This window comes from Xylaria bambusicola (genome assembly GCF_022495145.1).
Source record: "Xylaria bambusicola strain CBS 139988 unplaced genomic scaffold F5B22scaffold_103, whole genome shotgun sequence".
Taxonomy (NCBI): Eukaryota; Fungi; Ascomycota; class Sordariomycetes; order Xylariales; family Xylariaceae; genus Xylaria; species Xylaria bambusicola.
The window spans coordinates 1-64,001 of NW_025953656.1; the positions used below are offsets into that span (position 1 = coordinate 1).

Below are 64,001 nucleotides of genomic sequence, written 5' to 3' on the forward strand. Positions count from 1 at the left end.
CAGACCTTCAATACAGACCTTCAGTACAGACCTACAGTACTAACTACAATATAGACCTTCAATACAGACCTTCAGTACTGACCTACAGTACTGACCTACAGTACTGACCTACAGTACTGACCTACAGTACTGACCTACAGTACTGACCTACAGTACTGACCTACAGTACTAACTACAATATAGACCTATATAGCTAGAAGCTATAACTTAAATAGTTATAAAGCCTAATAGAAACTATAGATTATTTATATAACCTTTAAAATAGGTATTTAAGTAATTATTTATATCTTTAAAACTTTACTTTATACCGTTATTATATTTGGTCCCCTTAGGTAAAGTTGGAAAATAGGTTTTACCCCGCACTTGACCTGATTTTTTTATTTTCGCACTTTGTGATAGTGGCCCACCGTATATGCAGCTACATTGATTGGGCTTGGGGCTTGGGGCGCAGTCCATGACACACCATCAGCAAATCAATCGACAACCTGCTCGCCTGCCTACATGTATTCATCCTGTGAAGAGAATAAGAGAGAGGAAAAGATCGAACTAACTTAAAATGGTCTCCAATCCTGTGCACTAACAACATACCATCTCGGGAACGCCAAAATCTCTATCTTGCCCCTGAGGTATGAGCCGCCACCTCGACTTAACCTACCTAGGTACTCTACTTAGGTATTACATTAGAACATGCACAGGCTTATATCCTGTTCTTGATATGGCAGCGGATATTGCATACTATGCCAATATGCTCCATGTACTTTCAAAGCTGCAGGTAAGGAAGTGCTGCGATACTATGAAGTTTCAAGCCATACGACTAAGATAGACGAAACAGTGAAAGAGGCGATCTTATGTTCTAGATGATGATAGTTGACCCGACTATACTCGACCTTTTTTTTGCTAATCTGACAAAAGTTCCCTTCATCGCTGAGTTCCCACTGCTTCTGAGGACCTATGAAAAGGTCTCTTTGATCACCAAAGGCAAAGGGATAATCCCCTAACCAGACGCTACTTGGTTGACGGCATCCGCAACGCTCTGTGCCGCGTTGAAGTTGGGACAATGACCGGAGTCAACCGTAAAGGTTTGTACCTTTCGGCCTGCTTTCTCTATAAACGCCACCATACTTTTTTGCTCGGCAGTGGGAATAGACAAATCAGACGCGGTATGGATGTACACGACCGGGATCTCTCGCCATGCAGCACGCTCGATTGGTTGAAACATGCCTTTCCCACTCCAGCGACAAAGTGTCTTGCTGTAGGCTGCGATATCTTCCTCAGTGATGCCAGGGCCGTCGAGGCTGAACAGTGCTTTGGGGTCACGCACAGTAGTGCTCCCGTCTTCAGCAGTGTCAAAGATAAGAGCCATGTTTTCGATGTTTCCAAACACTTTGAATTTGTCTAGACTACTCATGCCCTCGGGGAGAGCGTAGCCAACCAAATAAACGATGTAAGAAACCCCCCCTGTAAGACCGGCAGAGGAGCGTGCTTCGACTCCAAGGCCATAGAGTGCATTAGAACAAACCTGGCCGCCGTATGAGTGGCCAATAACTACGACGTTCCGTCCAGCCTGGACCAAGCTTCCAACGTAGCTTCGGATAAGCTCAGTGTCGCTTGCCAAGTCGGTATTGGGCGGTCGCGCCTCATTACAGGTTGGAAGGCGTGGGACGTGTACTTCATAACCTAATGCTTGAATCGCAGTCTTGAGTTTCTCGTAACTTTGAGGGGTGTGGAAAGCGCCTCCTACGAGGACGATCGTGGCTTTTGAATCGGTAGCCATAACTCAGTAACAATGATGTAGTAAAGGTTTGAAGTGTATATAGCAATAGTCTTGCTAGAACGCTTTTAAAATTTGAAGTTAGTTAATTGGTATTGTGAACTGCGCTGATTTGGAGTATTATGAAGGCTGTGCGATGGGCAAGCAAACGAATTAATGCACGTTGGGCTGCTGGTGAGTGTCTATATTAATAATGATGTGTGATAGAGGCGAGTAAGTTACCTATTAACTATCTGCCTTCGCGTGCCTCTGGCGCTCGACGCTACCTGCAATATGGTTCCATTAGATCATGCATTAAGGCAACAAGTTAGTAAACTGCTGCATGTCTTGGCCTGCACCTCCAAGAAGATGTAAACCAACACTCCAACGATCTGTATACGGGGGGGTGTGATCTACCCAGATTAAGCAGCAACAAATTCTGCGCCGCTCTGAGATATTGGGTCAGAGTACTTTATGGGATTTTTGATCCGCGGGCTACTTAATTAGGTAGTTGTCTAAAATATGGCAGAGGGTAGGCTTGGTGTGACCCAACACGCAGGACACCAATGCGTTTGCAGAATGTAATTTGCGTGTATTTGAGGTTGTTTATTTGGCCAGTAGTCTATCAGACCCGGAGTTCACTTTCCAAGGCTCGTACTGTACTTTCTCAACACTTGCTTCTAGCTGCCCATCAAGTAGATACACATCATGGCTGACTTACTTCCTCTCGCTGCACTTCTGCTAGGCATTCCCAACCACCATGGGCTGTTCATACATGATGACTGGCATATCCAAGCGCCTTATATTGCCGTCTATCATTTGTTTGCTTTTTTGATGTTGATCCCTCTTCATTGTAGCACCGTTTTCGGAAACTTAAGGGAAAGCCCGTTTAGTATCACAAGACTATCTGCGCTCTACCTACTAGGTGTATTCTCTAGTATATCTGTTTATAGACTGTTTAAATACTTTTTATAAAAGTAAAATAAAATAAAATTATATAGCATTTCTATATACCCCTCCCCTCAAAACTCAGGCGTACCAGCGTCATAAAGATCATTCCAAAATATAATTTCCTGAAGCCTCGCCTCACTCAAGTTGACATTGGCGAAATGCTCCCTTTGAGGCGTTCTGATCCTACGGTGGACTTCACCAGCTGTCTTCCAGCCGAAGAAGCCAGCCATCTCCCAATCAACAAGCCCGACAATCCTGTCATTGTCAACTATGCAATTGGACTCGGTGAAGTCGTTGTGCATGAAACTCATGTCCGGGTCGTTGTTGGCGCTTGAGAAGAGGATGTCACCTTCCAGAGGATGGATACGGCCATTGTTGAGGATGTTAGGATCTTGGACGATGTGGGAGCGAGCTCGGCGTCCATCGGTGGGCTTTACTGCGTGTAACTGTCGAAGTATATTTCGTGCCTGCTGCTTGAATGCTTCCTTTTGGGCTTGCGATAGGTACGGCCATGCGACGGTCAAACTAACGCCTGAGAGTCTTTCCTGGACTAGCACCTGACGGCCATCGATCTACAGAAGTGTAAGTGATGGAGACGTAATGAAGAAGCGAGAGAGTGCCAGCACCTTGCCAGAAAAGAAGATCTCTGGCACTCTAACGTCGTTTAGGATGCTCTTAGCAATAGCAACAGCCTGCATTTCATTGGCATCAGCGTATGAGTAGTCAATCTCTGTATGCTGGCCGTTCCCTGGATTGTGAAGATGGCTTGACTTGACGATGACGCTGCCAAGGGCGAACACGTCGCGGCCGCCCTCGTCGGCCGGGTAGATCCTGACGGACTCATTGCAGAGATCAACAACTGATGCCCAGTATTGCAGAGAGGCTGTAGATTGGGAGTTGATGTGCTGGAGATCGACGCGAAAGTCGTCCGGACTGGGGAAATACCGGCCGTAGAACGGTACATCTGCATACTGGTCGGTGGCAGGAATGTTATCTGGGTTTGACACGTATGGATTCATTATAGAATTGAGCAAAGACTGAACGAGATGAGTGGGTGGCAGTTTGATCCGCCGAAAGGGCTGGCGCCCGGGTGTGGCAAGGCAGCTAAGCAGCCCCCAAGCCACCTCGCTATTGGCCGGTTTTCGGCGCCAACACGGCAGTAAAATAGATATATTCACAAGGGATAATACTATCGTTAAAAAACTACTAATACATTAATTATATTAATAACGTTATATATTTATTTAAAAGAGAAGAGGAAAAGAAGATTTATATAAATTAAAGTCCTTACTTAGGATGAGAACTTTACTAGCAGGTGATGCTAAAGAAATAAGAGATACGTGGATAGGTATATAGGTATATAGCTGTATGTATAGATGGTAATAGCTATTGTGCGAAGTGATCTATGGGGTTGCAATCAATCACTAATATTCCAACAGAAATAGACATATGAGATAGAATTGAAGAGACCACGCAGGGGAATAATTGAAAATAAACAGTGCTCCAACTGCTCTCAAGATCATTGCCTCTCCCATACCCAACATAGCATATAGAAAAGGGATAGAAGCTGGCTCAATGGAAATATGTTCTGAAGTTGCTAGCTCCTTTAAAATTTTAGAAGAATTCGTCGAAGTCCTTTTCGGCTTTCAGCCTTAGCCTTTAGCGTAGCTTGAATTTTATCATGGGCAGCCCGTTCTGCTCGTTCCATCGCCTCTTCCTCGCCTTTCTTTCGTTCGGCAGCAGCTTTCATCTCAGCTTCGATAGCTTGACGTGCATACCTGTCAGCCTCTTTCCTCGCCTCTTCGATCTCCTTTTTGGCGTTTTCCACAGCAGTCTTTCTTTCTTCTGCTCTTATTTCTTCATCTCTCCTCATTCGTTCTATCTTCTGCATAAAAACTTGCTCTGCATCTTTCCTAAACTGCGCTTCAAGCACTTTCTGTCCCTCTAACTTCTTTATCTCGGCAAGCTGCCTTTTCATTGCTTCCTTCTCAGGGTCTTCCCTAGCCACAGTGGGCGGTTCGGATAGAGGGGTAGAGTAGGGATACGGTTGCCAGTAGAGGTTGTCAAAGGCCCTACCATCACTCCCATGGCCATGAGATCTCACGAAGGGCGATGCCCCGTGATCATCGTGGCTGTATAGCACTGGATGAATCCTTTCGCTGGGACGTGCGGAAGCATCGAAGTTACTATTGGTGTTGAAACGTGATCTTAAATGGTGAAGAGCGTCAGAGGACTCACTGACCCCTTGTGCATCAGTATTTAAAATGGTTGATTGCGAGTCTCCTGATAGTCTTCGAGGGCTTAGCCGAAAAAAAGAGTCACTCCGATCACAGTGTACATCCAGATCTGAGAATGATACACTTGGGGCTTTGTGGGCGGGACTGGAATCACTCTCCGATTTGTTCCGTTGTGATATTTGTTCATCGGCGTCGCTAATGCGGCTAACTCGATCATCGTCTGGAAGGTCTTGGGGCGAATGAAGATGGACACTTTGATGCTGGTTTGCCGAAGAGTTCTGAGATGTATTCGACTGCCCCTCTGCCTCGCGATGGTGTTCAGAACGGGTGATCTCTCTCTCTTGGTATCCCTTCTCAAGTACAACTGAAGCATAGCTAGCAACATTTTTCTGTGTGCGAATGTGCCACGCAATTTGCAGGAACTGGTCATCCGATAAACTTTCCTCCGTTTGAAAATTGGACTGTTGACTGTTCGGTTGGGAATGCTGATTTGTCTGCAACAAATTTGTACTGAAATCTATATCTCCCTCATGACCACCAAGCCGCTTCAATACCCCGGTGCCATCTCCCTCCACCTGGTCATGGTGATGAAGCAATTGAATAAGTAAGTCTGCATTCTCATCACCTGTACTGGGATTGGAAGATAGAGTTGCGGCATAAGCCCGCTCCAAAGTTTGATCGAATCGCTCGGCAGCAAGGAATGCTGATTTTGTTTTTTTAGACTCTTCAGCGATGTTTTTGATCTCATCTTTCGTGTATTCCCTTTTCAGTAGAAGCAGACAAGAGTTAGCTGTTATGCGTCACCCAACATATCACATCTGCGCAAGACGTACTCATCCAATAGATCTCCTTCGATGAAATCCAATGTATGTAGGAAAAGGGTGATGGTTAGTTTTAAGGAGTTTAAGGAAACTCTTTTCGCTGAGACTTTGGCTTTGACAAAGATCCATTTGGCTTTTTGTACCATGCTCATCTTATCCCCACCTGCTGGTAACACTGGTAGCAGGAATTGCTTGATGCTCTCAAGATCTGCTTTGCATAAGCTTGCAATCTCGCAGGCGATGTCGAGTGTCTGTTGCGTAATTCTAGTCGACTTGTCTAAACGTCGTTTCATTTCATGGAGAATTAGCGCCACGGCCTTAGTGTCGACGGAGATGACCTTGATATTTTTGCCCGCGGAGCCCAACTCGTCTGCAAGGTCAGAAATGGCTTTTGCCACTGCAAATCCTGCAGAGGCAATGGTGCCAATGCTCGCAATGAGTCCGATAATCTCTGCCATTTGGTGTTGTCGATAATATTTGAATGAAACTCGATACGGTGGGCGGGAGGGAGTGAGCAATACATAGCATAGATTGCATTCGGCATAGCCACACCAGGGCCTACCAATGTAGCAGTAAGGCAGTCAGGCAGGCGGTAGATTCTGCCCCCAAAATGACCTTCCAACTAAACACTGCAGCGAATAAAGGAGGGAGGTATGTAATTCGCTAGGCTTCTCACGTATCTAATCCAACACACCACTGCATTAGCCACGCATAAGGCGCACAATGAGGCAGAAATTAAAGCGTCTGCTAGTCACCCGCTGGGCTTGGGCTAATAATATCTGACTCAACCCTGCACATATGATTGTTACCCCGCATCCGTCAAGGGAGAAAAGGCGACATTTGTGTTCTAATATGGTTACTATAGCTAAGCCTATTTGTGATCTGAGCTATAGATACTTGAAAATTAGGGATTGAAGCGAAGATACCGACTGGAGTCGGTGACAGCAAAAGATGCGAGAGGGCTCATGAAGGACCCCTGCTTCTCACTGTCCTGGGCTTAGGATTGAAGAATTGCGACCTCGATGTCATTGGTGCTGAGGGCAATCCCACGGCACCTATCTGCCTTTATATATTTCTGTGTGTTTCTTACTAACTGTAGAATCTTGGAGACACCAAGAAAGACGTATTTTTGACAGGATCGCTTAGCAGGAATACCGCATACACTGCGTAAGGACCTGGGGACAACTAACATACAACAATAAACTAACAAAACCTACACTCCTTAGATATAGATTATATAAATGATATATAAGAGGTTTTAATTAATGAATGTAGAAAGCAAGGTAATATATATTTTCTATGGTACGTTTATCGGTGTCTATGTATGCATGTCTGTCTGTCTATCTATCTGTCTGTCTGTCTGTCTGTCTGTCTATCTCACCCGCGTCGGGGCAATCTATATCTTATATACATATTAGTTAAGCTTTATACTCTTTTATACTTATATAATTATACGCTACATAGGTAACCTGAAACAGTATTAAGCCTTTTTTATAATAGTAAATTAATTATAATTTTATTATATTAAAAATCTAATAGCTGTTAGCTTTATAATATACCCTTCCCTTCCCTTTTAATATAACTTTAAAAACCTTATATTTCGGAAATGCTTAAACATAGGTTTTAAGGCAAACTTGTTTTAAGAAGAATAATCCTTTACTTGTATTATAGTATGCAGATTGCGCTTTATCCTTTTTTATATTTTATAAGGAATATGGGATCTTATTAAGCAATAAAGACGTAATGTTGCTAGTAGGGCTCCCATTATATATATCAGCAACGCCCTTACAAATATATAAACGATGTAGAAACAAGACTTATAAATGCCTTACTCCCTAGATAGAATGAAAGTTTTTCCCTGCATACGGGGTGATTGCGACTGATTCTTAGCATCTCTATCGGTGGGCGGAGGGGAGAACCATAAGGCAAAAAAGCCAGAGAGTTGCGAAGCTCACCAGAATGATGATGATAAGCTCTATAGCACTGAAAGAGTCGAGCGTGCGACGTAAAAGACGAATCTTCTCCCTCACTGGTTGGCTGTCTGGGTCACTCCATCGTTGACGACTCGCTACAGAAGAGACACTAGACGAAGAATTCATGATGAGAGGTGTAGTAGAATGTGCGTTTTAGCGTAACTGATCGATACGGCAAATGGGTGTTTTTTGGTCTTGGTATTTTCCCAAAGATTGCAGACAACGAAGCAAAAGGAATAGACTGCATATTGAGAGAAGCCTATGATATATATACCTTAGTGAAACACATAAGCTGTTGGACTGTTCCCCAGACAAGAGTTGTGAAATCTCGTAACTACATATGTGTTACACAGCTCCCGTAGACGTCCTACATTCAGCTGTGATGTTTGAACACAACTCTCAACAATGAAATTGTATAACTGAACAAAGTCTCTGTGGAATTTGCTGCTGCTGCTTTTTGGAAACAAAGACTGTTCTATCACAAAATCCGAATCCCTTGTACGTGTTACAAACCAACCCAACTGGACGGTCTGACATGCAGACCGGTCTGAACGGATGGGTTGCGCCTGATGAGAGATGAAGGGGCACGGATAAATGCTTCTGCCGGATAAGGGACAAGGCTCGAGAAGGAAGTACATCGAGCTGTGGATGTACTCCTGTAGTTTCCTTGTCTATATACTCTTCGTATTTCTTATATCTAGTCACTCGTTTAGTTTAGCTCCCCAGCTGTCAAGTTATTCTTCTTACACTCAATCAATACTACTACGTTCATTGAGCGACTGCTATTTAGACTTCTATTTCTGCATAGTGGTAGGAGTATTCGAAAACCTCCTTTACGGACAACCGGCGATAACCCTATTGTTACCTATAAATCAAGAACCCCTGACGTGCTGCTCGTACCTCAGGTGACGTATGACGGGTCCGTTACAGTACGTTAATAGAAGTAGGGCTTAAAAGGACATTCTTGGAATGATTCAACGCTCGTTGGTGATTGTTTCTCTGCAATTAAGGTGACGATTAAAGCAATTTTATTTTTTTAAATTAGAGATGCTGGATCTTTTCTTCGTACGCACCTCTTAATCGCTGTGATGGAAATTCAGGGGCGCCTTACGGGGAGGGTCTGATGGGGCGGTAAGGGAGGTCACGGTTTAAGATAGCCCTGTTGCTATTGCCTCAACTATATTATATTATAATAATTAAAAATAACAATAAAACTTTTAATTATTAAATATAAGCGATGGTATATAATATTTAATTATTGATTGTATTATATATCTTCTCTATATGACTAGCCTGTTACGCAGAGATTGTACAAGGGCCCTTGTTTTCTTAATATGGGTTTACCCTAAGGTCCCCGTTTGTCCGATATCCTGGCTTAATATATAACTCCTTATATTCGACAGATACATAACACAATCAATGAACTGAATGTTATATACGATTGCTTATATCTGACAATAACCTCCAGTCTTGGAGGCTTCCATACCAACACTTCAACATTTGTATGCAATACTTGACTTTCATGCACCGCGCAAAATTCCATTAACCGCTTCCATCACCCTGTTTGTTCTTGTCACAGGATGTGTATTCACCATGAACTTAACAATTGAAGGCATAAAGCCTAGCCTAGCCTTCCCTATGGCCCAGTGCACTAATTGCTGTTCGTGATAGGTAGACAAGGCTTGAAGGTGTGCGTGAGTCTCTTTTCGGGTGAGAACACCGCGAAGACGGCGGAATATATACGATCTATTCGCATCCCACTCGCGCGTTGCTTGCCGGGTTGGCATACTCAACCTGCAGGCGCGAACCGCAGCCACTGTGCGTTGTTCTTCAGAAATTAAAGAGATATGGATAAAGAAGAGTCAATTCTGTACAACATGAGGGTAAAAAGTGATTCTGAGAGTCAATTGCGGTCGCGCTATCAAGTAGTCTTTAATTACGGTGGCTGGGGGTAGTTCGCAATGCCAGGGCCGTGCTTATTCCCAGCTTTTCAACCGCGAGCCACCAATCGAGATCCTCTCATCTCGCTCCACCTCACTCGCATCCTCCTAGATTATATCATTCGCTCAGCAAGCTTCAAGCACTAGCCAACAACCGTCATACCTAACAACACCATATTCACCAGGCTCTAATTAAGGGGTAGACCTCCTGGGCTTCTTAGAGGGTGGTTCAGGGTCCGGCTCGGGAGATGGAGTCGGAGAGAGAAGACATCCCGGACAGGTTTCGTATTCAGTTTGCACGATGGCGCCGGGTGTGTTTATCGCGTGAATGACATCCGGACAGGTAGTGATGAGCTTGTCCCGGATCTTGATGTCGCATTCTCTGCACCGGACTCGAAGCCAGTGGCACATCTTGGTGCTGGCAGGTATCCTCAAGATTTTCTGTGATTGCAAATCAGATATTTCATGATATTCTAAGGGTGATATATCCTGTGTGTGCTTGCCTGGATACTTGTTGGATGCTTGGGTTAGTAATGTTTACTTCTTGCGAATGACAATTTTCTGACGCAAGAGTGAAAGGGAGAGTGAAAGGGAACTAGGGAATCAAGTGTCTACGAAAGAACGACATGGGAATGTGTATTCTTATAATCAAAGTAAATTTGGGTTACCAAAAGAGATAAATGGCCTCTGATTGTAATATTGTAATTGTTTCAGTTGTCATTTGATCACAATTTGTGTAACTACATGGGTTACATGAAAATGTGCCCTTGCCTCGTTTCGCAGTTGTGAGGGGCCTATCCCTAATACAGAACTGAGAGAGAGAGAGCAAATTAAATTTCCCATCGGTGAACTTATCGTTGCACCAAACTTTTCAGGGCGCACCTATCCAATTGCCTTCTCTCACATGTGATACTGTCGGCTTATTCGATGGTCATAGCGCGCGGGTCAAGTTGATATTTGATGACTCCGAACTCACCTGACTACCTTTTACGTGATACAGAGACAATTGATATTATCTGTGAGGCTGTTACCATGACTCCATCATTGCCAGAAGTGTAACCATACGGGTATGGCAAGACATTTCTTGTAACACGAGGCTCTTTCTAGCTATTACGGAGAATGCTGAGTGGCTATACACAAAGTGTCTCTCTATACTCTATTTCAGTCATGTTGATGCTGATGGCTTCATGATATTCACACACCGCCGTTACTTTCTCACACATGTAACGGCCAGGACGTTGCATATGTACGTCCAGATACAAAGATACATTCAAGTTGTGTATATACAACGTGTCCAGTTGGCTAGTTGCCTGGATTGTCATATAACCTTGGTTTTCAGGTGCAGAGAGGGTGCACGTGTAACGGCGTACAACATTTGGCTTATCAACGAATATATTTCATACTGAAAGTTCATGAAGAGCTGGTATTGGGGCTCCAAAATTGGAGCCTCATTATGGGATTCAGTTCCGTCAGAACTGTCGTTTGGATTTGTTTTGGTTTGGGTAGACTATTGTTGAAGTATGATTAAACCCGTTCTGAACTGCGGTTTTAAGTATAATATTACATAATATTTCAAATTATATCAGATGATAGTTGGCATAGTTCGATGAAGGCAGACTTCTGTTAACATGTGTAAAGGAGTAACACGTATTAAAACACATATAAAAGAGGGGTGGCCTAAATAAAAAAGGCATCATTCGGAGTAAGAGAAGTAGTATACCCTGGTAAGTTCAACTATTCCATTTCTTTCAATACGGCGCCCTAGTAGCCCAACACGCTGATAGCACAACGGAGGCGCAACGGATGCAAGAAGAGGGCAGGACCGTCGCACGGACATAATGAGTCAGCAGACGCCTTTGTGCTAAATGATCAATAATGCTTTGGTATATACTAGGCGGTAAATTGATAAAGCTAGTGACGCAATATCAATTTATCTAGTAGTGAATCCGAACCCTTGTCACGAACTTCGTTGCAAAAATCTCTAACCGTTGTGGATATAGTGAGTGAACACATGCTTCCTAGTGATCAATCCGTATCACAACCTTAGAGAAGTGTTTCTTTTCGCTCAAGCGTCGATAAGCATCCTTAGCCTCGGCAAGCTCGAACACAGCCTCATCTACAGTAGGCTTAATGTCCTTCTCATCTATAAACTTCACAAGGTCATAGAACTGTGTCCGAGTCCCACCAAGGATTCCCCTGACGATGCAAGTATGGATTAGAGCCGCCAACAACGGGACCGGCTCAGCTTTCGAGTCTCCTACGCCTCCAATAACCATGAGAAGACCGTCAGCCCGCGCGGCGGCCAGAGATTGCGGCAAGGTCTCATCCCCTCCCACGTCAATAATGATGTCGAAGCCCCTACCTCCTGGCGTATGCTTCCGAGCCTCTGTACCCCAAGACGTTGGGTTTGAGACGTAGTTAATGGTATGCGCAGCACCTAGAGCAACTAGTCTTGCCGATTTATCGGCTGTAGATGTCGTTGCCACAACGTTGGCCCCAGCAGCAACGGCTAGTTGTAGAGCTGCAATACTGACGCCGCCCGTGCCTTGAACAAGGACCCAAGAGCCCGGGCTGACTTGTTTTCCCTTGAGCCCGAATAGAGCATTCCAGGCCGTTGTCCACGTACAGGTCAGTGTTGAAGCGGGCAACCAGTCGAGAGATCTCGGAGCAGGGACTAGTGCAGCTTCTGGGAAAACAGCATGTGATCTCAGAGTCCCAGATATACCGCATCCCAACATGGCGAAAGTATCAGCGGCAGTGGGAACCGCGTCGTTACCGCTTGATTCAACTAGCTTTGGAGCTAGGTAGGTAACCACCCTGTCACCGGGACGAAAATCCTGAACAGACGAGCCGATGGCCTCGACTATCCCGGCACCATCACATCCAGGTATCAAGGGTGGCTGAATGGGGCCTGCGATTGTCTTGGAGAGTGATGTTAGTCTGGGAATAAACATATCGCGACTCACTCCTCTTGTATCGAACGGGAGACTAGGACTTACCCCTGGAGTTGCAATCATCAGGTCACGGTAGTTCAAGCTAGCGGCGAGCATTTTTACCAAGACATCTTTGGGACCGAGATCACTTGAAGATGGAATTCGGATATCCTTTCGGTACTCAAGGGAGTTTTCGAAGCCATTCTGGCTGTTTAAGATCCACTGGCGGGCCATGTCGTAAGGGGTAGAAACTTTTTGTTGTAGCTTGAAGATGAATCTTCAAGTTGATTAACCTGCGATTATCAAGTCGATATTGCCGTTGGGAGTTTTCACGTCCTTTTATATGCATTGTAGAGAGAGACATCGTTATTCCTTCTCAGTTTGGGACTGCTTGAACGGCGTGATTCTTAAGCGGAACGAGTCATATATGACACTAGATAGATTCGAAATCATTCACCTAATCCAGAATAGACCATTCCACGGACCATTTCACAGCCCATATAGAGAGGCCAGTGGATGCTAAGACACACGAACTTCGGTACAATACATATAAAATAGGGGCGAACTTGAGGATATTTTGATTTACCTAATGTGGCCTAGCGCGGATTCAGTGGCAGCACAAAGCTAAAAATGGTTCTCCTGATTGGGAATGGCTGGCTTCCTCTGAATCTCTATCAGCAGAACAAAATAGCTGCTGAGCGCCTTGCTTAGAAATGCTGGTGGTCATGAATGAATCGGACCATGACAATGGAATCCAACACGATCGAGCCATTCTATACTGTGAGCACTTCATGAGAATTGATTTCCCTAATTCATTCTTAGATCCATAATCATGAGTCCGCCAACATTGACCTTCGTAACTACGGTCGGGACCACGGGGTTGTCCGAAGCCGCAGCAAAGGAGATGAGGTCACATGTTACTAGGTCGAACTTCGCGAAAAGACGCGAGCGACTAGCCCAGGATAAGAGAAAGCAAAGAAAGGGATTGTCTCGTCAATCGTCCTCGGGAAAACTCGACCGCAGTACCGAAAGTGCGTTAGAGTCTTTACAAACCCCTTCCCAACGAGTGCATGGAGATAGCTACACTCGAATTAGTATGTACTATACATCCTGTAGCTCTTACTTCGTGTATTCAAGGTTGTGACATTCCCTAATAAACTCTAGTATCATCAAAATGGTCTCTGCTTTTCCTAGATGGAACTGAATATCCCATGAGCACCAGCGAAGAGGCCTGGATAAGTTTGCTTGTCTCAGAGCCAGTCCTGGTCGAATCGTCTATGGCGTTCGGTTTACGGCACTGGTCACGGAGCACCGACTATCAACAATTGGCCTGCGATTTCTCATCCAAGGCCACAGAGAATATTATCAACCGCATTGGCACAGGTCGAGGCTTCACAGATGCTGTTCTTGCTGCCGTACTTACAATGGCGTTTGGGGAGCGCATAGTACATAACGATGTTGCCTGGAACATCCATATCGATGGAGCCGTTCAACTAGTGACAGAGAGAGTATCACGGGGCTTACCTGCCCTGTCACCTTTGCTTGAAGAACTACTTATCAAGTGTGTACATACCTCCAGTGCCGTCTCAGGACAATAAATTAGTGACTGATCAACTATATAGGGATATTATTAATGATGTATTCGAATTTCCCCGGTTCTATCACAAGAAGTTCGTTGATGTAGCATGTGCATCTCAAGATACCCAATACTCATCGTTGATACGAATATCAAGGCTTTGCGAAACATTGACGCATTGGATGGAAGCCATAGCTGTATCTCGTTCGACACCACAAGGTTCAGACTTCATCATGAGGTGCATTGCACATCCCATGCATCGCATACTTTCCGAGGCGCGAGCAATGCGCACGGGTGGGAGTCTGGTATTGCAGGCCTCCTGCATTTGCATTGAGCTCATTGTCTATTTATCGTGGGATTGCCTGTCGACTGCCATCAATTTGACGGCTGTTGCGAGTGAACTGAAAGACGTTATATGCGCAAGTCAGTTTAGGCCCTGTTGCTATTCTGATCTGACATGTTGTCAGCTCATGCTCGGTGCCGTGGCCGCCAATGAGGACTCACATACTAAGGAATGGTTTATGAACAGATTGGGTGGTGCATGGCGAGTAGTCAAGTCTCGTGGCTGCAATAACGCTATGGATATCCTCGAGAAGAACATCGTATGCAAGGCCAGCTTAGAGGCGCGATTCAAGTCTCTATGGGCGGACCTAGACCGCCAATAGATAATTCAGAGGGAATGACTTATTGCAGTAATTTCAACACTGGAGGCCCCAAATTCCTTCTAGTTAGAAAGGAGTTATGTGCCTTATCCCACAGTTCAGGTGGTTCTCAATCTAGGACTATGACGATGGAGTTGAAGCACTGCCTGCTACTATTATTAATGTCAAATTTAGTTTGTTAACGCCCACGGTTTAGTTGGAAGAGCGTTGATGTGCATGCTTCCTATATGTCTACTTGGATATGCGTGTCCTAGTCTTCGCTACGCAGACACTATTCTGAGTGAAGCTCCCTGCCTTATCTGGCCACACTGTTACCTTAGTTCCATAATGGCCCAGGAAGTTCCTCTAGATGTTTATGAATTTTTCAGATTACAGCCCAATACTAAGATATAAAGTATCTGATTTAACTTGACACTCATATTCTTGCCTGGTAGACCCAAGCCGGATAATTGAATACAGCGACGTCTATCTCCCTATAGTGGAGGACCTATGCATGTAAGTAGATAGGTCTCTACTTTATGTACTTAATGAACACCGTCTACCGTGCCAAGCGCTCTCGTTACAGGTAGGTACTACAACTCGGGCCTCAGTGGCTGCACAAGCATTCAACGCACCAACATCAAATCACACAGGCCAACCAACTTGGCGCCGAAGTTGTGTCAGTATAAAGTAAAACCTAACCCAGGAACGAACCCTCAATCTCGGAGACTCAGCTGATCATCATATCTATCCTGCTGCTTTCACTTCCTTCCCCCCTTTGCTTCAACACAGGCACCCTCGCACTAGGCGTATAATACTGCTCAAAAAACACTTGCGATGGACGGCCAGTTAGACGGAACTTACGTGTCTCAGAGTCATTTTGGCCCGGGTGATGGTGCTGATATTGTCTTCTTCCTGAAGCGCAAAAGAATTGTAGTGTCCTTCTGCCCAAGTCGCCAGTCGTCCCAAGAAGAGGACCTCAAGTCAGACCAAATCGCACCTTGCCTAGAAGACTCATTGATACGACAGATTTCTGAACCTCTGAATGAAGAAACTTTCGAGAGCGATCATGCCTTGGACCAGGTTCTCGATACGGTACTTGATCTGGGTCAAGCTGTCTTCGATACGGTGGCCCCAACCAGGAGTGTTCTGGGCCGATCCTATGAAGAAACTCTCCACAGTATCATATACCCCCAGACATTTTATTTCCGCCTCTTGACTGCACAAGGCAGTCCCGCTATCATCCCCATTGACGCCAACGAGAGCTACAGCAACTTTGAGCCAGATTTCGAGTTCTATGAAGAAGACAATCTTGATATCGACGAAAGTCTTCCCAAGTACTCGACCACGCAAGTCTCTGTGGGTGAGATTCAAGTGAAAGGGAACACACGCCTGGTCGCCCAGGTCCTGGCAGATGGCAAAAAAATGCTGTGTAAAGTTCATGTGGGTAGATTCGTTCTAGAGGAAATGGAAAAAGAGATGGCGGACTTGTATGATCTACGACAGGCTTCAATACAAGGTCACACCTTGATACGTGTCCCACCCCTATTGGGTTATGTCAAACATCCCGAAGCAGGTTGCGTTATTGGGTTCGTACGTGAGTGGATCCCAGGCGTCCCTCTGAGAGACATACGCATTGCAACTACTCCGGAAAGCCAGAGACATAAGTGGGCATCGCAAATCGCAGATACAGTAAAGCAGTTGCACGACATTGAGGTAGTTTGGGGCGATGGAAAGCCAGATAATGTCATCATTGATGAGAATGACAATGCCTGGCTGATCGATTTTGGAGGTGGCTGGACACGGGGGTGGGTGCCGGAAGAATTAGTAGAAACGATTGAGGGAGATGACCATGCCGTGAAAAAGATTATGGAGTTCCTGAATGGTGACTATAAAACGTCCGAGACCGCTGAATAGCAAGCAGATCCTGCATCTTCTCAATATCACTAAGGGTGGCAAGAAACCGTCATCAGCCCCTTTATATAAATTAAATTACCAAATTCACCTTCTCTTGCATGTGCTCTTTTATTTTTACTATTTACCTTTAAGATTGAGGTAAAAACCATAGAGTAATCGAGACCTTTATTACTCAGCTGAGTATAGAGGCTAGGGGCAAAGGTACACAGGCCCGTAATAACTAGATATTGCTCACATTCTCGTTGTTCTACATCTTGACAGCTGCCCTGGGCATGGAAGATGCTTAACAGCCTAGTTGAAATACATGTAAGTTAATAATACAACTTAAATTTGTCTCCCACAACTCTACTTGTGTTCATTTCTTACCTTATTACACCATTGTTTGGTTCTAGTGTGATATGCATGTTACTTGTTACCCCTTGTGTGTAACAATGAGCACCTGTCAAGCGACGACAAGGTTCGTGATTATCTTTAAAACAGCAGAGCTTATCAGTGAAGACAGATTGGTCAACTAAAAGAAAAGCTCCGCTTATTATCCATTCACTGTAGGGCTAGACATAGGTGAAAATTCTTTCTGCCACACTTCAGTCCTCTTTCTCTCCCCTTCCTTTATCCAATCCACCCGCACAAGGAGCAACATACCAAAAGTACCATTTCTCCCTCAGTGTCAACTATGGCTAAAAACATCCACCCGGCCAATGGCCGCCGAACTAGGTCTGTCACTGCAGGCGGACTTGTTTTTTTCTCTCTAGCAGGTAAGATAATAGCTTGTTGCTGATCAATCTCCCATCACAGACTCTCCCCATTCTCAGTCCACATAATTCAGCAGATCATTCTTTGATCTTGAAGCAAGCATCAGTATGGCTCTCATGGAAGCCCAACTACATTTCTCAAGCTCACAAGAGACTCATCTAAATACCCATCTCTGCCTATTCCAAATCTTATTCTATGCAGAATTGGGTTTACTCCTTCATCTTTTCTACTATCCTTCAGAATATCGCTACGAAAACCGGTCCTGCTGATACAAAGTCAAACATAGAGAATCCCAATCCTGTGCAACACTGTCAAGTGGACGGATGCAAGTTTACAAGCGGTAGTGCTCGAGGAATCATCGAGCACCAAAAGAACATGCACCTAGGAAAGGTGTGTTATTGGCGCCTCGAGAATGGAAGATACTGTGGCCACGAAGCGGAGAGCCACGGCGAGCTTTATCAGCACTTCAACAGCATTCACTTGGCTACAAATGGCCAGCAAGGACCACCATTCCAATGTCAATGGCCGGGGAGTCTAGCAATGACTATACCCAACGGCCCATCTATTCCTGCGGAACCCCCATGCACGCAAATGCTGCAGAAGAAGGGTAGTGCCGATAGACACGCTCGTGAGCATCAGCACAAGATCTGGAAGAAGGTGGAGGAGCTTTCCGCTGCGATGAAAAAAGAAGAGGATGAATAATGGCATACTATGGGAATGGGGGATCGCTACACATGGAAGAGGACGGAGCCTAGATTCTTCTGTATTACGTCGAATGCGGCCGTATATTGTATGCGCAAATCGCCTTTAGACTAGGCAGTTAAAAGACAAATTCAGATATTTCACCTTCAATACAGTATGAAATCCTAACACCTAAGACAACTTAGGAGAATAGCTTCCACCCGCCAGGAACACCTTCCTGGAACAGCCCGTCTGGGTCGAACTTACGACTTGCACTGCGTAACTTCTCAACGTTTGCGGCACCATATGAACCGATCGGGTCCTGGAAAGGCGCCGCATAATTGAGGTATTTGAAAGGGACCAATGTCCCCTTCTGCGCAGCGTCACCGTCGATTTCGTTCAGCGCATCTCTCAATGTATTCATGATCTTCTCATCATCCTCTCTATTCTCCCAATAAGTAAGGAACAGAATGCTCACAAGCGAACCGAGTTCCGGTTCAAGGCCGAGCACATTACCGCCTTCGGTGGTGGATCGCTGGAGTAGGCTCAAAGGGTATGGCTGCAGTGTGAGGGAGAGTAGAATGTCCTTGCATGACTTGAGCGGTTCAATGGCTGCCGAGAAGATATGCGTTGCTGCTTGTAAGGTTGCGATGTCCGCTTTGACGGTAGTGTTCATGTAGACAGACCTTGCATCACGATCAGTCGCTGTGGTATATTAACTTTGACAGACAATAATCTCGCTGATCGTACCTTTTTGGAGATGGTCTATCGCCAGACTGCTCTCTGGCCGCTTCTGCCAGGGTATGCATGCGTAGAGAATTCATTTGGTCTATTTGTGGCTGGATATCCATGAACGGTTTCAACACAGGGGACTTGTCAATTCCCTGGGTGCAGTAGACCTCTGCACTCTCAGTTAGAACACTTCCTTATGATTGATTTGTGATGAAATAGTATCAACACCGCTTAATATGAGTTCAAATCAATTTCATGAAGTTGAGAGAAACCAGTGGGGTTGCAACGCACGATTTAGACACACTAGCTGTGGGCCAAACATGCCTGAGTAACCAATACTCAGCATCAAATGGGTATCCTTGGATGCATCTGGCTTTTGCAGTTCATGCACAAGCGCTTCCAGCTGTTTTGGGAAACTGTCGCCAAAATAATAGATACTGCCACCATACACCGGGCCTTGTTTAAAGGTCCGAAAGTCGAACCGCGTCACGATACCTAGGTTATTGCCGCCACCACGCAGGGCAACCCAGAGGTCCGAATTCTCGTGCGCATTCGCGTTGACTATAGCTCCAGATGCGAGAACAACTTCATAGTTTAGAACCTGAGTATATTGCAGCGAATTAGTATAGTCCCAAAGGAACGGATTCATCCCAAAATGTGACGTTAGATGATCAGGTCGCAGGTGGACTGGCGTACACTGTCTGAGATGAAGCCTTCACGCGACGAAACAAATGATAGGCCACCTATCCCAGAAAATCAGTACCCGTTTTAAACTGAGAGAGGTGCCGTGACATATTACCTGCTAGGGCGAGACCTCCAATGCCTGACCGGGACGATCGTCCTCCAGAGAAGCTGAGGCCGATTTCCCCAAGTTTATCATAGACTGGCCCCCAGCTCTCACCAGCAGCAACTTGTACTACCCCATCCCCGACACTGATTCCCTTCATCTTTTGTAGGGACACGGTGATGCCATCCTGTATGTTCGAGCAGCCTGGGGCGGGCTGTTGACCACCCCCAACAATTGCAAAGGGTGCTTTCCCACTCAGTGCAAATGGCTTAATTGTTTTAACAAAGATCGAGACATCATCTGCGGTCGCAGGTTGGAATACCCAAGATGGATCGATGTCAGAACAAAGACCAGATTGATAGACTTGCTTGAACTCGTCGTACTCTTTCGAGCCACGCTCTGCAAAGTGAGTCGCTGGCAGGACGCGCTGGAGCGCCTGGACGGCCTGCGCTACATCCATAGCTTCACCACAGCTCAGATGTCTAAAGTCTTTTTGAGATGTAGAAAAACTATTATTAGGGGAAAAGAGAAGGGACACTTTAACGAGTAAAAATGCACCACCCCAAAGCGAAAGGGACCGCCACCTCCGTCTGGCTTGTTGGTTGTAAGTAGGCAAGTAACAAGCTGCAGGGCTGATTGCGTCACATAACAAAGACCGAATATGTGATTACTATGTATATGCAAAGTGACTAGCTTGCTTGGCAGTGCTGACCCCATTTTCAAGACTGGAAATAAATAAGTCCGAAAGTTGTTAAATCCGAAGCCGATATGGGTGATTGTAGACTCTACCCAACTACTCCTTTCAAAAGAAACTTCAAAGGGTCACTTGATCCATGGCAGGTGAGACTATCTAACATCAGCAGAACCATGTGCTTATATTCTAGCGATAACGCACCTTTAAGGATATCCTGTAGCCTCGTGAATTATCAAATGTCCTGTGCACCATCCATCCAACTCATACGAACAATCCCGCCAAACTTCTCACTGACACGACTAATTGTTACACGGCCAAGACCCTTTAGGCCACGCCACAGCCAACTGTATCCTTGCGGAGAGTGAAGCTATAAGCGATTGGATATGTGAAGTCACAAGGTCAGATTGTTATATGCGAGGGAACCAACAGTTAAGGCAAAAACCCCCAACGGGTGAAGGAGTCCTGGATTGTATGAAGGCCAGAATGAGCATCAGGAACCCAGGGTTTCTCCCACTTCAAAGAAGGAAAGAAAACAAGGCGCTAGAGACCCCTAGTAAATTATGATTGAATATGACTAAGTTCCAAGCCCTCTACAAGAGCCTTTGTCACACTAATCTACCCTACCAGTACTCCATCATCTTTGGCAGAAGTACCTCACGATTAAATCGCCAGAGTAAACTACTATGGTGGGTGTGGAATGCCGCTCCTGTGTAGAACATCGTGCCATCTAAACTACCTTGAAGAGCGTTTAATCGCTTGAAAAACCCACCCCTGATGTCTTCAGGGGAAACTTGCAAATGAAACGGCGCATGTGACTCGAATATAAGCCATTCTGGCTGTGTCACAGTTGCATTCTGAACATGCTGTATCGTCTGGATCTCTCGTTCAACATACGATTTGACCTGGTCGTCCAACATGGTGGGCATGTTGGCACCAAATTTGATCGACCAAACGTCGTCGATGATACCAACGGGGCTCAGAGCGTACAATGCGGGCAGGACTGGTATGTTAAACGGCGTGTTGGATGCTCCATTCAAGGACGTGAGTGTCTGGTTGAGTCCGACGTTTTTGACCAGACCCGTCCAATAGCCATTGGCAGATATGAAGCTGGAGAACACATCTTGTTCCTGTTCCGTGAGATCCCACCCAGCCAAATTGGAAAGTTCAGGTGGGATAGCAAGAATGATCTGGCTGCATGAGAGAAGCTTTAAGCCCTCATTGCGTGTGGATACCAATAGTTCTGCACGACTTGCATTGGTGGTAGAACTTTTTTGTCGCCTGCTAGACACCACGGTGGACTCAAGCATGACGTTGTCCGTGGAAATATAGTCTCCTGCTCTACTGTATATCTCTGAGTTATTTCCACGGGCATGGGTAAGATAGCCTTGGGTTAACGCGGTAATATCTCCTCTGTTGAAGTATTTAGCGGCATAGATTGTGGGTATATGAAGCAGATCGCCCATGCCTTGACTGATCTGATAAACAATTTGGAACGCAGCTGAAAGGTTGTACTTCTCAACAAAGGCCCCGTATGGCATGAATAGATCCTCTGGAACAGGATCTGGGAGATCATAACCATGTAAAATATAGTCATATGGTGATAGCGCATCCGACATTCTCCGAAAGGCCTCAGCCACTTCCTCGTCAGTGACGGTTGGACGGGTGATATTGGATCCATCCCGAAAATCTAGATAGGTACGCAATGTCGCAAACGTGAATGCAGGTTGCGATGTGTTTGCCGGTTGACCCGGTGTGTTCGTTGTAACTGCCGACAAGTTCAAGAGGGGCAAGTCCAGCTTCTTGAAGAAGTCGAACACAGCTTGAAGGGGCTGAAATATCACGACGCCGATGTCTACAAGGCCACCTGTCTCCGGATGCATGTAGGTATGTGTATCACCTCCAAGGCGGTTCCTTCGCTCAACGACGACGACGGTCTTGTTAAGGTCAACAAGTGAGACGGCAGCATGGACACCGCTTGCCCCTCCCCCTACGATACAAACATCGCGCTCGACAACCTCGCTCCACTGTCCCTCATTATTTTCGAAGACTCCCCATTGACCTCGATTGGTCGCATGGACCGACGCCAATAAACCGATCACAAACGTAAACAACATGTCAATGTTGAGGATGAATTGATGGCAGAAGGAGGAGCAAAAGAGTCATTAATGGGGAACGATTTGCAGCTGCACAGAGCCCTCTGGTCCAGAATATCAGCCTTTTTCCAGAGCCAAGTCCGAAATATATATTTGTGATACAATGAGATTGCATCCAACGCTTAGCTAGTTTAGTGCAATGTCCTCCTAAATGACATCTTCAGCTGGGGACAGTTAATACACAAGACCAACAATAAAAAATTGCAGGGGATTTGAAACAGTATATTTCTATCTTAATACATGATATCACATAGACCAACAGTTACACACAGCTCAAACGCAGGGTGAGTGGCTTTGTTTTTTTCTTCTTTGTAATCCTAGCCTCAAGGTAGAGCAGCGACTGCGATGTTGGCTTATCCCCGTACCAAACAGCACAGTTTTACTCCCCTTCCAGGGACGGGGCTGCATACAAGCACGTACAATGGCTTGGCGCTAATGCTGTTGGTTGTGTGCCACTTTAGGCAGAAGTACACAACAAAGACAGGTACAGGAATGTAACATTGATGTACTCTATTATTGTTCATAAATTCATTCACAAATACATGCACATTTTCGAGGTTATTACTAATCTTTTTTCGAACAGTGTCTTGGTCTCGCCTCATTCCCATCTCAAAATCGCCCTACATTTGCCGATGAACTTACGCTCATGGATGCCAAACCTCCACCAATTAACACCCGGACTGAACCGGACGCACTGGGGTCTCGGGAAGAGGAGAGGTCAACAGTTGGACACCCGCCGCAGTTCTGGCTCATCATTGTCGCTCTAAGTCTTCTTGTCTTTATCTCAGCAGTGGATGTGACAATTATCCCTCCAGCGTTGCCGAGAATCGTTGAAGAAATAGGTGGCTCTACGCAGTACGTTTGGATTGCTAACTCCTTTGTATTTGTTTCATCCGTTCTACAACCTCTCATCGGCCAGCTGTCTAACATTTTCGGGCGCAAATATCCTATTGTCGTGCCAATCATATTGTTCATCGTTGGTAGTGGTAGTGTAGGCGGTGCACAGAATGCGGGCACTCTCATCACTGGAAGAACAGTTTAGGGCGTTGGAGCTGGCAGTAAATATGTCTTGATCGACATGGGCATTCTGGGCTGGTGTTGCTGCTGGTCTTGGACCGGTCATTGATGGTCTTCTAGCCCAAAACAACAACTGGCGTTGGATTTTCTACCTTAACATCCCGATCTCTGTACTCCCTTTGATCACTATTATTGCTTTCATGAAGGTCAAGACTGGCGACAGTATCACTTATAGGGTGAAGAGACTAGATTATTTAGGGAACTTCATATTCATCCCAAGCTTATCTCGCTGCTCTTTGGACTGGTTACAGGGGGCATTGAACATCCTTGGTCCTCATGGCATGTTATTGTTCCCCTGGTCCTGGGTGTCGCGGGATGGGTGGGCTTTCACTCGAACTTAGCAAAGAGTTAAAGACGGAGTATGGCTTGAGTGATAATGTATCGGTGCAAACGGGGAAGACGAGGGAAATGGAAGGCCAATATAGAACTTGATTGGAGATTGGGTCTGTCTTTAGCTAGAAGAGCTTGCAATATTGGCTCACATTTGCCAAATTGCGACCACTCAGTCTCTATAGCGCTCTTGATAGAGCCGTAATTGATACAGTGTGCTTTAACCTGGGCGCTCTAGATTGCTAGTGATATATTTCTCATTTCACTCTAGATAAGGCGTGATTCTGTAACTCAGCAATGCTATTCTGCCATCTATGTAAACTTGCACGGTTGAGCTTTAATCAGTGTGTTTACTGCCCGATGAAGCAAAAGCACCAGCTGCACCGCTTATTCCTATCAATCAATGATTCTGAAGCTCTCATTGCTCAACGTCATTTATTACACATGCAGGACCCGGAATTTTGGGATTATGTCGTCAAATCGGAGTCTCTGGTACCGAGAACTTGAATATAAAGCACATTCGGCAACTCGATGTAACCTATGACTTATTTTCTTAGGGTCACTTGTCAAGTACTTGTCAAAACCTACCATGCCTTACGAGCAGCCTGTTTTCAACTGTTTCCTCTTCATTCACAAACTTTCTCTTCAGATGGCCTGCCCCAGGCAGTCAATCTTATCTCTATAAGCATAATTGGAAGCTTACTACGTAGCATAAATACTCTCCAGTGACTTCAGATACACTTCTTACGGATGTTAGGTCCTAGGAATCAGCAGGTTTACTTGCTAAAGTCTAGGCTAGAACATGTAGGGCTGTTGGCTCGAGCTGCACTACCTACTGGATGAGGTAGTAGCTGAAGTATTTTTGAGGAAAAGGGTGGCTAGAGGTGAAGTGCTTTGCATGAGGCGTAGTATGTATAACAAGGGCAGAGATACTGGGCTTGGAACTTGGAATTCACATTATAATGAACAACTAGGGCTGCATGAGTCCTTGACCAACCAATTCCTTCTTGGCTGTTGGTGGCTTGACTCGACTCTATATACAACTAGTCTGCTGGCCCAGACCGCCTAGGTCTTTGGGGTCTGTTTCAAGGCGCGAAGTCTGTATAACCTCACTTTCCAATATTGCCCTTTATTGCCTGCATGTCTCAGAGAGATCATGAACAGCCTGCAATGGCCTTTCGTACGGCCGAAGTGCAAGGCGAGCTGCATATTCAGCTGGCACAGCGCCTTGTGCGTGTGATGTATGCTTGGCACAATGTTAGACTACAACGTCGGGAAACCAATTGCTGTTCCAATCCCGCCTTTTCAGCCTCAACGCCATGTACATGATGCGGCGCAGGGTGGCAGAGTGGATAAAGCAACACAGCTATCGAGCTTCCCCGGGGAGGGTTGGCCGCCGATGACACCCCACTGCGTAAAGGACTTACAGGGCTGCATTGACGATGGAGTCTGATGACACTGTTGGTGACTAGGGAGGATTGTTCACCTGTAAAGCTCACTTGAATCGCCGTTAGTTGAGTCAATTCCCAGAAAAAGGTATATACTTGTTAGTTTTCTATGTCGGGAAGGCTTAGGAATGAAACCATGTACCCATAGCAATGCAACTCTGATGATACCACGTTGTAGCGATGAGCGGCGAACAGCCCTTTTTTCGAAATATTTGTTGGCTTGGCCATGCGCCGTTGTAGCCTAACGGACTGGCCTAAAATAAAGGAGTCTTCTATCTTCCCATATCAGGTCAGTCCTTCGCAACCAACAGTCTCATAACAGCTGCCTAGGCTGCCCATTAACACACCTTGCATACAACATCTGCATCAGTTGAGGCGCTACATGGCAATGATCTTTTATGAGAGAAGCAGGTTACAAGAAGAGGCCCATGATCTGCTCAAGGGCGCGTCCCTCGGCTATACTACTTAGGTGCTTTTTCTACACTACCTACCTACCGAAAGCGCTAAGAAGCAGTAGGTACCTACTGGTGCGCAGCACCATATTAGACATACAACCAACATTTGCCTATGCATGTAGGCAGATGAACACATGCTTGCAGGCTCACTGTCGTGTCTCTCCGGAGTATCTAACTGTAGTTCTTGTTTAGGTGGACATTAAGAGATGTTGAGTTAGCGATCACAACACCTAGCATGCACTGGATGAAACACAGTAGATCTACAGTACCTATGTACCGTCTTCTATTAGTGCTGTACTAGTCCGTAGTTGTCAGTATACTTTCACGAGAACTGGGCGAGTTTCTGGGCGTCTCTGTGGCGCAAATACAGGGGGCTTAGGAGAAGGCAAAACGAGCCTTTTCACAAGGGGCACATTCTTTCCTCAATCCCTAGGTACTTAGCTAATAGAGTCATTACGCAAAAAGGAAATCCTCCCAGCATATTGATTCGATGGTGGAGACATACGAATGATCGGCAACGGCGAGCACCCGCGCAGGCCTGTAGCCTGAGCTGGTGTGATGCTCCATTATCTCTATGGCGCAAGTGGTGTGAGACTGACCATCGTGCTTTTCCTTGGCAGTATCGTTGAGCCCCATGAGATTCAGCGCGACTGCTTAGCATCTTGGAGCTCACAATCATAGTTGAGTATGCTCTGCGCCATGATTACCTTCATCACCGCTGTTGCGTAGTATCCCCCAGGACTATCGGCTAGTTAGCTACACCATTCGTTTAAACTTGATGGGTTGACGTACTAAGCCATTCTCCCTGTCCCCCAGACGTGCCAAGTAGAGTCCACATCTGTCAATCGCGACGGTTTTGGCTGCTTGAAATTCAACTCGTCGGCAGCGCCTAGCTCATTCTCAAACGTGACGTTTGCGAAGCGGAACCCATGAAAAGTAACTGGCTCAGGGTAGTGCTCAGTCGATTGCATTATAGCACGGACTGGGGTATTATAGCTATATAGTTGTAATTTTATTCCTTACTCCACTATTTTTTTCTTTTTCAACAATTGTCTTAAGGGACTACCCTAGTACAGGCTTATTCGCCTGGTGACAATGTTGTGCTATCTGAAAGAGTAAAGGGCTGAAGCGCAGACCTCCGAGTGCTCACTATGCAAGGTTAGATGTGGTGTAGATATACGCCTTCGCTAGGTATTCAAGTATATATCTAATTATGACAAGATTGACTTACTGGACTTGACAGGCGTTAATGGAGCGGACTCTTTGATAAAGCTGTCAAGGAGTGGAAGTCCTCGTATTACGCAACCAGTTCTTGACGGAGCGGCTCCATATAGCTCGGATGAGGACAAAAGGTCGTGAACGGCAAATGTTATTGTCTCAAGATAGCGCCGGTTAGTTTTGTATATCCTTTATGAGTCTTAGATGTACTATCGGACTCTGCCAAAACTTACTGTAGCCATCGCATGTACAAAGCCAAACTAAATCGCCATTAGCTCGTGAACAATCCGTTTAGGAGTCCAAGGCTGTTGGCGTGGTGAAGTCTCCATTATCCACTGAATGCAATCGGCCTATAATGCCACATTAGTGCTTTTTCGTCGAGGGTGTCGATCTGGGGGAGATACAGGAGGTTGACCAGGATTTCTATCACATTGTACTCCCCCAGTGTTCGAGGCAGATTTCCAACAACGCCGGGGGAAACGGAGCATGGGTATATCATACAGTGTAAGAACAGTGCATCAGTTAAACGCCTGAAGCTGAAAGCGGAGGCATTAAACCTCTTTGAATAAATACAAGTCCCGTACGAAGTACATACAGCGTACGTACAGCTATTGTCGGACACCGTAGAGTGTTTCAAATCAGCGTACTCGCTCTTCACAATACGAAGTTAACCTTGTTTGCACAAATCCCATACAAGACCCGGGCCAGCTTTTCATTGTACACTACTGTTCATTCCTATATCTTCGTCATTCGCATTTGATCCATTCTCTCTCTTCTCGATGCCGTATTCTGTCTTCAACTCTGTTCGCAATTCCAGATTCTTTTCTAATGAAACAGCCAACATACTTACCAGGCTGATGCCGAGGCCAACCCACCAGATGATTCTCAAGCTTTTGGCGTACACCGCCATGACTTGAGATAGCACAGGCGGATCAAGTGTCGCCTTTTGGGCATGCACCTGGCTCGCAAAAGCGTATGCTTTACCACCGCTCAATTGTCCACGAAGTCCTTGATCCGAGATGAGGCGTAGATTTTGGTCAAAGGCAGCGTTGAATATGATACCAGAAATAGTCACCCCCCAAATATACCCAAAGTTTTTTATAAAGCTGAATGTAGCTGATGCGGAAGCAACATCGGACTCGGGCAAGCCCGCCATGATAGCAGGTAAAAGAACGGACAGAATCATACCGCAACCGGCACTGGCGATTAACTGGAAAAATACCCAGGCAACCTTCGTAGTGGAGCTGTTTAGTAGCGTAAAAAGACCGAAGGCAATGGAAGAAAAAGCGAACGCAACTGCGTGCAGTGGTCGGTATGCTCCAAATTTGGTTAACAGACTGCCCGCAACAACGGCGAAAACGAGAGACCCTAGGGCGAAAGGAAGGAAATATGTGCCTGATTCCAAGGTTGTGGTGGCAAGCACGGCTTGGAAATAGAAAGGAAGAAAGTATGAGGTCATTTGTAATATAACAGAGGACGTGAATGTGAGAAGGAATGCTGTCACAGATGTGCGGTTGCTAAAGAGTCGTGAAGGCACGCTAGGGTGAGAGGCGAAGTAATGCTGGTGAACATGAAACAGCGCCCATCCGACAACCCCCAACACGAGGGGTAGGATAACACGGAATGAAGACCATGGGAATCGCGTGCCGCCCATGATCAAGCCCAACAACAATGATATCAAGCTCGGTATGAATATGAGGGATCCAAAGTAGTCCAGACCCTTGGCTCCTGAGCGGAGAGTCTTGGTTGACCCATGCTCTCCCTTCTTTACCCTCATGAATAGTAAGAGCATAACCAGGGCCACGCCGCAGATGGGAATATTAATCCAGAAAACCCAGCGCCAGTTCGCTTGGGCTAAAGCGCCGCCAACAGGAGGACCTAGAGCGGCTGCAACCCCTGACCAAGAGAACATGAGACCTAAGTATTTCCCTCGCTCGCGCAGAGACACCAGGTCACAGCATACGATATCAATGAGGACATATATGCCTCCGGCACCCACGCCTTGGATGGTGCGCCCGGCGATCAGTAAGCCTACATTGTACGCACCGCCAGCGAGACCGCTCCCGATAAGGAAGAGCGTGGTGGCTGCAATGATGGGAACTCGCCGGCCGAAAGCGTCAGCGGCCTGGCCACATAAAGGTTGTAGAACAGCAGAGGCGACTATGAATGAGTTCGCAATCCACACGAACTCTTCACCACCCCCAACCTCAGCTGTGATTTTGGGGAGGGCAGTGGTAATGATGGAAACATCCAAAGCTGATATGAAAGAGAGGAGACACAGAGAAGCAAAGATGCCCCAGAACCGAAAATCTTTTACGGGTTGTACAGCAGTGCTAGGTAAATTATCGTCCGTAGCTGTTTGATGAGAGATTCCGTCGGGTTGCGTGGCCATCTTGTCTTGAGCTCTTGGTCTACTGTAGATGATGATCGGGGCACTTGAAAATCGGTGGTGTGAGGGGGTAATGAGAAGAAATGTGGACTGAATTCCCCCAGGAACAAGTGGGAGAGGGAAGAGACAACTAAAAAGGCTCAGTCACGGTGGCTGGCGTTAGGCACCTACATGTTATGTTATGTTTAATTACAAGTTTACCGAACGGGAACTTTGTAAGACATTCTGTTGGGACGTAGGCTTGCAGTCAGCATTGGGTTGGAGGATAATTAGCTGGCGGATACTTTGGCAATATGCATAGTGAGTGGTGCCATGTTGTATCACAGCACATTTGGAGTTCTCGTTGGGACTCCACTTTCGTCCATCCCTCGGGCCACCTAAAGGAGGGTTAGGATCTTTCAATTTTAAAAGTACTTTTTATACAATAAAAATTAATTAATTATTTATAATTTAAAGGCCTTAGCTCTTTAGGGAGAGCCCAATGGATGAATTACTACCAGTACAGGCACTGCAGCACCACCTATTGCCTAACAGGGGAAACTACTTTGCTACCCCCCTAAGCTGACAAGCATTTGTAGCATTCTCACTCCTTGTGAAGCCCATGATTCATTGCTCGTGCCACATTCGAGATTAAGAGCTCAAGTCAGCTGTGTTGGAGACTCTCAGGGATTGAGCAGACCTGGTATATTCAGCCCGCGCTAATCTATCTAGATTACACCATCGATTCTGACAGGAAAAGGAGGTAAGTTTGAATCTGCCCACGCATGATATTACATTGCTCAATGGAAAGAGACCAAACCAGCAGAGGGATGCCGTTCCTAGCTCAGAAATAGCCAATCCATCGTAATTGCGTCCACTATAAGCCTTCCTTTACACAAATGCTGGAACCCTCCTCACATTAATGGTTGCGTCTGACGGGTAGTTCAACCACAGTATCTTCGCAGGTTGGGGCCTAGTTTTGAAATGCTGGAGTTCGTAATTCAGTAGAAAGTAAGCTACAAACAGCTTCATCTCGATCAGAGCAAAGAATCGGCCAGGACAAGCATGTCGACCTACACCAAAGCCGAAGAAAGTGTTGTCAAGAGTTGCGGCTTGTGTTTGCTTACCCTCCTGACTAAGATGTCGAGTCGTTTGGCTCTCTGCAGATTCAATGTCAGGCGTAAAACTCTCCTGAATCCTTCGCACTTCGTCTGGCTGGGCAAATCGGAACGGATGGTAAGATTTGGCATCAGGATAGATGGCTTCGTCAAGGTGGATAGGTTGGATAGGAATCCCTATGTCAACTCCTGGAGGTATTGGATCTTGGCAATTTTCAAGCATAACGCCGTTTGGATGAACCACCTAGGCCATGGTAAGACTTCGCGTATTTTCGGATTGCCTACGCTATTTGAGTCATTGAGAACCGACCTTTCTGGGTAGCATGATTGTTCCAACGGTGGAGATTCTCATGGATTCTCTTATGGCAGAATCTACAAGTTTCAGACTACTCACAGCATCCCGCGTCCAAACTCCATTTGCTTTTCTCAGCGCGGCTGCGCACTCTTTGCGCAAGGTTTCAACGTAACCAAGAGAAGGATCGGTACTCATGAGATCCAAGATCAAGTTTTGCAGCGTGAAACTTGATGTGTGTAATGACACATCATTAATCGGAACTATGCGATGACACACTCTTTTAGGGTCAAGTTGGGCAGCTGGATTTTGACTAGAATAACATTCCTCGATGATCCACTGTAGACCGTCGTTCTATGAGCGCCAGTTAGTCATCTATCGATTATTGAATCACCAGGAATGATGACTTTACAGGGGGTGTCCAGTCGTAGGCACTATCGGCTTTTGACTGGGCAGTTTTTTGAAGTCTATCCTTGACAAATGGTAGGCAGATCTTCAGAGCTCTCTTCAACTGATATTTGCACATTGCTGCAGCTATACCACCAGATAGACTCTTTAGTGGCCAAGGAGTGCAGCTAATCAGTAATGCACCGGAGAAGACACTCATAGCATGATCTCTGAGGGAGTCAAGAAATACGGGATCGCGACCTGATTTTCAACATGTAAGAATGGACCAAGTCGATTGAATATAGTGTATTAGGAAACCTACATAGTGGCTGCCCACAAAAGGCACCGTTTGCGGCACCCGCGACAATGCGAAGGCAGGTATCCCAAATCTTCACCCCTCTCCAGTCTGGATCAGTCCCCCACATTCGATTGAAACCAAAATCAATCTCATCTGCTATAGCCTCGGTGATGTTCGTGAGGTTGCGATTCAGCTGATTACGTACCACATGGACATGAAGCCTCTCTTTCGAGACGACTTTATCCCACACAGTCCATTTTATCTGGAGTGTCTGGTCTTGTGTGTCGTCCACGTCTAAGATAGTCTCAGGAAGACTGTAAACCTTTGCAATCTGTCGTGGAGGTACGATGACCTGTGGACCACGATCCAAGCTCGGAATAGTGAAAGGCGTGTTCTGTGTCGAGTACTAGATGTAGATTATAAGTATTTTAATTCTCCCTGAGATATATTCCAAGGCGATTGGCAAAACGGGGCTGCGGGTTCTCGAGTGAAGTAAACTCATACCTGCTCATACCCTTCAAACACCCAGACTTGAGTTTGCGTAAGTGAGCGCAGCGTTGCTCGCAACCAAGCGAACCGTTGCGAACGTATGACTCCAACAACGGGCTGTGACATCCAAAACCGGGCTGTTTTGGTTCCAGGGTATAACCAGGAAAGTAAGGCGGCCACAAGGGCCAAAGCTAACAGAATCATATAAGTTAAGATGAACATATTGCTGTTGCATTCAATTCACAAAATAAAAAGTTTGAGACTACAACTCTTCCTTTCCTTGAAGGGAAAAAAGGAGGGGGGAACAAACCTCTCTCGTCCTTTTCGTGTTCCCCTGTCAATGTCAGTGCTTATGCTGGGGTAGTTAAGCCGCATGATAACACACGCAATGTTGTATTGCGTTGCTGTGGGTAGAATAGTCGGCGAAAACAAGCGGCTTCTCGCTAGGAACTTTAGGGTGTAGTGTACCTATTTCCATTTTCTGGTCGCTTTAGAACCAACAGAAAGTTACAACTCACGAACAACTTGGGGCTAGGGTGCTCGCATGATCTCCCACTACGTGTACCGATCACAAGCCCAAGTATCCTACCAAATGCCACAGGCTACCTAGATAGCCACTGCGCGTAGTTGGCTGAGTTTAAGAGCGCTACCACTCGCTATGCATCACAATCACCTTCCCAAAGCAGCATCAGCTTGCGAAGGTGAAACGCAAACCGCACTAGGGAGGAATCGTGGTGCAGTTGCACCGGACAATGAAGGACTCGCATGTTCAACTTGGTACAGGCCCGTCGTGATGATTGTTGGTTTGATGCGGCTCAAAAGGCGGAGTCATACTCCCTACCAAGTACCTAGGTAGATAGTATCTATATGTACTATGTACATACATAGTTACGCATAGGCGCAGCCTACAGATACCTACAGTATCTACTTACGTACTATGTAGTAATACTCGTTCGAGACCGTGGCGCTGAGACAATATGCGGCTATCTACTTACATAATGTACCGTCCCGAACCATTATGAAAGTACATGCCGGTACTCATCGAGCTACAGGTACAGGCAAGGGTTTGTAACAGGGGATAAGTATCTGTGAATATACAGTACCTTTCGTGCCGGAGCTTTAAGTGGCAAGACGTTTTTTAAGACCGATCAACAATCAATTTTCCCAGTAAATTCTATGAAAGCCTTACGGATTAGCAGTTACTTCGACCTAACAATTACCATCGTCGTAACATTACATTGAGATTATATTCACAACGCGCCGTTGGTATGTAACGTAGACTTTACCTGATTAAGCACAATTTTCCGGAAATTCCATTCGGGAAACTGTTTTTTATTTAATACGAGGGCTGAAAATAATGGAAAATTGCCCTTAATCAGGTAAAGTCTACGTTATACGCTAACGGCGCATTGTGAATATAATCTCAGTGTATGCGGTACAACATCCTTTGACTGTTATTTCCGATACAACTACCTACATATGTAGGTAGTAAGACCTCGTTAGGTACGTGTCTGGTACGTGCATACGTAGCTAAGCCGGACCTACACTACGTTCGGCTTTGCGGCAAGCGCGTCTCAGCGTAAATATATACAATTTTATGTATTGCTTTTGTACGCACTCCAGTACGGTACTTAGATTTCAAAAAGAGTACAGCTGCACAGGCCTTTTCCACTGCCTACCTAGGGAAGTGAATCATCACTGGCGTCGCCGATAGATGATTAGTATGGGGTAGTACCTACATTAGGTTGTTGATAGCGGTTGTCGCGTGACGCTCTCCGGCTTCCATTTCCGCTACTTACAGTAGGTCTCTGTATGCAGAAAGTCGGCCGATGTTCTGACCTTTCCGGCTAAATGGTACCAGATACTAGTGTAAATGATAGCAATGAACAGCAATTTGTAGGTACCAAGCCGTGCGACTGCGACACGCTCATATTGGCGTTTCGAATTTACAGTTCTCTTGTCATTCCGCTATTCTACAGCCGATAACTATCGCCTTTGGGTGCAGATTATATTTAGGGATCACCACTCATGACATACCCACGAGCTCGAATTTTTGAACTAAAGTATATGATGTACCAGTGTAATCGAAGTGAAACTTAAGCTCCAGAGCAACAGATGACCTATAAAGTTACGCGACTTCAACCACTCTGATGGCCCTATGGTGACTTAACTAAATAACTTAAAACCTCCTGGGACCCCTTGTTGAAATACACCGTCCGGATCAACCCGCTTGCTCACGTCCTGAAGAAACTGCTTGTTTTCGGCACCATACGAGCCGATCGGGTCTTGGAAATCAAAAGCGTAGTTTAGATATTTGTAAGAAACAGCTTGACCTCTTGCTGCAGCATCTTTATCAATGGCTTCCAGGATACTTCTTGCTGTTCCTAGAATAGTCTTGTCGTCGTCTTTGTCTTCCCAGTTCATAAGGACAAGAACTGAGACCAAGGGACCGTCAGCAGGAGTAAGGCCTGTAATATTACCACCTGCCGAGAGACACTTCTCCAAAAGAGACATGGGGTAAGGCTGGAAAGTCAACGAAAACACAACGCCCTTGCAGCCTTGGACAAGATTAAGACTTGCAGTAAAAATATCCGCTGCCGCCTTTAGGGTGGCCGCGTCTGCTTTGACGGTAGTGTTCACATAAGCAACCCTGGTCTGGAATTAGCCCAAGGTGCTACTCAAGCAACAGGGTAAGGGAGATGAAAATGTCTTTACCTTTTTCCATTTGCAGACATTGATGCTTGCTCGCCTGCAGCGTCCTTCGCATTGATCATGCGTAAGGATCTGTAGTCGTCTAGCTGCGGCTGAATATTCACGAAAGGATCCAATACGGGTGGGCTCTTTATTTCACGGGTGTAATACACTTGATTGAGACCAAGAGTTGCACCGAATTGAGCTGCGAAGAAGAGGCTGACCATGACATGAGTCTCAATCTGCGCGTCCTGGAGGTGATGAACGAGGGCGTCGACCTGGTTCGGAAAACTCGCCGGGTAGTAGAAAACGTTTCCGCCCCAAAAGGGGCCTTGCGTAAAAGTCCTCATGTCATATTTTGTTACTATGCCGAAATTGTTCCCACCGCCTCGCAGACATTTGTACAGATCAGGGTTGTTATCGACACTGCATTTGACAACTTCCCCAGAAGCTAGAACAATCTCGTAAGTTACAACATTATCGCAGATAAAACCCTCGCGAGTAGAGAAGAAGGAGAGGCCGCCTGAACACAAATGTCAGCATTATGGTTGTATAATAGAAATGGGGGCTCTCAAAAGAAGTCTTTAGAATCGCACCTGCTAAAGCTAATCCTCCAATACCACCTTTCGCAGATCGTGACCCTGTGATACTTAGGCCATGACCAGAAAGCTTCTCATAAACTGCGCCCCAGCGCTCACCAGCACCAATGGAGACAACACGACTGTCAAAATCAAGCTTTATTCCGGTTAATAAGGCCAAGTCCAATGTAATGCCGCCCTGGATATTCGCGCAACCCGGCAGAGGCTGTTGACCGGCGCCGCGGACGGCAAATGTGGTCTGGCCATTAGTTACGAAAGGTCCGATCGTTCTCAAGAATGTAGAAACATGCTTAGAGGTCTTGGGGAGGATAATCGCAGCCGGAGTGATGTCGCTCTCAAGTGCTGAGAGATAGGACGCATTGAGTTTATTGAATTCATCGGTACCTTGAACGTAAAGTTGGACGTCAGGTAGGGCTTGCTGGAGAGCCTCTATGGCAAGAGCTATAGACATGTTGAGAGCAAGATAGAACAAAATAATGACACAATATGAATGAAAGCTATGTGGCAGTTGAGGGAGTGTGGGGTGAGGAGGAAGGGTCCCCCTTTTCTTCCAGTGCAATAGGTAAAGTACACTGTTGGTCTTAGCATTAGCTTAGCTCAGCCCATCTGGAGTGGCGGCCATTGGTTTCTGGGGTAACTCTACTATTTTACATGTAGGTACTTCCGAGTTCAAGGTACATGGACAATACATGATTGGGTTCATGCTACACTTCATGGATTTCGGGTGACACGACTACCTAATTGATCTACGTACATACAGGTGGATGAACCTGAATCCACAGTGTACATACACTACAGAACAGAACCTTTTGTCTCGGTGGTTTTTACACATCATGCCAACAACTGTCTCACCCCAACATTGTATTGAATTGGGTACTACATCTCAGATGAAAGGGGTACAACTCCAGATTCGAATATTGGTTACATGAGTATCCGAACACGGACGGGTGTAGAAGAGATAGGGCCCCGCAAAACTTGCCAACACTCTAGTCACGGCTACACGCCACTTGCACAAACAACTCTCAAGATAATATATTCGATCCAATCACATTCCATCGATTATACCTGACAGCAATACGGTGTAACCGAGCATCCGGTGACCTTCCGTCTTCGTATCCAACTTGAAACTCAGCCTACCTAAAAATAAGTCCTTTTATGTCCGATCATGATTCTAATCCTGCCTATTGGCTAGTCATGCAGTCACATCCACTCTACCCGCGCAGCTGTAGGATTTTCAGCAGCCACATATGTTGGACTAGATGACCTGTCGGGGAATGAAAACGACTGTAGTCTTGCGTTTGGGTAAGATGGTCGATCTCCAAGACAGGTACCGGCGGGTTTCCTTATCTGGCAAATCACAGTCATAGTTCAGGATGATCTCCCCCAAGATAACCTTCATCACAGCGACAGCATAAAACCTTCCAGGGCTAACAAAGAAAATACGATTAGTGATGTGACACAAGTAGAGTCGCAGTTTAGGGAGGCTAGGAAGTGTCTCACCAAGTCATACGACCGGTGCCCCATACGTGCCAAGTATTGTCGGCGTCGGTCAATTTGGATGGCTGTGGCTGTAAAACCTTGAAAATGCCGGGTTTGATGTCCACACACGACTCGTCTACAAATCTAAAGCCGTTGAAAGCGAGAGCCTCAGGGTATAACTCCGCATGCTGCATGATTGCCCGAACAGGCGTACAGACCCAGTCTCCAACATTGACGGTAGTGCCATCCGAAAGGGTGAATGGCATCAAAGCAGCACGCCGGGTACTCACTGAATTTCAATTAAAATTAGTAAGCTCTGGTGGTAGAAAACATATAGAATGAAACATGATCACAGACTGAACTAACACGGAGGTATGTTGACAAACGATAGGGGTAGTGAAAGCGGCTTGAAGAAAATACGCACTAGATTCAACTGGAGTCAAGCGGGCAGATTCTTTAATGAAGCTATCTAGAAGTGGAAGACCTTGAGCTGTATGTGTAAAGCTTCCGTGGCCATGAAATAACTCTGCTCTCAAAGGTTCGACATACTCTGGGTGCAAACAAAGATCGTGAATGGCAAAGGTGATTGTCTAAGTTTAATTAGCCTATTCAATTATAGAGTTAGCAATAAATGCAACTTACTGTTGATAGGGCATGGACCGACCCAAACCAGATAGCCATGAGTTCATGAACAATGCGCGTAGCTGACCAAGGCTTTTGGGTAGGAGACGTTTCCATGATCCATTGAATACAATCCGCCTGATCATACACTGTCAAATACTTTTTCTCCTAAAACAAGGCTGAAAACTTGATCTTACATGATGTGGGACAGTTTGACCCAATTTCTTTTGCTCCCTTTCAAGACACCTTTGCTCTGCCACAGGCAGCAAAGTGTCAAATATTACCCGCTGAGATCGAAGCCGGCGACTAACAACGCCCCCGAGGAGTCTATTTGTATATTTTTAGAAAATGAAAGGTTACTCGAGAGTTGGACATACCCTGCTATCCTCTTCGGGACGAGTCGAATGACCTCAGCACATATCAGGGTTTCCTCAATGTACGCCAAAGCTGAGTTCATGAATTCTTCATTCTTAGCTATTGGGATGTTAGTGAAGTTTTGACGACACACAGAACTGGCTCACCTAGGTCTTTTCCAAAGAATGAAACGGCATTAGATAACACCACAAGTTTGATAATAATCGGGTACACCTGGGACTGCCTTTGGCCTGAAAAAAGAATTAACGATGAGACACTGTCAGCATGCGATAAGCCACATACCATCCATAACAGGTGATTCCGAGAGCAGCTCATCCAGCCGGACACTGACTATAGTACCCAAATCTGGTAGTATTTCGGGCAGATTATTTGTCAATAGTGTTCGAAGAGCTCGTATGAAACCAACGCCTTCTGTTCCACGCCTGTCAAACCAATTGAATCCGCACATGGTAGCATTAGGCTGAAGCATCTTATTTGCCACAAAGAAGGTTAGAGCTGATGGTAAACGTTTGAATATAGTTTGGTGTCAGTACCTGCTTCGATGCGGCCTGAAGAGACAACACTGTGTCCGGAGCGGTGTCTAGTTCTTTGATGTGCTTTGCAGAAGTGACGAATACACAACGATTATCAGGCGTGAGGACTTCGAATGGTTGACCGTTTGCCTGTTGATTTGTTAGCCACCTGTTAGAGAGTCAAGGGATTCACGCCCTATCAGTCAACATACCTTATCAAATGCCTCCTGGATTATAACGGTACCTCTGAAAAGATACTCCCAGGCACGCGCGCGACTGACAACAAAAAGAAAAGGGGCTTGAAGAGCACCGAGGCAGTATAAGAAGGGCCCATTCAGACCATTGCGGACTTTCGAGTGTTGAAGTGTGAAGTGTAAAGCCGTTATCCCCTGCGAGTTCCGCAGAGTTAGTAGTACAAATAGAATCCCTAGGGCTAAGCCTGTGCCTGCTAGGCCAAAAGGCACAATAGAAGGAATAATAGAGGCGATATGTCCGATAGTAGGGTTACCCATAGTCACTTGGAGTGTAGTGTGAGTTGCTTTGAAGGTCTTTTCTCTTGTAAATATGAAATCGATCGGATTTAGGTACAGCGTAGATGAGATCCGATCTGCGAGTTCACGGACGCGGGATTGTTTTTGAAGAATTTATAAGGCTATTCTAGTCCGAAGTCACTTTCAAGTCTTATTACCTGGAGTAGTTTCTTTACGTAACAGCGAACAAGGTTATTGATTCTTATATTTGAGTATAGTCCTGAATATAGTTGTGTGGTCTCATACAACCCGAGATCCTTCGAAGTCACTCAAGAGTAGCTAGCATTTTGCGACCTTATTCAATGTGATTATCGCACAGACACGTGGAGGCATCGAGGTGGCCGGTGGCCGGCAACCGCGAAACTTTGGTACTCTCTGACTGGGAAGGAGTCTTCCGAAACACGGTGTCGCAGCCTGCTTCTAAAACTATATGTGAGTTACTGCATACACTGAGATTATATTCACAACGCACCATTGGCGTGTAATGTAGAATTTACCTGATTAAGGGCAATTTTCCACTATTGTTAGCCCTCGTACCAAATAAAAGACAGTTTCCCCAGTGGAATTTCCGGAAAATTGTGCTTAATCAGGTAAAGTCTATGTTACACACCAACGGCGGGTTGTGAATATAATCTCAGTGTATGCGGTAGTATCGCGTTGTTAGCATGATGTACATGCAAGTGTTCTGTTCCAGCCTAACACCTCTCGGCGCTACTGTCCAAATATTTCATGTGCAAGAACAAGCGCCAACACCCCGATTGCACTCGTCGCACCCACTCACCACCCAAGTTCCATCGTTATTCAGGGCGTTCCTTTTCCTCTACGGCTCAGTGCCCTCAAGCTTTGGTACAACACAATCATTATCTGAGTTCAACAACTTACACTCTAAAGAGCTATCTGCGACATAGTCATCTTCACGTCAGCATGTCTGCATCTAGCACTGGACTATCCCAGGAGACTCGCGTGTCGACCGATCAATACCTCGGAGCTGGAATCGCATTCATAGTTATCACAAGTGTCGGGGTAGCTCTACGTTTTGTTCCAATCCGACGCTGGAACAAGATTCACACTGATGACTGTAAGTTCAGGCATTCCCCTATGAAAGTCGTGATCGAAATATATTGACTTGCTCTTAGATGTGTCGGTTATTGCACTGGTATTTCTCATTATTAGCCTTGCCCTTACATACCGTCTAGTTGGACGTAAGTGGTCGTACCAGCGTTCCGTGATCAATGTTTCTAGCACTAACGTCATTAGTTCTTGCCGACCCAAACACAACGATATCTCAGCTTCTTCAAGTAATGCTCTTCTTCCTTATCGTGGACTCAAAGTCACTGATGACATGGCGTTAACTAGTGGTCACAAATCACGAATTGGTTCACAACCTTCACACTTTGGAGTTCGAAAGCACCGATCCTTCTCCTATACACCAGACTTTTTGGGGTGAAAAGATGGGTCAAGTTACTCTGCTATTCAATACTCATACTGATCGGCTTGGTTGACATTGCTGGCGGAGCATCTGTTACTGGCGTTTGCAGTCCCCGTGGTCGCCCTCTTACGGCCGAACTCATCCTAAACTGCTCCAATGCGTCTTCAATTGCGGGTGTAGCTCTGGGAATTGTCTCAGTTATCACAGACGGCACGATCTTCATTATTCCACTGCCTATCATCTATAAACTTCAGATGAATACTCGACGGAAGATCAGTCTATTGTTCGTTTTCGCAACTGGTAGCGTGTAAGTATTTCGGCACACTCAAGCTAGACACATTATCTAATTATAACAGTGCCATTATTGTCAGCGCATTAGCTGTCTCATACAAGTATAGTGGCCTTCACGGGTCATCCTCTGGCCTGACAGATGCCTCCCTTGCGTTGTAAGTGACCCGCCCAGTAGTCATATATCCGAATGACTCATTACTAAAGACTAGCATGATTTTTAACATATCAACAGTCTGGCCGAATGTGCTATTTCCATTGCCGTCAGTTGCGCGCCAGCGATCCACGCTTGCTGGTCAAAGCTCGTTGTTCCCAGCACATTCTACTCGCGGGTGTCTTCAGCTTTTTCAAGATCATCCGTTCGTGCGCCAGAGCGTTCTGATTCAACCCATCTGAAGGGCTCAAGTATCGCTCGGATCCCTTCACAATCCGAGATGGCTATAGTCTCTAAGCAGGCGGATTCTGTCACGACGCTGGGCTGATGAAAGGATTGACTTTCAAACCGGACAATGAAAGACTTGGCTTTGACTGTATCCCGTGAGGGTTGGAATATAGGGCAACCAGACCTGGGAATGAAAGCTACTCGTGAAACTCACGTATCGTGTTTCATTTCACGATTATTCAACCTTGGCGGAATTGAGAGTAGAGGATAGAGGTATATATCATTCACTCGTTACTTAAAAGAATATCATGTGGAATATCAATGTATCTCTCATTGTTAATAGGTAGATTGGAATTATTCAGAACGGCATTATCGATACCGGAACCATCTTACTAACTGCCAGTCTGTTTTCAATGTTTTATCAACCACGTTTTACCCAATACTGTTTGATAAGCTTAAAATAAGAAAAGACTAGTTGACTCCTGTCCATAACAGCACCAGCTTGTAGCAAGGCCGGTTGCGAGAATCCAAGGATTACTAATGGTTCAGTGGCAGGTTTAACAGCACCGTATCGTCGGTGGGCTCGAAGTGCGGTTCACTTGTGAAACGCATAGGCAGCTTGATTTGAAATACCTATTCCCGTACTTGGGTCATTCCATCTTCGATAAAACCCATATGCAAGGCGATATCCGGGGGATTGTACGGAGTGGATGGTGTCATTTGGTTTCCGCGCGAAGTCCTAATATGCCTGGTGCTGTGGGAAGATGGATGCATAAAGTACTCACATGTACATAGTGTAAGACCGGTACTTGCTGTCAAGTATTACATGTATCTCCAAAATGCACTCCCTCCCGACCGGTGATGCGGGCGCGCTACCTGCATGGAGCCTGCCTCGAATGGTGTTTTTTGTGTTCTCAAATCTGCGGGTTCTAGCCGCAGGCAGGCCTAACGGACACCTGCGACCGTAAGGAAGACCCAGCAATGGGATAGGCTACGTATATGATGTTGTACTTATGAGAGAGAGGGAGAGAAAAGGGGAAGGGGGGCCGTCCACGTGCCAGCTAAATACAGTAGAAGATTGACTGTGTCTTCCGCACCTTAGAATCTACCTGCACCTTTCCACTACCGCAACCTCCGTAGACTAGAACAAAAGTCCCAAATACTACTGGTACCCGACTCTACTACTGTAGGTAGGCTGCGGGCTGAGTTGTACTGACTCAAATACTCAATGAGTATTACTACGCTTAACGCGGGCACCTTCGGGGAGTCATCGTGAGGCTTAGAACTAACGTATTACTGCCTAGGTAATTAGGTAACTACTAGGGTGCTGCCACTTTCATTGGCCTACTGCCGGCCGATTTACCTACCAAGGTAGGCTGTACTATATAGGTACCTTATAAGGGCTATAAGCTTTGCTAGTATATTGACTGAAGGAATATCTAGATATCATAGCAAACCTGTGTCAGAATGGTAGGGGCCCGATACAATTCTGCTCGGACACGGTCACTGCTAAATGACAGCTACATCAACACATGAATCAATACAACACATTCAACCACATTGCATACCATCACTTATATCTAATATTGCGCTGTTTCACCTGATACAGGTACATGGATATAGAATAAAAGGGGTTTTTCTTTCTTCAAGATGTTTTATATCGTGTTCTATTTTCTACTAATATATAAGCTAAGTATAATAATTTTCATTTTTCTCCCCTGTTTGGACACGGTACCTCTCCACGCGTTCTTCGCCTTTTCATACACTATCCGCACTCAATGGGGTATCTCAATATGATTATTGACAGAGACTCCACCTATTTCGAGTTGTTTCCATACATATTCATTGTGTTTGGCGTGTATGTGGCCTGGGGGTCAGTCTTCCAACATGGACCCGAGGAGTGGTGGATGTCGCAGCCCAGTATAGGCACTCGCAAAGAAGCGTTTTCGTGGGTGCGTTCGATGCTTCGATCTGTTGTTTCAACACAGGACTGGGTTCTTGAAGGGTATACCAAGGTATTTTGCTTTAATATGGTCTTATTTTTCATGAACGCTTTAGTTATAACTGACACTTGGTAGTATTCCAAACGCAACACTTACTTCACCGTTCCCATCATGGACCGCGCTAGGATGACGATCATCCCGCAGGCTCAACTAAGAGAAATCTATAGCCTTCCTGAGACTATCCTCGATGCAGTCAATACAAATTCAGCGTTGATTCAGTCGCCTTGGACAATCTGGGATTCCAAAGTCGCACCAAATGACAGCAATATACTAGTAAACACCATACGTAACCGGATTACAAGGAGTCTAGGTGTTCTCACGCCCCGAATCGCCGCTGAGCTTAACAGAGGCTTCGAACGCGAATGGGGCTCTTCGACAGGACAGTGGAAGACAATACATGCGTGGGATTCGCCTATGAGTATCATCGCCGGAGCGGCTAACAGTGCTTTTTATGGACTTCCGCTCTGTGAGTGGTCATCGCGACTAAGATGATAAGGCTGTGAGCTGATATGAAAGACTAGGTCGTAACATACACCTCTTAGCCCGCCTTCAAATACATGCAAAGGTGCTGTTCTTCGGCTCTGTACTTCTCAATTGTACACCACCATTTTTGAGGTTCATACCCGGATATTTCATTGCGTGGACCTGCTACATCATCTTCCGCTCAATAGCAGTTATCACATCATCTGAAATAAATAAAAGGCTTCGTGATACTGCTCAGCGACGAGAAGGTTCTAATAAACTAGAGGCTCCTCCAGTAAGTGCTCAATTTCCTATTGACGTGGGTCAATCAGTGCTCCTCCTATGGTACCTTTAAGAGATACTAATCAAAACCGCGAAACTCAGGAAGATGCCCTTCAGTGGTGTATCGAAGAGAGCTATGCTACGGGCGATTTAGATCACCTAAAGCCCTTGAGAGTCGCTCTCCGCCTAGTGTATCTCAATGATATATCCACGCATTCTACTAGCTTTACGGCAGCAAATGTGATACTCGATCTAGCATGCTCAGATCCATCTCTGGGTTATATTGCGGCCTTGCGCGAAGAAAGCGCAAGAGTTTTGAAAGCCGCCAATGGTGCATGGACGAGAGAGGCAGTCTCAGAACTCAAACTAATTGACTCGACTATTAGAGAGTCAATGAGAATGTCCCCGTTCAATAGCATAGGCGTGCCAAGGACGGTTAGTTCGTTCACAGCTTCTTCTCGCTCACATCGGCGACCGGCCCATTCCTGACAGAAGTCTCACAGGTCGTCGATGCGCACGGTATAGTTGTTCGACAGGGTAATTCAATTATGAAACTTCCTCAAGGTACCATAATTGGTTTGCCAGTAACGCCGGTCCAGTACGACGAAGAATTTTATCCCAACGCTAAGGAGTTCAACCCTTTCCGGTTTGTTTCGGATGCTATACCCTCTCGAGACCCATGCTCACTTTCTGGCACGTCTGAGAAGTCTGCGGGTACTAAGCGAAACGAGAAGACCAGCGTGATGATTGACGAACACTTCCTTCACTTCGGTTTCGGAAAGCACGCGTGTCCAGGGCGTTTCTTCGCACTACAAGAAGTGAAGCTCTTCGTGGCGCACATGGTACTACACTACGATATTGAACACCTAGCGGCCGGTAGGCCAAAGATGAAGTCTATTCTATGGCTTAATGCACCTATCTTGGGAAATTTCAATGTTAGGGTGCGGAAGAGAGACCCAGTTGAGCTTAATTATTGACGCTGGAGGTGGGAAAAGTCCCCTTACAAGAAAAAAAAGGATAGCTGAAAATGGTTCTATTAGTATATCATTGCATTGATATGTTTTGCTTTCATCGCACCAAGTATTATAGTTCTTGCTCCTTTTTCATTTACATGATAAGTCCTGAAGCTTCCTCACTAATACCAATATGTTGCAATTGTATATGATCCTCAAGGTGAGTAATGGCACCAACGCAGGGGATTGGAATGAACCGTTTAACCTTTAATGCTACAGCAGCTTACAATACTGTGAATGGTTTCATGTTGTTAATCATTGGTCATGATAGATTAGCATAGACTTTTTTTTTTTTTTTTTTTTTTTTTTTCAAACGTGTATTGAGAATATACGTGCCTAATGTGACAAGGGCTCTTATTAGAGGGCTTGGAACTTAGTTATATTCATTAATAATCAATTAGGGGTCTCTAGGGCCTTAGTCTTTCTCTCTTTTTCTCCCTCCTAAAGTGGGAGATTCCTGGGCTATTTATGCTTATTCAGGCCTTATACAATTTATAACTCCCTTTTATTTGTTGGGCATTTATACTTTAACTTGTAGGTCCTTTTGCAGCTAATAGATTGTTTTTATTTAATTGTTTATAGCTTTACTTTTTGCTAGGGATAGTATTAGTTATTTTCGGTTTTAAGGTCTTAGCTGTATAATATTATCTTCCTCCTTTTTAATGTTCGACTTTAAATATAACTGACTTTCTTCTAAGGGGTTTATAAGTTTAGGGTTTTAATAGCTTAAGGGTCCGTTAGTTTATTAGGGTTCTATTAATAGAATTATTTAACGAAAGCCTTTATATTAGCATTATTTATATATTTATATAGTTTTTAAGTTTAATACCTTTTAATTAGCTAACCTTTTTATTTAATTTAATATTTTATATTTTTTTAGGTTTTTAAGGAATTTTTAATCTTTTTTATTTAATAGTCTTTGGATTTTATTAAGGGTATTTTTTATAAAACTTGGTTAAGGTTAAATAATGCTTAATTATTAGTATAATAAGGCTTAATAAATAAAATATAAAATAAATTATAGATTTTTTACCCTTTAAGTAATGTAAATTTAATAGCGGTAGGTAAGATTATTTTACGGATTTTAAAGAAATTAAGCATTTTTTTATTTAGCTTTTTAATAGGTTTTTTTGTTTTAATATTCTTTATATTTAATATTATTAATTAGTTTTTAGCGTATTGTAGCGGAGCCCTTCGTCTTTTATTTGCCTATTCCTTTATACGTTGTTGGGCTTTTTCCAATTGTTCCTTAGCTTCCTTATATACCTACGTTATCTAATGAGCGTATAGCCTATTAGATGGGTTATGGGGTTATGCTATAGGTAGGTTGTATATAGCTAGGTGGTAGCTATAGTTTATATAGAAGGGGGATATGTGCATCGAGGCTAATGCGGCATTATTATATATAAATTTAACAATTGGTAGGAGGTTTTCTTAGTTAGATATTTTATAGTTAATAAATGTTTATAAATAGATTTTAAGGGTTTAGTTAAATTATTCCATTTATTTATTAATTTAGGGGTAAAAAGCTATATTTATATAAAGCTTAATACTAATAAGTTTTAAAAAGTCCTTTTATAAATAGCTTATAAACTTAAAGTTTTTATTAAAAATTATATTAAGGGGTATATTATATAATTTTTAATAATACTTAATAAAAATCTTAATAAGATCTTTAGTTTTTTTTTTTTTAACCTTTAGGGGTATAAAATGTTCTATTTTTATAAAGGGGTTTATTATAACCTAAATAAAGTTATAGCTATTAAATAAAGGTAGGTTAATAATAAAATCTATTATAACCGATTGCTATAAAATATAGTATAGCTTTATAGGTTAAAGTAATTTATAGGGGGTATATTATAGGGCTTTATTCTATTAATAAGTGTAGCAACTTTATATAAAGTCTTTTATAGTTGCCTTAATATTGGGCTACTAAAAATTTTTTATAATAAGTTCTAATATTTTATCCATTTTTATATATTCCGCTATTTATATATTATGCTTTATTTTTATTACTTTTTATTATATAGCTATAAGTACCTATAAGCACCCTTTTCTATATAATAGGTCGTTTATAAATTCTATATCCTTAAAAGGTTTATCCTTTTATAAATAATACTTTAGGTTATCCTTTATTATTTCCTTAATAAGTTTAATAAACTTTAATAGCTATTTAAATATAAAAAGGTTATATAATTATTTTAAGGTTAATAGTATAAACGCTATTAAATTAAATATTAATCCTTTAAAATATAAAAAATGTTTATCCTATAAAATCGATTTAATTGGTTAATCTTTATTTCCCCCTTTTTTAAGGTAATATTAAGCTAATTTTAATATAATATTAGCCTTTTCGTTTAGTTTACCAAGTTAATAGTTTATTATAAACCAATATATAAATAATTATTACGCCCACCATACCTATTATTTATTTAGAACTTTAGTTATTATAAAGTATAATAGGTTTTAATAGTTAAAGTAGATTTTAATTCGGTATTAAACGCCTTTTAAATATTAGCGCCACTGGTTAAATCTATCCATTATTATAAATAGCTTTTTATTATATATCTTATAATTTATTTTAACCGGTATTAATTTTTAAAAATAAAAGGTAACGGGGTAAAGTTTACCATTATTATCCTTCTATAATAATATAGCTCTAAAAGTAAAGTTAAAAGCGTTGGTCTTAATATAAGCTACTTTAAAAAGGTTAAAATAAATAAATATAAGTACCGTAATAAACTAGTACTTAAATTTAAAGAAAGCTTCGTTTATAGCTTTTATCTACTTCTATTATTATTGGTTTATTTTATTTATATCCATTAATAATCTTATAATTAAGGAAAACTTTTTAATAAATTTTTAATAAAAGTTTATAAACTTAATAAATTATTATAATTTACGTAAAATAATTAATACCTCCTATTTAGCAATATAATTAATCTTATCTTAAACTATTAAAATACTATTAATATTAATAATATATTTAATAAATTTAACTTTATATATATATTATTTATATTTTTAAGGTACCACCGTTAAATTATACTTATTAAAGTATTATAATATTTCCTTAATTATTTTATTATATTTCTTTTTTATTTTTATATAAATTAAAAAATTATTAAAGTATATAAATAATCCTATATTAATAAGGTTTTAAAAAATATAGTTTATTATAAATTAAAATATTATAAAAGCATTAATAAGTTTTATAGGTATTATTATATATTTAAAAAGTTTATATTTATAATAAAATGCTATTTTTTATTTATAGCCCTCCTTAATTTTAATTAAGTAAAATCCGGACTTTAAGTTAATTTTAATAAACCATTTAACTTTCCGGAATTTAGCTTAAAGTTTTATAATAAAAGGAATAGAATACCTTATTAATATTATAATAGCATTAAGGCCCTAATAATTTATAATAGAATATAATAAGTTATTTAGGTCCTTCTTTTTTATAAATATAAGGGGTATCCCGTATAATGCAATAGATTTATAAATACAATTAATTTTAAGCATTTTATTTAATTATAATTTAAACGTATTTAATTTATAATCGTTTATAATATAAAGGGATCCTTAAAGTAAAATCTTCCTATTTATAAGGTTAATTATATAATTCTACGGTTAATAATTTAATAACTATTATATTACTACTTTAATTATAATAAGGAGGAATTCTTTAAATTCTTTAAGGACCTATTTTATTGCCGCTTTAGTTATTGCTTATAATATAATTATTATAACCTTAACAGTTTTTAATTTAAAGATAGCTTAACTAATATAATTTTTACAATAGTACTTAAAGGTAAATGCAATTTTCTTTATATTCTTAAAAAAGTAAATAGGTTAATATTCTTCTATTTACCATTAAGGTAGAATAATATTATAATTTTTATTAAAGGTGCTTAATTTAAAGCTAAGCCTTATAAAGTGGTCTTTTTAATATTAAAAAATAACCTATTTTATATAATACCGTTTTACTTTTTATATATATATTATATTAAAAGCTAATATAGGTTTAAGTTATATTCTTTTAATAAAGGGAAGCTTTTATTATTTAACCTTTAAAAAGGATATTATAAAAATAATACTACCTATATTTAAAAGTACTTTAATTAAATGTTCCTAATTATTATATAACAAGGTTATAAGGATAATAAACTTACAACCTATTTTAAATTTTAAACTAGCCTTCTTTTAAGCTAATTTAAAAAGCTCTTTTCCTATCCGCTTAATTATATTAACGTAAAAGAAGTTACCTTTTTAAAAGCTTTAATTCCTATATAATACTTTATAGGGCCTATTTAAAAATTTAAATTTAATTCCTTTATTTTTATATATTATATAGGATTAATTATATTTATAATAATAATATTAATCTTAACTCTTTTTATTATAAAGGGTAAATTAATTTCCTTATTAGGTTTTTTTTTAATAAAAAAGGTTTTTTTAAAAGTTAAGGGAAGCTTTTTACTATTAATATCCTTTTTAATATAATAAATAAAAATATAATAATTATCTTTACTATATTATTAATAATTAATTTTATTTTATTTTTACTTATTAATAATAGCTTAATTAATTCCTTTTAAAGCAATTATAATATTAAGCTAGTAATTATCTTTAAGATTAATTTTAAACTTATTTAGCTTTTTATTAATAACTTTCTTTAACTTATCCTTTTTTAAAGATTAATTTTAGCTTAAATTAAAGCGATTCTTTTTACCTTAGTTTTAATAGCCTAATTTTAATTATTCCTTTATTAAATTAAGCATACTTTTTAAAAATAGCTTAAAGTATATTAATATATTTTTATAAATAATATTAACTTTTTAAATTATATTAAAAAATTTACTATTATTTCTTAAAATATAGCCCTAATTATAATAAACCATTTTTATAAGTTTAAATAATAAACGCTTAATAATAAAGGTTTAAAATGTTAAGCTAGATTATTTTATTAAGTTATTCCGGTTAAAGATCTTAATAAGGAATTAGGTAATATTATCGGAATACTTTATCTTTATTAGGGCATTAACATTTTAATACATTATTAAAGGATCTTTAAACTAAGCTTTTAAAGCTATTTAATAAACTACCCAAATATTAATAATATTAATATAATAAATTTACTTTTAATAAAATTAATATTATTATAAAGCTTTATCTATTATAAGGAAGTTAATTTAATTAATATAATATTTATTAAAAGGGAAACTTTTTATATATATAAATATATAATCCCTAACTTTAACCTATTATAAAAAAAACTTAAAGGTATCCTTTCCATTATAAATATAAAGCTTATTAAGTTAAATAGGATTAAATGTTATAATTATAGGACTAATGCTTTTAAATATAGCTAAAAAGGCATATATTAATTTATTAATAAAAGGGTTAAAGGAATTATCGTTATTTAAATTTCCTTTAGGTCCTCCATTAGGGTTTTAAGGTAGCCCTTAAGGTAGTCCTCTAGGTAGACCGTAAAAAGGTTATCCTTTAAAGGGGTCGTTATTATCGTTAAAGCTATTAAGGTTTCCTTTTAGGTTACCTCCTAATAATAAGGTAACTTTAATAAGGATTCCTAGGAAAATTTTTATTACTATATATTATACTTAAAAAGCTTAGGTAATTAATTAGGCCCTTATTACCTATAATGCTTTATTATTAATTTACTATTATAAAATAGCTTCCAATAATAAATACTTTATAACGGAGCAATTAATAAAGCTAGTTATAATGCTACGCTTTTTTAATTTATCAATAATCTAATTTACATTAAGTATAATTTATTTATTCAATTATTTATAAATTTTTTAAATTACTATTTAAATATAAACTTATAACTTATTAATTTAATTAAAATTTATAACGAAATAATTTATAAGTTAATTAATTTATCCCTTAATTATAATAGCCTAATTATTTATAACTCCTTTAATCTTTTAATAGCTTACCTTTTATTTTATAAGTTTACTTTAAAAAGTTTAAAAAGCTTAATAATAATAATCTATTACCTTTTTGAACTAATTAATAATATTAGCTTAAAAATAGGTATCTTATATAATATATACAATAATTCCCTATATATTTTAAAAAAAAGTAATACTTCCTTATATAATCTTTTATTAAAAATATTTTATCTACTTTTAAGTTATTTATATATTCATTTTATACAAATTAATTAAAATATTATATATATTATAAATAGAAATATATATATTTTAAAGCACTTTTCTTTATTTAAAAGATATTCTTTATTTATATCTTTATAAAGATTAAACTACTTAAAAGGTCTTACCTATATAATTATAAATATTTATAACCTATTATAAAAAATTTTAAATTATTATATCTATATATCCTATTTCTTTATTTTTAATGTTTTTATAAATAATTAGGTTATAAAAGGTAAGTTTTATAGCTTTAAGTACTAATTTAAAAGCTATAATAAAAGGTCTTCATTATAAAGCTAATTAATTAATAAATTTAAATAAATCTTTTAAAAGAAATAATCCTTTAAAAAAATGAAATATAATTTAATTAAAATAAATAAGTTTAAATATAATAGGTAATAACGGAAAGGATATAGCTTATTTAAGGGTAAAAGCTAAATTCTGGTTAAGGCTAGTAGAATATTCATTTAATACCTCTATATATTTTAATTCTGCCTATAAATTAATAAAGGGTAAAACATCCCTAATCTTAGGCTTTAAGGTTCTATATAGCAATAAAAGTAGGTAACTTAACTATTATTTATCTTTAAAATAATTTTTATATAATAAAGGGGATCTTAAGGAATTAAAGTTTAAACTATCCTTATTAAAATAATAAAAATTAAAATTGGAGTTTTATAGTTAAGGTATATTTATAATTTTAAAGAAATCTAAAGCTTTAGGTTAATAAGGTTATTAATTACTTCCTATTCTCTAAATAGGAATATTAAGATTATAATATATAATATTTTTATTAAATATAAGATATAGACTTTTTAAAAATACCTCTATTTAATAAAAGTAAGGCAAATATCTTATTAAAGTAATCCTATATTTATAAAAACTTAAGCTTAAAATAACATTATATATATAGGAATTATTAAAGCTTATCTATTATATAAAGGTTTAAGTTTATATTAAAATATTTTAAAGGGGAATAATTAATTATTTATAATAAGGGCTTTTATTAAAGAGCTTGGAACTTAATTATATTTATTAATAATTAATTAGGGGTCTTTAGGGCCTTGGTTTCTCTTTCTTTTTTTTCCTCCTGGAATAGGAGATTCCTGGGCTATTTATGCTTATTTAAGCCTTATACAATTTATAACTCCCTTTTATCTATTGGGCATTTATGCCTTGACTTGTAGGTCCTCTTATAACTAATAGATTGTTTTTATCCAATCGCTTATAGCCTCACTTTCTGCCAGGGGTAGTATCGGTTATCTTCGGTTCTGAGGTCTTGGCCGTGTGACACCTGAAGCAAGCAGATGCGTCCAGGACATTGTAAGGAAGAAGGAGGATATTACGAGAGTGACATTGAACGCGATGATGGCTAGTAGGTCGCTATACTACAAACACTGACTTAAGTACAGGCAACGCTACAATTACCAGAAAAACTGCCGGGGATGATGAATCCTAGCTACACGATAGAATTCCCTGAAAACTGAACCGTCTGACCGATTGATTTCTTTTGTTATCGTCTTTGCTTCGAATTTATGGTAAGTGTAGCACTACGGATACCACCCCTTAAAGCAATTGCTCGCAAGGTCAATCACCACAAACTCCGTTACGCTTATGGCTGGCGGGACTTCGGATTTACCACGCTTCCGGCTTATCACTCCCCAATCTTGAAAGAGGGGTTAACAGTTCAGAGTTTCCAGAGACTAAGCTGCTTTGAGAAGGTGAGGCCATGTCAGCAGTAGGCGGGCGACATTGTACCTCCGGCGGTCGGTCGGTCTTCACCATGGCTAATGGAAGTGGTACTAGTAACCCATGGTTTGGGCATGTAAAGGGCTATTATTGTTGCGCAAGGAGCTTCAACTGACTCGTTACAGATTGTTGTAATAATCATACAGAGTTGCCCTTGTCTCTCAATGGGTATGGTAAATTAATCGCCACAGTGAGATATCTCATGCCAGGGGTATTCCCATTCTGGCCCAGCGCGAAGTAACTAACGAGGTATTACGCCGAGTACCCCTTCACGCAAGGAGATTCAACTGATGGCACATTCATCCTCTTCTGTCTACTCTCGGATCATTTCTCTTCCACCTCCATAACTCTTGTCGATGGTTAATTATGTCTCGAGGACTTGCATGCACGCCAGTCGTCATTGACTCAGGGTCGATATCAGGAGTTGATCGCCCAAATGCTACGAGAGCTTTTTACGGTATCCCTTACGCCGCACCGCCTGTAGGAGAACTCCGATGGCGACCGCCGCAGCCTGTTCAGCACTGGGAAGGGGTTCGGTCGGGCGAGTCGTACGGCCCTGCCTGCGTTCAACCGCCACCGCCGAAAGCATCTCTATACTCTACTGTGGACGCTGAGTTTAGTGAAGATTGTCTTTACTTAAACATATTTACCGGCGCTGAGAACTCTACCGACAGGCCTGTGCTGGTTTGGTTTCACTACGGAGCCTTTGTTTTTGGTTCTGCAGCCCATCCCATGGAAGACGGGGCTCGCTTGGCTGCCGAGGGCATCACCGTCGTCACCGTGAACTTTCGCGTTGGTCGATTTGGATTTCTCGCACTTCCAGAACTTAGTGCGGAGTCAGGCCATAATGCATCAGGCAACTACGGGATCATGGACCAAATTTCGGCTCTAGAATGGGTCCAACGAAACATCAAAGCCTTTGGTGGTGATCCCGGGAATGTGACGATAGGGGGCGCCTCATCTGGCGGCGCTAGCGTCACACTACTCCGAACTTCGCCGTTGGCTAAAGGCTTGTTTACCAAAGGGATTTGTGAGAGCGGACCAGGCCTGGCACCGGCGCTTGATGGCCCAGGTCATATAGCAACTTACATGACGCTCACTGCCGCTGAAGCAGCCGGGACTGAAGTGCTTAATGCCCTTGGCGCTTCCTCCTTGGCCGAATTGCGACAGATGCCTTCTGATAAAATCTTGGCCGTAACATTGCCTCGAACTAAGGGAATATGGAAATCATATTTACGGGAAAACACCACGAGCTTAAGTGTTTACGACACGCAAAACCCCATCATTGATGGTTATGTGGTTCCTCGAACGCCCGCTGAGGCATTCATGTCAGGCGAGGCAGTTGACATTCCAGTCCTAGCTGGTGCCACGGGTGATGACGGAACCGCACTACCACGTCTTTATAAATTATCCAACTATGAATCATTCCTCCAGGAAACATTCGAGGGACAAGCTGATAACGCCCTTCGTCTCTATCCTGCAACTACGGATGCAGAAGTGATTGTATCATCATGGAGGCTCCTTGCTGACCAAGTCTTTCGTTGGCCTACATGGACTTCCGCCCGTCTCCAACACAAGTATATGAAGTCACCCGTGTGGTACTATGATTTTCTCCGCGCGCCGCCAATACCAACTTCCTCAAGTTTAGTGGAAAAGAATTTTGCTGGTGCTTTCCATCTTGTTGGTATGCTTTACGGGTTGGGCAATCTCGATGCATGGGACTGGGATTGGACCAATGCTGACCGGTCTCTTTCAAGAAAGATGATGGAGACCTGGGTACATTTCATGCGAACTGGGAACCCAAATGATAGTACACAGGGTGCTACCTCTTATTGGCCAGCTTTGAGCGCAAATAGTGAGCATGTAAGGATCTGGGATGATACTGGCGATTTGCGGCTTGAACAGCCTGCAGAGCATGCTCGTCAAGTAACAGCGTTTTGGGACAAGTACTACGGTTATCAAATATAAATACTCAATTAGGGCCATAAAAGCGGTAATAGCTCAATCTGTCACTTACTAAACCGTTACTGCTATCACCCCTTGAAATCACACATCCCGATGGTTCCTCCGTCATGCGAAGCCTTCAGAAGACACATTCAATCACACCAACATGCCATAGATGGCATAGGATATCAAGCATAATCCCAAGCCATAGGGGAAGAATGGTGATTGGGGCCCGTATATCAGCCTATGATATATTGTGGTTCTTTGGGAAGTTTTAACTATTGCAACTCATGGCTGATACAGATGTTAACGAAAGCCGTCTAAGTCATGAAGAATCATGTCTAGAAATAACAGGCAATGACCTCAAATGAGAAAAATATGTGGCTATATCAATGGCGCAGCCAGCTTGTGAAGATATACTAATTACTTAAAGATTTAAGGCGTATTGAGCTATGGCCGGTGAGTTGGCCGGTCACACTAGCTTCTTGGTGCAGCCACCATCACCTTCACACAAGTACTTCTAGCCACTTTTGCGTAGTTGTCACCATAAAACCATGAGGTGTTACAATCATCTTGACCGGTCAACACCACCCTTAAGGACCTACAGCCCTTGATTGGATGAGAACATGTGGCCTCTTGGGGATCCTTATGCTTAAGATATTATATAGGAGTCTAGAATTCGAGGACAATTTAGTGATAATGACGTTTGGGGGTATGGTGTAGCGATCGAATTGGATTCAACTCAAATCGATATTAAGCTAAGAAAAGATATTAGATGTGTGTCTCATACATTCGATTCGTGAAATCATCGCCATGTCATCAAATACACATCTCAATCCACAAGACTCCAAAATCTCAGCTAAAGCCCCTCCTGAATCTTACGCCTCCTTTTTCTACCCTGCTTCACCCTTCAACCGATTCATTCTCGTAGAACACGAAGAAGCGCATTTCCATGCTCTCCCTTGGCGCTTCGACTTTTCGCGGTAGTCGAAAGGAGGAATGACAGCAGCGACTCTCGGAGGGGTTCTTCGAATCGTAGCACTTGAAAACCAGAGCCTCATCTGGTCGCATGTTTGAGAGGTAATACCATTTGTGCTTGGGGTTCGCCCGAACTTCAAGCACCTGGAATCCATATTTAGAAACGCTCTCGTAGAACTTGCTTGTGCCCTTTGCTGGTGGTTCTGTGTCTACAGGAACCAAATCCTCATCACTCACAGTACGGCCATCGCAGAAGCCTAGTGGATCACGTTCAATTGTTTTAATCGGCCGCCAGAGGTTGACAGTTCCCCATCGGGTCTTGGTCAGCTTCTCTGCCTCATCAGGGAGGTGGTCTCCAAGGAGGCTGCGAGCCCCCTTTTCAGACTGGTCAACGTGTGCAAACTGTGCTGGAACTGTGGGCCCGAACCCTTCTGTGTCCAAGACATTTTCTCTGCCTCTAGTAGTCTCGAGCTCCTTTAGCGCCTCGACGTTAGCTTCGAAGGTATCTTGTCGGATCAGGTGAGAAAAGCAGTGCACTCGCGATGCCTTGGTACTGGAGTAATTTGTTAGTGTACAGTACATAGGTATCCTTGAGATTGGCAACGGGAGCATGCTATTCAATCTACTATAATACTCACATCGACTTGATAAGTTCCTCAGCCTCGTGGTAGATAATACTCTTGATGTCATTGGATTCGAGTGATGTAGTGCTAGGTTTCCAATTGCAGGTCTGGAAAGAATGTGTATGGATGTCGAACTCGCTCTCCAAACCCCGTAGATCATGTATTTGGATAGGACGTGAGTCGAACTTTCGACGAAGAACACCGACCGTTCCAAAGGTGCTTGCTTTTGAACCGCCCCTGGACGGGTCCAGATGGTAATTCATAGTAGTCTCCATGAATGTTGCCATGGCTTGTGTACATTTGTGAGCTAGAGATATAATACTATCAGGGTGGGCAGGATAAAAATAGTGGACTAGCTATTCAAGTTAACGAGCATTGGGACTCTAATTATGCATTTATAACCACAATCTCTCCCACACCGTTTAGGCATATTGATAAGCATGACGAAGGCCCTTGCCACCGAAATTTCCGTAAGAGTAGCTCTAAATCTGCTGTTGGTAAACGGTTTGCAGCTTTGTATCATATGACCGACAAAGAGAGCACACTGTATGCCATCAATGCATGCGGGATAAACTAGATAGTTGCTATATAGGTAGCTGGGTGCACTATGGCTGATACTTTATATTCACTCCCTTGTTTTGTTTTGAATCTATATTTCTAACTTGCTGCCAAACACACCTAAACGGTAAATTCGTTCATGCAATATAGAAACGATGAATTTCTGATGATAACACAGCAGGGTGGTGTGGGATATGCTGGGCGTGATGGTGTGATTTCATAAGTGTTGGTAGCACATAAAGCATGTACACCAATCAACAGTCTCATTAGATAGCCCTAACGGGGTCCGTATTGATCCCAAAGCAAGATATCGGTTTTTGTTAGTAGAATGATGCGAGCCACAGCAAATTGATGACAGAAGTCTTAACGTAGGACTATCCGCCAATTATAATTTACTCACATATAAACTATTAATATTGACGTGTTCTGAATGTCAACGCTATATTGACATATGTACCAGCTACAAACACACTTATACAGTATGGAAATACCGGGTATATTTCACTTTTCGACTCTTCAGACCCTCTTGGCAGCCTACTTCGCAGATTCCAGGGATTATGATCCATATGTTTTAAACCCCATAATGGAACGATAAAGCGCGATTATACTTTAGGCGCTTATTCGGTGCCGAACACGAGTGACGTATTAGCTATGAGTTGGTAGATACTTGATAGAAGACGAGGCGAGCATGGCGCGCACGTGTTTCTCTAACCATTTCGGTCCTACATCTTACATCAAGAGGCAACCTGAAACCTAGTTAGCACCTGAAGTGACATCACAACACCATAGAGGCTGTTTTCAGGAGATTCAGTCTGTACGATGTATACGTCATAGAATAGTGAATTCTTTTCCTCTTGTATCGCGTGTCAAGCCTCGATGCAAGACATTACTATCATGAGGGACATGGCAACGAAAAAGTAGCTTTTACTTTCCCATTTCAGGGGTACAAAATATCAAATATTTTTGTTCCGTTTGTCGGACGCACTGGATTCAGGGCTTAAGCTTCGTACTCGTTACATGTACCGATGCTCACGCCGGCCGCAGTCGCTTGAACCCGCATGATTTACGGAGCGCGCGGCACAGTCGGTCTATTCTCTCCATCACCGTGATAGCTGTAAGTATTGAGCGGGATAATATAGAACGCGAAAGTTGCCTTGAAAGACGTATCGGGTAACGTAGGAGTAAATTCACGGTGCTGGTGCTCACATTTGCTGGACCCTGTCTAAGTGCAATAGGTAGCGCATCTTGATCGGCTCCGAATATCGAGATCCGCACATCTTATCGCCGAGAAACTTCTTGCCGGGTGGTAACCCCACCGGGAACCATCGTAAACACCTGGTATTAGCACCTCGGATTCTCGGGTCACACTTATAATGGCTTTTCCTCGCGCGCCGATCCAGCGGCCACTTAACAATACATGTATCCGCCGTGAAGAGCTGTCACATTTACACCCCTGCAGGACATGGCTCCCTTCCGAGAATCCGAGGCGGGCGACTCAACTTGTAACATGGACTCTGCAGATGCTGACTGATATGAGTTACCGATTTTGGTTCTCTCCTACGAGAGATCGCTGAATTGGGGACCAAGAAAAGTAGCACGGATGAGAGATAGGTAAGCCTAACCACCCACCTACGAACCACCCTACAATTAACCCACCTAAAAATGCGACGCGTTTCCCAACCACCTTCTTTTTTAACTTATAAATATCTTAACAACTGTACGGCTTCTTTTTTTCTAACCTATACCATTTCAATCCTTTTTTTCTTAGCTTTTTAAAATGGTTAACTATATTATAGCATTATATGTAATTTATACTCTTTCCGTTATTAAAGGCGGTAATAATGTTAAAAAAGTAGCTTAAGACTATAACGTTAATAGATCTTATTTACGTTGCCGTTTTAAAGGTATACTAAATAAAAAAGAAGCTTATAAGAGTTAATAAACCTTTTTTAAAACTTAAAAAGAGTTAATAGCAAATTAAGCATATATATTATAAAGGGAGTTAAGGAATAATTAATAAGTAATAACAATAAACTAATAAACCTATACCCGCCTATTAAGAATTATAAAATAATATGTAAAAAGCTCTGATCAATAAATATAAAAGGTAAGGCAATATATATTCTTTAAAGTACGTTATGGTTTATCTGCTAAGTTTAATCGGTTTAACTCGCGCCGGCGTAATCTATATCTTATATATATAAAAGCAATAAAAGAAAAATTAAAGTAAAACGTCCACTATACTCTTTCTTTTATAATGTTTATACCCCTATTCCTAGCCTTATTATAATATAGGAAAAATTAAGCTTTATATTATTAATTTACTATTTTAAAGCTTATATTAAAGCTATTATAAAGGTTAATAATTATAAAATTTACTTTAAAAAGTATTAATACTTATAATTTTATAAGTATTTTTTAACTTTAAAGGTTTTATAAAGCTATATTATTAACTTTAAATATATTAATAATACTTTTTTAATTAATATTAATACCTTTTTTAATTATTTTAATAATTTTATAATAACTTTAATTAAGCTTTATAATATTTATAATATTAATAAATTTAAAGTTTTTTTAAGCTATAAAAAAAATAGTATAATAATTAATAAAGCTTATAAAAAGGTTATTTATATAAAAGGATTATATAATTTTAAATAAATAATAATTAATATTAATAATAATTAATATTATTAATAAAATTATATTACTTTTTATTATTTTTATTAATAAATTTATTTAAAAATAATAATTTCTTAATTAATTATTATAGGTAGGTTAAATCTTAAAGGTTAAATATAATATTATAAGTCTTTTTAATTTTATAATAGGTATTTAATAAAATTAAAGCTTAAAAAAAGGAAGAATCTCCTTTAAAAGATATATAGGAAAGGTATATAATACATATAATATATATATATTTTAAGGGCTTTAAAATATTATAATATAATAATTATTTCTTTTTCCTTAATTAAGTTATCTTTAATTTAATATATAATTAATTTATTAATTAAATATAAAATAAAAAGTTTAATTATATAAATATATAATATAAAGTATTATAATAAATATATTAATATAGTTTATTTATATAAAGTATTATTATTATAAAGGTATATAAATATTAAATTTATATTTATTTTATAAATTATATATATTATATATTACTTTTAAAATAAAATTTATATATATATTTTTATTAATTATTTCTTAATTCATTTTTTTTTTAACTATTATTAATTTTAAAAATTAGTTTTAATTAAAAATTATTATATTACTTCCATTTTTACTTTATTTTCCATTTTTTTTTTCATTATATTTATATTATTATTCCTATTATTTAAATTATACCTTTTAAGAATAAAAAGGAAAAAGGTAAAGCTTTAGCTTTAAAGAATAATTATATTACTTATAGCAATAAGGGTAAAATATTACTATTATTATTATTAATATTATTAATATTATTAGCTTTATTAACTTTATTAATATTATTATTAAGTAGTAATAATAATAATAATAATAATAAAAAGGGCAATTTAAGTTAAAGCTATAGTAGATTTACCGGCCCTTCACCTAATAATTATTTAAGCTATAATAGTAACTTAAATATTAAGGGTAAAAACCTCCAAAAAAAATATAAATAATTTATAAGGATTAAAAACTAATATTATAAAAAGTATATTAACCTTATAATTATATTATTTATATTAATATATTATAATTATATTAAATATATTAAATATATATATTAATTTAACTTTAATTTTTTATTTAAACTTAATTATTTATTTAATAAATTTAACTTTATTAATTATTATAAATATATTAAAGTATATTAAATATATAAGCTTATTAATATTTTTATACCTATATTATATATAAATTATTATTTATTTAAATTTAATTTCTATTTATAATAGCTTTTAAAATTATTTAACTTATTAAACTCCTTAAATAAAGTTAATAAGCTTTTATACTTAAAATAATTATTAATAACATTTAAGCTATAAATAATAATAAAGTAGAACTTTAATTTAATTTATTTAAGTTTTACATTAATATTATAGCTATTTAATATTATTTTATTAAATTATATTTATACCTTTTTTTAATTTATTAAAGTTATTTTAATATAATTAATAATTAAACTAATAAAAAAGTATAAAGCTAATTTATATTTATATTTAAATAAAAGTATTTTTTTAATTATAATTATATTATTATTTAATAATACTTTATTATTTTTAATATAATTATATTTATTTTAATTAATATTATAAATAACTTTACTTTATACTTTTTTTATATATATTTTTAATATAAGTAAAATATAGCTTAACGTTAAAATTACTTTTATATAATTTTTTTATATATATATTTATAAAATCCTAGTTTAATTATATAATATACCTTTATTTTATTATTTATAATAAAAGTAAAGACTTTTATAATTAAATAATATAATAATACTTAATAAAATAATATTTATAATTAAATAAAACTTTAAAATATTATTAATTTTAATAATTATTAAATTTAACTTTATTTTATATATAGTTTAATAATAAAATATAATAGTTCTTTAACTTTAAAGGTAAAGGTTTAATTCCTTTTATATTAAAATAATTAGTTTTATTTTTTTATAATTAATTAAAGATTTTTAAAATCCTATTAAGCTTATTTTAAATTTTCTATTAATAATATTAAATATAGTTTTAATTTATATTTAATCTATTATTTTTACTTTTTTTCTTTTATTTTTAACTTTAACGTTTTTTAAAATCTTTAATTACCTTTAATATTAAAATATTAAATTATAATATTTATTAATTATATTTAAAAAGCTAGCCTTTTTATTTAACTATATAATATTAATTATTATTATATATTATTTTACTTATTATATTTTTAACCTTTTATTTTTTTAAATTATTTTTAAAGTTTAATATAAGTAAATTATATTTATATTTAATAATTTAAAGCTTAATTAATTAAATTAGAAAAATAGGGTAAAAATAAATATATTATAATAAAAGATTAATATAATATATTTATAAATTAACTTTATTTATAATTTTAAAAGGTTTTATATATTTAAATATTAACTTTTTATAATGAAATTTTATATTATTAATAAAAAATATAATTAAATTTTTAACTTTAAACGTTATTAATTTATATTTATTATTATAATATTTTATATATTATTTTAATATAATTTATTATTGCTTTATTATTTTATTTTTAATTATTTTTAATTTATTAAATTATTCTTATATAGTTAAAACTTCTTTTAATATAAAGTTATTTTTAATAAATAATTTAAATTTAAAAATATAATTATATAAAGCTTTAAAAGGTAACTTTTTAATTGTTAAATTAATTATTAAATTTATAATAAAAAAGACTTATAAAAAAAGTTAAAGCTAATTTATTTATTCTTTATTAATAAAATATTATAAATAACCTTTAATTAGTTAATTTATTTATTTTATTTAATTATTAATTTTAAAGTAAAATATAATTAAAATGTATTATTTTATTTTAAAGTAATAATAAAGGTTAAATTAAAATTAACTTATAAAAATAATACCTTTATTTAAAACTATACCTTATAAATTATTATATAAGCATTTAATTTTATTATGAAAAAGAATAGTTAATTTTATTAAAGTAATAATAATATTAATTAAAAATAAATATATAAGTTTAATAAATCTATTAATAATAATTAATATAAAGTTAATTAGTTTTCCTTTATAAAAAGTTTTAAATAAATATATAATAAAGTTTATAAAAAGTTTTTATATAAGTTAATTAAAAATTAATAAAATATTTAATTTATTATATTTTTAATAATATTTTATCTTTATTTTAAAATAAATTATATAGGATTTTATATACTTTTAAATATTATTTTATATATCTTTTTAAAAAAACTTATAATATAAAAGTTTTAAATTATAAGTTTAATTAAAGTAATTAATAATAAATTAATTATAATATAATTTAATGAATTAAAAATAAAGGGATTTTTTAAAGGAAATATAAACCCTTTTTTTATAATAAATTAAGTCTTTTTTTATTAATTATTAAAGGTTTATAGCTTTTTTAACTTTAAATTAATATAAAATTGCTTAATATTTAAAATCTTTTTATTAAACTTTTAAAATTAAATTATTTAAATTTTTAAATAGTTTTAAATTTTTATTTTTTTTAATACTTATAACTATTTATATTTATTTATATATAACTATTTATATAAAAATAATTTATTTAATAAATATATATATAATATATAATTTATTAATTAATATTTTAAAGTATAAATTAAGAACTTTAAATTATTATATTATAATAATTTTCTTTTTTAATATAAAAAGGATATTTATATTAATAAATAAAATAGCTATAAAATTAAAATAATATAAAGGTAAATTAACTTTATTTTTCTTACTTGCTTTATATTTAATAATAAAGTTAAAAGGAGTTAAATATATATATTAATAAACTTATTTCCTATTTAATTTTAAAGTTTTTATAAATATTTAAAGATTATTATAATTAATTAATACTTTAATATATACTATTACTATATAGTTTTTATTATTATATAGTTAAAAATCTTAACGGTATTAAACCTATATAAAAGCCCTTATAAAATACTTATTTATATATTTAATAACTTTATAAAAAAAGGTTAAATTAACTTTAAGTTTAAAAATTTAAGCTATTTAAACTATAATAAAACTAAAAATTATATTTTTAATTTTATAGAATTTTTTTTAATAGGGTTTTTTAAAAAGTATGTTAAATTTTAATGTACTTTTTAATATCTTTATAAAGAAAAATTGTATAAAATTAAAAAAATAATTTTTAGTTTTATTATAATTTAAATAGCTTAAATTTTTAAACCTAAAGTTAATCCAACCTTTTTTTATAAAGTTATTTAATATATAAATAAGTATTTTATAAGGGTTTCTATATTAAGAAATACAGTTAAGATTTCTTAACTATATAATAATAAAAACCATATAGTGATAAAATATATTAATTAATAAATAGCTTTTTTAAAGGTAATGCTATTAATGTTTAAAGTAATTTATTATTATAAGTATTTTTTAATTAGGAATATTATATTATATTTCCTATTTAAAAAACTTATAAGAATAAAATATAATTAATTTAAATATACTTTAATTATTTTATTAAAATAAATTATTTATAAATATTACTTTAAAGGAATTAGTTTTTAATAATATTTACTTTTTAAGGTTAA

The 64,001-nt window shown here is 39.9% G+C and overlaps 20 protein-coding genes across 20 annotated transcripts; 7 read left to right on the forward strand and 13 right to left on the reverse strand.

Moving 5' to 3' along the window:
* Positions 1-398: 398 nt before the first annotated feature.
* Positions 399-2,008, reverse strand: F5B22DRAFT_631652 (alpha/beta-hydrolase). The gene has a single exon (XM_047976631.1). The coding sequence runs from the start codon at positions 1,772-1,774 to the stop codon at positions 995-997; it is 780 nt and encodes a 259-aa protein (XP_047824740.1). The 5' UTR covers positions 1,775-2,008; the 3' UTR covers positions 399-994.
* Positions 2,009-2,210: 202 nt separating this feature from the next.
* F5B22DRAFT_631654 (kinase-like domain-containing protein) lies at positions 2,211-3,818 on the reverse strand. Its single transcript, XM_047976632.1, has 2 exons — positions 3,328-3,818; positions 2,211-3,273 (listed from the first exon to the last, which is right to left on the reverse strand). The coding sequence occupies exons 1-2, from the start codon at positions 3,718-3,720 to the stop codon at positions 2,773-2,775; spliced, it is 894 nt and encodes a 297-aa protein (XP_047824741.1). The 5' UTR covers positions 3,721-3,818; the 3' UTR covers positions 2,211-2,772.
* Positions 3,819-4,768: 950 nt separating this feature from the next.
* Positions 4,769-6,486, reverse strand: F5B22DRAFT_43425 (uncharacterized protein). The gene is made up of 3 exons (XM_047971783.1): positions 5,772-6,486; positions 5,030-5,700; positions 4,769-4,925 (listed from the first exon to the last, which is right to left on the reverse strand). The coding sequence occupies exons 1-3, from the start codon at positions 6,215-6,217 to the stop codon at positions 4,888-4,890; spliced, it is 1,155 nt and encodes a 384-aa protein (XP_047824742.1). The 5' UTR covers positions 6,218-6,486; the 3' UTR covers positions 4,769-4,887.
* A 2,635-nt stretch (positions 6,487-9,121) lies between these two features.
* On the reverse strand, positions 9,122-10,335 carry F5B22DRAFT_631657 (uncharacterized protein). The gene has a single exon (XM_047976633.1). It carries the CDS (start codon positions 9,517-9,519, stop codon positions 9,253-9,255), a length of 267 nt encoding a protein of 88 aa, XP_047824743.1. The 5' UTR covers positions 9,520-10,335; the 3' UTR covers positions 9,122-9,252.
* A 1,355-nt stretch (positions 10,336-11,690) lies between these two features.
* On the reverse strand, positions 11,691-12,839 carry F5B22DRAFT_653559 (putative alcohol dehydrogenase; the record flags this gene model as incomplete). Its single annotated transcript, XM_047979728.1, has 2 exons — positions 11,691-12,593; positions 12,672-12,839. 2 exons carry the CDS (start codon positions 12,837-12,839, stop codon positions 11,691-11,693), a joined length of 1,071 nt encoding a protein of 356 aa, XP_047824744.1.
* A 442-nt stretch (positions 12,840-13,281) lies between these two features.
* Positions 13,282-15,221, forward strand: F5B22DRAFT_631659 (uncharacterized protein). Its single transcript, XM_047976634.1, has 3 exons — positions 13,282-13,699; positions 13,770-14,166; positions 14,228-15,221. Exons 1-3 carry the CDS (start codon positions 13,438-13,440, stop codon positions 14,844-14,846), a joined length of 1,278 nt encoding a protein of 425 aa, XP_047824745.1. The 5' UTR covers positions 13,282-13,437; the 3' UTR covers positions 14,847-15,221.
* Positions 15,222-15,365: 144 nt separating this feature from the next.
* On the forward strand, positions 15,366-16,833 carry F5B22DRAFT_631660 (uncharacterized protein). Its single transcript, XM_047976635.1, has one exon. The coding sequence runs from the start codon at positions 15,660-15,662 to the stop codon at positions 16,737-16,739; it is 1,080 nt and encodes a 359-aa protein (XP_047824746.1). The 5' UTR covers positions 15,366-15,659; the 3' UTR covers positions 16,740-16,833.
* An 854-nt stretch (positions 16,834-17,687) lies between these two features.
* F5B22DRAFT_652662 (uncharacterized protein) lies at positions 17,688-18,194 on the forward strand (the record flags this gene model as incomplete). The annotated part of the gene is made up of 1 exon (XM_047979642.1): positions 17,688-18,194. One exon carries the CDS (start codon positions 17,688-17,690, stop codon positions 18,192-18,194), a length of 507 nt encoding a protein of 168 aa, XP_047824747.1.
* Positions 18,195-18,339: 145 nt separating this feature from the next.
* On the reverse strand, positions 18,340-20,152 carry F5B22DRAFT_653566 (uncharacterized protein; the record flags this gene model as incomplete). Its single annotated transcript, XM_047979729.1, has 6 exons — positions 18,340-18,859; positions 18,924-19,074; positions 19,197-19,506; positions 19,602-19,648; positions 19,705-19,852; positions 20,015-20,152. 6 exons carry the CDS (start codon positions 20,150-20,152, stop codon positions 18,376-18,378), a joined length of 1,278 nt encoding a protein of 425 aa, XP_047824748.1. The 3' UTR covers positions 18,340-18,375.
* Positions 20,153-20,732: 580 nt separating this feature from the next.
* On the reverse strand, positions 20,733-22,692 carry F5B22DRAFT_43572 (FAD/NAD(P)-binding domain-containing protein). The gene has a single exon (XM_047971794.1). The coding sequence runs from the start codon at positions 22,498-22,500 to the stop codon at positions 21,007-21,009; it is 1,494 nt and encodes a 497-aa protein (XP_047824749.1). The 5' UTR covers positions 22,501-22,692; the 3' UTR covers positions 20,733-21,006.
* Positions 22,693-22,983: 291 nt separating this feature from the next.
* On the forward strand, positions 22,984-24,170 carry F5B22DRAFT_631665 (major facilitator superfamily domain-containing protein). The gene has a single exon (XM_047976636.1). It carries the CDS (start codon positions 23,186-23,188, stop codon positions 23,579-23,581), a length of 396 nt encoding a protein of 131 aa, XP_047824750.1. The 5' UTR covers positions 22,984-23,185; the 3' UTR covers positions 23,582-24,170.
* A 2,095-nt stretch (positions 24,171-26,265) lies between these two features.
* On the reverse strand, positions 26,266-26,995 carry F5B22DRAFT_43586 (uncharacterized protein). Its single transcript, XM_047971798.1, has 2 exons — positions 26,642-26,995; positions 26,266-26,590 (listed from the first exon to the last, which is right to left on the reverse strand). Exons 1-2 carry the CDS (start codon positions 26,818-26,820, stop codon positions 26,491-26,493), a joined length of 279 nt encoding a protein of 92 aa, XP_047824751.1. The 5' UTR covers positions 26,821-26,995; the 3' UTR covers positions 26,266-26,490.
* A 153-nt stretch (positions 26,996-27,148) lies between these two features.
* On the reverse strand, positions 27,149-29,548 carry F5B22DRAFT_43623 (major facilitator superfamily domain-containing protein). The gene is made up of 3 exons (XM_047971805.1): positions 27,569-29,548; positions 27,301-27,417; positions 27,149-27,225 (listed from the first exon to the last, which is right to left on the reverse strand). Exon 1 carries the CDS (start codon positions 29,457-29,459, stop codon positions 27,780-27,782), a length of 1,680 nt encoding a protein of 559 aa, XP_047824752.1. The 5' UTR covers positions 29,460-29,548; the 3' UTR covers positions 27,149-27,225; positions 27,301-27,417; positions 27,569-27,779.
* Positions 29,549-30,326: 778 nt separating this feature from the next.
* F5B22DRAFT_652668 (ent-kaurene oxidase) lies at positions 30,327-32,241 on the reverse strand (the record flags this gene model as incomplete). The annotated part of the gene is made up of 5 exons (XM_047979643.1): positions 30,327-30,797; positions 30,864-31,199; positions 31,258-31,493; positions 31,555-31,936; positions 32,035-32,241. 5 exons carry the CDS (start codon positions 32,239-32,241, stop codon positions 30,327-30,329), a joined length of 1,632 nt encoding a protein of 543 aa, XP_047824753.1.
* A 1,944-nt stretch (positions 32,242-34,185) lies between these two features.
* Positions 34,186-35,760, reverse strand: F5B22DRAFT_652669 (FAD-binding domain-containing protein; the record flags this gene model as incomplete). Its single annotated transcript, XM_047979644.1, has 3 exons — positions 34,186-34,669; positions 34,735-35,233; positions 35,307-35,760. The coding sequence occupies 3 exons, from the start codon at positions 35,758-35,760 to the stop codon at positions 34,186-34,188; spliced, it is 1,437 nt and encodes a 478-aa protein (XP_047824754.1).
* Positions 35,761-36,139: 379 nt separating this feature from the next.
* On the reverse strand, positions 36,140-38,866 carry F5B22DRAFT_631691 (cytochrome P450). Its single transcript, XM_047976637.1, has 10 exons — positions 38,509-38,866; positions 38,318-38,446; positions 38,067-38,253; positions 37,931-38,014; positions 37,787-37,883; positions 37,607-37,736; positions 37,431-37,547; positions 37,213-37,378; positions 36,810-37,077; positions 36,140-36,736 (listed from the first exon to the last, which is right to left on the reverse strand). The coding sequence occupies exons 1-10, from the start codon at positions 38,806-38,808 to the stop codon at positions 36,565-36,567; spliced, it is 1,650 nt and encodes a 549-aa protein (XP_047824755.1). The 5' UTR covers positions 38,809-38,866; the 3' UTR covers positions 36,140-36,564.
* Positions 38,867-39,750: 884 nt separating this feature from the next.
* On the forward strand, positions 39,751-41,025 carry F5B22DRAFT_652671 (uncharacterized protein; the record flags this gene model as incomplete). Its single annotated transcript, XM_047979645.1, has 6 exons — positions 39,751-39,904; positions 39,963-40,028; positions 40,084-40,124; positions 40,183-40,562; positions 40,612-40,701; positions 40,779-41,025. The coding sequence occupies 6 exons, from the start codon at positions 39,751-39,753 to the stop codon at positions 41,023-41,025; spliced, it is 978 nt and encodes a 325-aa protein (XP_047824756.1).
* A 1,693-nt stretch (positions 41,026-42,718) lies between these two features.
* Positions 42,719-44,649, forward strand: F5B22DRAFT_652672 (cytochrome P450; the record flags this gene model as incomplete). The annotated part of the gene is made up of 5 exons (XM_047979646.1): positions 42,719-42,940; positions 43,004-43,394; positions 43,450-43,685; positions 43,775-44,107; positions 44,176-44,649. 5 exons carry the CDS (start codon positions 42,719-42,721, stop codon positions 44,647-44,649), a joined length of 1,656 nt encoding a protein of 551 aa, XP_047824757.1.
* Positions 44,650-52,580: 7,931 nt separating this feature from the next.
* Positions 52,581-55,027, forward strand: F5B22DRAFT_43924 (alpha/beta-hydrolase). Its single transcript, XM_047971837.1, has 2 exons — positions 52,581-52,691; positions 52,745-55,027. The coding sequence occupies exon 2, from the start codon at positions 52,986-52,988 to the stop codon at positions 54,585-54,587; it is 1,602 nt and encodes a 533-aa protein (XP_047824758.1). The 5' UTR covers positions 52,581-52,691; positions 52,745-52,985; the 3' UTR covers positions 54,588-55,027.
* Positions 55,028-55,466: 439 nt separating this feature from the next.
* F5B22DRAFT_652674 (uncharacterized protein) lies at positions 55,467-56,451 on the reverse strand (the record flags this gene model as incomplete). The annotated part of the gene is made up of 2 exons (XM_047979647.1): positions 55,467-56,094; positions 56,180-56,451. 2 exons carry the CDS (start codon positions 56,449-56,451, stop codon positions 55,467-55,469), a joined length of 900 nt encoding a protein of 299 aa, XP_047824759.1.
* Positions 56,452-64,001: the final 7,550 nt, after the last annotated feature.

Bases quoted from the DNA above. Each gene is read 5' to 3' on its own strand.
- F5B22DRAFT_631652 (XM_047976631.1), bottom strand. From the start codon at position 1,774: ATGGCTACCGATTCAAAAGCCACGATCGTCCTCGTAGGAGGCGCTTTC.
- F5B22DRAFT_631654 (XM_047976632.1), bottom strand. From the start codon at position 3,720: ATGAATCCATACGTGTCAAACCCAGATAACATTCCTGCCACCGACCAG. The intron at 3,274-3,327 runs GTGCTGGCACTC...ACACTTCTGTAG, and splicing joins AGATCTTCTTTTCTGGCAAG to ATCGATGGCCGTCAGGTGCT.
- F5B22DRAFT_43425 (XM_047971783.1), bottom strand. From the start codon at position 6,217: ATGGCAGAGATTATCGGACTCATTGCGAGCATTGGCACCATTGCCTCT. The intron at 5,701-5,771 runs GTACGTCTTGCG...TCTACTGAAAAG, and splicing joins GAAGGAGATCTATTGGATGA to GGAATACACGAAAGATGAGA. The intron at 4,926-5,029 runs ATCGGAGTGACT...GAGTCCTCTGAC, and splicing joins AGATCTGGATGTACACTGTG to GCTCTTCACCATTTAAGATC.
- F5B22DRAFT_631657 (XM_047976633.1), bottom strand. From the start codon at position 9,519: ATGCCAACCCGGCAAGCAACGCGCGAGTGGGATGCGAATAGATCGTAT.
- F5B22DRAFT_631659 (XM_047976634.1), top strand. From the start codon at position 13,438: ATGAGTCCGCCAACATTGACCTTCGTAACTACGGTCGGGACCACGGGG. The intron at 13,700-13,769 runs GTATGTACTATA...AATAAACTCTAG, and splicing joins AGATAGCTACACTCGAATTA to TATCATCAAAATGGTCTCTG. The intron at 14,167-14,227 runs GTGTGTACATAC...TCAACTATATAG, and splicing joins CTTGAAGAACTACTTATCAA to GGATATTATTAATGATGTAT.
- F5B22DRAFT_631660 (XM_047976635.1), top strand. From the start codon at position 15,660: ATGGACGGCCAGTTAGACGGAACTTACGTGTCTCAGAGTCATTTTGGC.
- F5B22DRAFT_43572 (XM_047971794.1), bottom strand. From the start codon at position 22,500: ATGTTGTTTACGTTTGTGATCGGTTTATTGGCGTCGGTCCATGCGACC.
- F5B22DRAFT_631665 (XM_047976636.1), top strand. From the start codon at position 23,186: ATGGATGCCAAACCTCCACCAATTAACACCCGGACTGAACCGGACGCA.
- F5B22DRAFT_43586 (XM_047971798.1), bottom strand. From the start codon at position 26,820: ATGCAATCGACTGAGCACTACCCTGAGCCAGTTACTTTTCATGGGTTC. The intron at 26,591-26,641 runs GTACGTCAACCC...ACTAGCCGATAG, and splicing joins GGGACAGGGAGAATGGCTTA to TCCTGGGGGATACTACGCAA.
- F5B22DRAFT_43623 (XM_047971805.1), bottom strand. From the start codon at position 29,459: ATGGCCACGCAACCCGACGGAATCTCTCATCAAACAGCTACGGACGAT.
- F5B22DRAFT_631691 (XM_047976637.1), bottom strand. From the start codon at position 38,808: ATGGGTAACCCTACTATCGGACATATCGCCTCTATTATTCCTTCTATT. The intron at 37,548-37,606 runs GTAAGATCAAGT...GTGTATGATCAG, and splicing joins GTCAAACTGTCCCACATCAT to GCGGATTGTATTCAATGGAT. The intron at 37,379-37,430 runs GTAAGTTGCATT...AATTAAACTTAG, and splicing joins CGGTCCATGCCCTATCAACA to ACAATCACCTTTGCCATTCA.
- F5B22DRAFT_43924 (XM_047971837.1), top strand. From the start codon at position 52,986: ATGTCTCGAGGACTTGCATGCACGCCAGTCGTCATTGACTCAGGGTCG.